General features: G+C 44.4%; 3 protein-coding genes and 1 pseudogene across 3 annotated transcripts; all 4 read left to right on the forward strand.

Moving 5' to 3' along the window:
- The first annotated feature begins 28,319 nt into the window (after positions 1-28,319).
- Prr23a (proline rich 23A) lies at positions 28,320-29,108 on the forward strand. Its single transcript, NM_001408799.1, is given in 1 exon segment — positions 28,320-29,108. A coding segment is annotated over 1 exon segment (789 nt).
- A 13,101-nt stretch (positions 29,109-42,209) lies between these two features.
- Prr23a2 (proline rich 23A, member 2) lies at positions 42,210-42,998 on the forward strand. Its single transcript, NM_001408797.1, is given in 1 exon segment — positions 42,210-42,998. A coding segment is annotated over 1 exon segment (789 nt).
- Positions 42,999-50,203: 7,205 nt separating this feature from the next.
- Prr23a3 (proline rich 23A, member 3) lies at positions 50,204-51,099 on the forward strand. The gene has a single exon (NM_001408794.1). It carries the CDS (start codon positions 50,204-50,206, stop codon positions 50,990-50,992), a length of 789 nt encoding a protein of 262 aa, NP_001395723.1. The 3' UTR covers positions 50,993-51,099.
- A 6,286-nt stretch (positions 51,100-57,385) lies between these two features.
- Positions 57,386-66,338, forward strand: LOC134479962 (proline-rich protein 23A3-like; annotated as a pseudogene).
- The last annotated feature ends 5,751 nt before the right edge of the window (positions 66,339-72,089 follow it).

Consider the following 72,089-nt stretch of genomic DNA (forward strand, 5'->3'; position numbering starts at 1 on the left):
TTCCACTGAAAATTTTCCCCTAATCCAACCCCTGATAGATTCAGGTCCTGAAGTTGAATTGGGGTCACTGTCATAGGACGTGTACTGTTCCTTTAAGGAGCTTTCACAGCGGACAGACACAACTACATTTGTTTATGCATTATATGGATAACTGTTCTTAGTACCCTGGAGGCTCCACAGAGAGAGGACTGAGGCTGTCTCACGCATCAATGCATCCTAGGGTCCACAGCAACTGAGGGCCGTGTTCCTTACACCCTTTCCCTATTCATTCAATCTACCTTATTATTCATAATGCAGCAGACCCAAAGTGGGGAGAAATGAAGTTTTGTCCTGTAGTTGTTGTTGTTGTTGTTGTTGTTGTTGTTGTTGTTGTTGTTGTTGAATTCCTTTAAGCCATCAGTCCCCACAGGAAAGCAACCCCTTGGACCCTGCTGGCAGAACTTTGCAGACCACCAGGCTGTTTCCACAGCAGGCCTCGCCCAACCTCTGAAGAGGGAGAATTTCACCCGTAATTATAGTGCAGCTTCTGCCACGTGCGGGAGGAGAGCTCGCCTAGCATTACCACAGACGGTGGGAGGGAGACACCAGCTCCCATGCCAATCTTGCCAGGCAAGATCCGAGGCCTCCATTCACACTCCGAAGACCTTGAGAATACAGGGGCAGGGATGAGGAAAGGTTTCACAGGGACAGGGATGAGGAAAGGGTTCACACATTTTTCACCATCTACTCTTCCCACCTTAGGAGAGTAGTCAGAGTCAGTCATTAGCCATGTCATAACCAAAGGCCCTGAGGCAGGAGAAGCCCCCAAGTGCAGGGCAGAGACTAGTAGTGCCCCTGGATAGAGACAGAAAGCTGCTGGGAGGAGCTTCTTTTAAAGATTTATTTTTAATTTTAAAAATTTGTATGTGTGTGTGCATGTGTGGGTATGCATGTGCATGTGTATATGCATGTACATTTATGTGCATGCACCTCATAGATGCTCAAAAGGACAGAAAACACCACCACCTGATCCCTTAGAGCTGGAACTACAGATAGGGCAGTATATGCTGCCCAACATGGGTGCTGGGAATTGAACCTGGATCCGCTCCGAGAGCAGTGTGGTCCCTCCAGCTCTGTGGGGAGCTTTCTATAGGAAATACAGTTCTTCTCAGCCCTGCCCTCCCTCCACGGACACTTGCCTCTGCACACGCCAGCAACTACATTTCCAGGACTTGGTCATGGAGAGGAGTACTCTACCAAGAGTGTGGAGGGACGACAGGCGCCCATGCTTTGGAGAGTCTGACAGGATGTGGGAACAGACACGTGCTTGAAGAATGTAGAGGTCAGAGAAATTGAGCCAAGGACTCAGGCGGTGCAGCCAGATCCCACACTTAAGCAACAGAGACTTCCAAGGCCAGACAAGGGAGAACTCTAGGCCACAGCCGCAGAGGGGCAGCTCTGGGTAAAACTGAGCTTAAAATAATACTCAGGCTACAGGGCCTGAGCAGCCCACTGCATGCCTCCTCCACTCAGGAGTTGGTGATGTCCCCCTTCATGGGCCAGAAGCTAAGCTTCCCTGAGTGCTGTGTCCACAGAGCCCCTTTCAGGCATGGAGAAGAAAAAAAAAATGGAGGTCCACAGAAGAGGAAAGGTTCAGCTCTCTTCATAGGAAAACCTGTGATCACATTCAGAGTCTCTGCCTACAGCACTGCGCTTAGACACCTCAGCTGAATCCTCCCCACCTGTCCATTGGGACCCAGAAGGTGCCTGCCTCAAAAGACCCTGAAGCGGATTCCCCAGGTCACACACCAAGCACAGCATGTTCCCCCTCCGCCTCATCTTCTTCCTCCCCCTCTTCTTCCTCTCCCCTCCTCTCCATGAAGAATCTCTTCATCACACCCACCCCCGTGATTCCCCAGTACTCCAGCAAACATCTTCTCAGTTTCTTCTATGTGTTAGCACTGAGCTTCACCACATGGGATCGAGGCCCAGCAGCAAGCGTGTCTCTTCCGAGGGTCATCAGGTCATCAGAGCCCAGTACAGCAGAAAGGAGAACTGTGCTCTGCTCATAGCATGACATTCAGAGACCTGGCCAGAGGCTTGTACAGTCAACAACCTATTATTCCAAATCCTACTTACTTACAACCAGCTGTTATACCCAGAGAGGTTCCAACGGACTGGCTGAGATCATCACAGCATTGGTATCAGCATAGGAAGAGGATATGGGCATATTAGCATATTGCAAACAATCTTGGAGAACTTATTAGCTTGGATTTCCATTTCAGGCCCTGGGTTTCCCAAGGCTATGGAGCCTTGGGCAGGACTCTTCATTCCATGAGTGTCGTTTTCTCTTGCAAAAATAAAGTAATAGTTCTGTCCTGGAGTAGATGTGAGGATGACAGGTGACCTCTATTCATGAAGTGTCACCTGTGGTTTGATGCACATGAATGGGCTCAGCCATTGTCCCATCTAAAGAAGCCAAGTACAGCAACGCAGTGAAAAACCAAGCATCTATGAGCATGGCTTAGCTCTAGAGCAGCCTTAGAATGACAAGAAGACAGGAAACCACACAGGAGCTTGTTTTTAAAGACAAAGGAAAAATATGATTAAGCAGCCTGAGAATGCTGTTATACAAGAATGAAAATATTTTCCTTACTAGGGCACTTGTACGTCAACAGCTGATAGGGAGGGGGAGCAGCCACTTCAAGGCCACCAGGCACCTCCAATAGCGTGGGATGGTGTGTGGATCCCTGAGGTGGATGGGTGAAGTGGGATAGAGCAGGCCCAGAAGCCAGCTGGACAAGGTCCGAGAGAGGCAGTCTGTGAGGCGGGACTGAGCGACTGGCACTCAGTCCACCCATGGATTCTTCTTCTCTTTCCTCTTCCAGTGAACTGGACCATTTCAAACCTGGCAGGAGGCTGATCTAGTCAGGCCCAGAAAGGGAAGGGACTGCTCCTTAAGATTAACCAGTTAATATGGTACAGCCCTGAAAGACTTGTGGGTGACCCCATGCCAGACCACAACGCCACCCCACAGGGCTCTGCTCATCTCTCAGCCCTAGGGGCAGTATAGAGATAAACCAGACTGCCTCCAGCCCACAAGCAAGGCCTCTCCGCAGCTGCCTCACTCACCCACTCACTACCTGGTTTATCAGGGGCAGGCACACACGCACACACGCACGCCAGACCCAGCGCTTTCCTTCAGCTGACCACTGGCGCCCCATCTCTGCTCACACAGCCATGACAAGTTCTCTTGTCTCTTTGCACCCCTCCCTTCCCACTGCTGCGGAGCTGCTCTGACTCCCTGCTCTCCGGTCTTGGGTCATGGCAAGCACTCTTCTGACCTCGCACATTCCAGCTTTCTGTTCCTACAGAAGAGAAGCACCACCACAGTGCTGCAGCCCCCATCCACCCACAGGGTACTCTCCCTGCCGTGATTCCTTCTGCACCACTGAACACCTGCCCCATTACCTACATACTTCATAGCTTTTCCGTGCACTCCAGCTGTTTCTACAGTGCCATTCCCTCCCGGCTGTCTCACTGTGTACCTGCCGGTGGGCTTCAGCATTACTAAGGCTCCATTCTTTTTGTAGGAGTCATTGGGAACTCCTGGAGCAGTTGAGGCAGCAGAGGCCAGGCCCCTGAGCACCTGTTGATCAGCCCTCAGATCCACTACGCCTGCACCTCTAGGTCAGAACCCTACAGTAGAATGCATGCCAAACAGAGGGAGGTCTCCATGTAGCTGAAGAGACCCAGTCCCATTCTCCTAAGAGGAGGGCTCTACTAATTTGCTGACCTCCAAACCCTGACTATACAGGGTTGTTCCGAGTTCACCTCTGGGACTCCTCTAAATAGACTCTTACAGGAAGAAAGCTACACTCTGAGAGGAGTGTGCCGGGGCCTGCTTGAGCCTTCAAGAGCCCTGGTTCAAACCCTGGATGTTCTGATCCTTTTCACAATGCCATGCCATCCTTTTCCGTACAACACCCTCAGAGGAGACTATAAAAAACCCTCAGCCCTTCACAGCAACCACCAACTTCAGATCTCGAAGACTCAAAGGAGCAGTAGTGAAGGGCCGTCCGTGAGCCCCTCTCGCTAAGCGCTGCCCATGAGTGGCTGCATGTGCTCAGGAGAGATCTCCACGCCCTTCCATATGCTGGCTCAGGGTTGTGAAGCAGGAGGACGGGATCAACGCTGGTGGGAGCAGCAGGTACACTTCCCTCCCTGTGTGTAGGTAGCCCCTGGGGAATGCTGCCAGCGCACAGGGACTGGGTCTCTGAGAAATGTGTCATCTGTGTTAGAGCCAGGGCTGGAGACCAGTGGTTTCTGTCCCCAATGCAGTCACAGGCAGGCAAAAGCTGAGAGACCTAGGAACACTTTGCAATGTCCACTCGGAGAGATTTTCCTAGCAACAGACACCACCATACACTTGTAGAAACTTCTCAGGCCTGAGCTTTACACACCAGAAGTGAGCCTTCCACCACCAAAGTGGGACTCTTTGGTCTGAAACAGCAACTGAGGAGCTGATTGGAGAGCCTGCCCCTCCCCCACAGGAATCCACACCCCAGTTCTCAAGCCACATGGGTCAGGCACTGAAGATCAAGACACAAATGATACATGGGCCCTACTTTAGTCATGTAGCCAAAGATAGCCCGAGACCATGTGCTAAGGGATGTCTGTGACTAGAGACACAGGCCACTCCCTCCTCCTCCCCCTGAGAGCCTCTACCAATCAGACCATAGTGTGGGCTGTGTGACTCCAGCAGTCCCAGCTAACCAGACCAAGGCAGTTACTGGTTTAAGAGTGGCTAACAAAACAATTAAGAATCTGGCTTTTCAGAATTAGGATTTCTGAAGGGAATGAGTTACAGTGGCCAGACCATGAGACAGGGTTGGGGCCAGGGAGGCCTGACCACCACAACCAGAGAGCCTGAGTTTAAAGACACCCTTGCAGATTGGATCTGAAATGTCCCCCAACGGGCTCATGTTCTCGGCCTCCGGGTTGTGACACTTATTGATTGTTCTGTGTCCTCCAGGAAGGGGGGCCTCTTTGGCAGAAGTAGGTTAGTAGGGGAAAAGACTTTGAAGATGTGAGGCCAAGTCTGGGTTCTGGCCTGCTTTCTCTGCTTCCTAGTCAGTGCCATGTGAACCTTTCTCACCACAGACTCCCCCATAGAAGCATCCCCGTGAGCTGTGCCAGGCCTTTCCTGAGTGGTAGACTGAAGCTCTCCGAAGCTGTGAGTCAGCACAGTCCCTGAACTTGTTTCTGTAGGGTACTTTAATGCAGCAAAAGGAAAAGTAACTGACAAAGGTCAGATGATGTTGATCCTGCAATTGGAGCTCAGAGAGGATGGACCAGGTAGGATGTCCAGACAGCTGGTAAAGCCACAGCAAGTGCAAGCCAATGGAACATAAGGAATCTTCACCGTGCAGGAACAGGGCTCGAGCGGGACCCAATCCATAGACTTCGGCAGCTGCAGGCTCCGTGCAAGGATGACTATACAGCTTGGCCTGTGTGTCTTTGGAGCTCACATCCTTAAGGAAGACACGAACGCTAGTCTGATAACAACAGCTCAGGCTCTGTGCTATGAACAAAGGAATCCCAGGAAGTTATGAAAGCTCACAGTAGGTATGCAGGAGTTCTAATCAGACTTGTCATCGCTGTGACAAGATCGTGACACAAACGACAGACAGGAGGACAGATCTGTCTTGGCGACGCATCAGAGATTTTGGTCTATGGTCAGCTGGCTCTATTGCTAAAGCAGGTATCCTTAAGGTAGACAGAAAGAAGAGAGAAGAGGCTGGGAGCAAAGTATAGTTTTCTAGGGCATGTCCCCAACTGCTGGTGATTCACTTCTGAGGCACTGCCTCCCGATAATGCCATGCTATAACCTCTCAATGGTGCCACCAACTGAGGACCCAATCTTCAACATATGAGCCTTTTGGAAGGATGCTTCTTTCCAAACCACAAAAAAATAGGTCATCCTGCTTATCACAGGGACCTCGAGTCTTAATACCCAAGTTTAGCACATCAATTATCATCTTTTTTTTTTTTTTGGTACTTTTTTTCAGAGCTGGGGACCGAACCCAGGGCCTTGCGCTTCCTAGGCAAGCACTCTACCACTGAGCTAAATCCCCAAACCCCAATTATCTTCCTTAATCACTGCTCATGAGGGTGGGGAGTCGATGCTTTTTCCAATGCTTATTACTGTATTTAAGTGTTGGCTTCATTTGTTCAGTAGAATTCTTACTGCTTCTCTGAATGGCAGTAAGGATTGAGATCCTAAGAGAAGCCCCCACTTCTATATACAGGGAAATATATTGCTCCCAACACACAAATGAAAATCAAAACACAGCCTACTGGAATCTTTGGGAGGCAACAATGGGCATCTTAAGAAAGGATTTTATGGGTTTAAAAAGTCAGGGAGAGAACTCAAACAAATAACTTAATGATGCACCTCAAAATACTAGAAAAACAAAATGAACTCAAAATTATTATAAAGAAATAAGTAAAACAAAAACAAAAACTTGAGGCTAGGAAGATGGCTCAGTCCTTAAAGTGTTTACCACACAAACATGGAGACTTGAGTTTGGATTCCTCGAATCTATGGAAATGCAAGCACTATAGCATATATTTTAATCTGAACACCGGGAAATTAGGGTCAAGAATACCCCTGGAGTTTACTGGCCAGCCAACCTAGCAAAATCTACCAGCTCTAGGTTCAAGGAGAGACCCTGTCTAAAAAAGTATGGTGGAGAGGAAGTGAGGAAGACATCAAAATTAACCCTTTGTCTCTGAATGCATACACATCCATGCATGTCCATTTGTATGCACAAACACATATATACAAAGAAAAATTAAAACAAATTAAAAATCAAAGCAGAAACTAATAAAAATAGAAACAAAAAGAATAATACAAAAGACTGAAGAAACAAGACCAAAAGATATAGTCTAATCATCAAAAGAAAAACAGAAAGCCTGAGTCAAAATCAGAGACAAGGAGCCATTACAATAGATATGACAAGAATCCAGAATATCATCAAAGGATATTTTGGAAATATATATTCTAATATATTAGAAAATCTATATGAAATGGATAAACTTCTAAGCATATGATCTACCCAAATTGAGTAAAGTTGTTATTAAAAGCCAGAAAAGATCTCTAAAAGCAATAATATATAAGTAGTAACAAGCAAACAGCAGGAATGGGGAGATTTGCAGTGAATTCTACCAGAGTATTAAACAACTGCTACCAATGTCTCTGAAACTATTCCATAAAATACAAAGGGAAGGAGCACTTCCAAACTTACTCATAACCCTGATAGCAAAGGCAGGTAAGGACACAATAAAAGCTACAGATGAACTTCCTTAAAGAATATAGAAGCAAAGTGCTCCATATATCACTTCTAGACCAAGGGATGGAAAAATGGCGAGCCAGAAACAGTGGATGAATAAAGAGACATGGTGTTTTCTATACATAACAGGCAGCTGAACCTAGGAACTAATAGCATCTGTGACTACACAGGCCTGCCTGCACAGGATCAAGCCAGAAATAATTCTGGAACACAAGGTGGGGATGGCCCGGAATTCACACACCTAGGTGAGGAGGCAGTGGGCTGCCGAGAGGAAGAGTCAGTTTTCCATGGGGATGTGGCCCCCAAGAGTCTATCCAACGCCCAGTAGTTGGTTCCACACCCTTGCACACACTGGAACACTAAGTGGGCTCTGTGGACATAAGAAAAAGAGACAGCACACAACACCGGAACAGAATAGTGGGGTAGGGGGATACGTGTATTATTGGAGAGGTGAGACTTGGGGGTGGATATGATCAGAACACATTAAATGCACGTATGAAAGTCTTAATCAAAAAGAGATCATACTAAACAGTGACATCAGCTTCCTTACAGGAAAAAGGAAAATGAGTCAACACTCATTTTGAGTTCGTTTTGTTTTTTTAGTATTTTGAAGTGCATCATTAAGTTATTTATTTAAGATGTCTCCCCGAGTTTTTAAACCCATAAAATCCTTTCTTAGGATGCCCATTGCTGCATCCCAAAGATTCTAGAAGCTGTGTTTTGATTTTCATTTGTGTGTTGGAAGCAATATATTTTCTTGTATATAGAAATAGGGGCTTCTCTTAGGATTTCAATCCTTACTGCCATTCAGAGAAGCAGTAAGAATCCCACTGAACAAATGAAGCCAATATTTAAATACAGTAATAAGCATTAGAAAAAGCATCGACTCCCCACCCTCATGAGCAGTGACTAAAGGAGATAATTGATGTGCTAAACTTGGGTATTATAACTTGAGGTCCCTGTGAAAAGCAGGATGGCCTGTTTTTTTGTGGTTTGAATAAAAGTATCCAAAGTGCTCCATAAAACACTTGTAGACCAAGGAATGGACGTGTATCCTAGAACACAAAGAGAATCAAGGACAAAAATTACATGACCATCTCAAAAGATAGAGAAAAGACCTTTAACAAAACTCAACATCCATTCATAATGAAAATCCCTGGGAATTGTGGAATTAAAAAGATCAGACTTCAATATAATAAATACTATATATAAAATATCAAACATAAATGCTGTAGTATTTCCTCTAAAATGAGTATCTACTACCATTATTTTTATTCAATATAGTATTTGAAATCTTTGCTATAGTAATAACATAAGAAAAAATAAAACAGATACTGACAGGAAAAGGAAGAAGTCAAATCATCCATATTGACTGATAATATGACTATAGTTTTAAAATTCTAAAGACATCACAAGAAAACTCATTTGTGATAAATACTTTCAGTATAGTATCAGTATATGAAAATCAATACATTAAAGAAATGCTAGCTTTTCTATATGGCCATGATGGAGTTGCTGAGAAAGAAATAAAAACATAATGCAATTTACAAAGTCTTTTGTTTTCTCCATCTTTATTAAATTGGGTATTTCTTATTTACATTTCAATTGTTATTACCTTTCCCAGTTTCCAGGCAAACATCCCCCTAACCCTTCCCTTCCCCTTCAATATGGGTGTTCCCCTCCCCATCCTCCTCCCGTTACCACCCTCCCCTCAACAATCCTGTTCACTGGGGGTTCAGTCTTGACAGGACCCAGGGCTTCCCTTTCCACTGGTGCCCTTACTAGGCTATTCATTGCTACCTACGCAGTTGGAGCCCTGGGTCAGACCATGTATAGTCTTTGGGTAGTGGCTTAGTCCCTGGAAGCTCTGGTTGCTTGACATTGTTGTTCATATGGGGTCTCAAGCCCCTTCAAGCTCTTTCAGTCCTTTCTCTGATTCCTTCAATGGGGGTCCCGTTCTCAGTTCAGTGGTTTGTTGCTGGCATTCGCCTATGTATTTGCCATATTCTGGCTGTGTCTCTCAGGAGAGATCTACATCTGGTTCCTGTCAGTCTGCACTTCTTTGCTTCATCCATCTTATCTAGTTTGGTGTCTGTATATGTATGGGCCACATGTGAGGCAGGCTCTGAATGGGCGTTCCTTCAGCCTCTGTTCTAAACTTTGCCTCCCTATTCCCTCCCAAGGGTATTCTTGTTCCCCTTTTAAAGAAGGAGTGAAGCATTTGCATTTTGGTCATCCTTCTTGAGTTTCCCGTGTTCTGTGCATCTGGGGTTATTTGAGCATTTGGGCTAATATCCACTTATCAATGAGTGCATACCATGTATGTTTTTCTGTGATTGGGTTACCTCACTCAAGTATCTAGGCATACACCTAAGCAAAGATACAGAAGTCCTCTAAAATGAAAAGTATAAAGAACTGGAGAAAGAAATTGAAGACTCCCACGCTCCCAGGTGGTCAACGTTTACATTAACAGATATAGCCATTATTACTAGAAGTGAACCACAGATTCAACGAAATTCCCCACTAGAATCTCAGTGACAGGGAGAGATGGGGGAAGGAATGTGGGAGAGGGTAATGAGGAGGTGTGCAGTGAGTGGAATGTAAAGTGAATAAGTAAAAAAAAATAGTTAATTAAAAAAGAATCCCAGTGACATTGTTCAGAAAAAATTAAAAAGGGGAAGCAATAGAGTACAACAGACTGAGGAGTCAAAGCAATCCTAAATAAAATGAACAATGCTGGAGTTCCAGACTATACCTCTGAGCCATGGCAATAAAAGCTGTATTGTTCTACCATAAAACAGATATGTGAATCAATGGAACAGAATAGAAGATACAAAAGTGAGAACTCACACAGCTACCACCATCTAACACCTTACAAAGATGCATAAGACATACACTGTAAAATACAGTCCCTGGCAGACGGTACAGGTAAATACTTTAAAGATCCTAAAGACCATCTTATGCAGAAGACTGAAACTGGATCCCTTTATATCATCTTGTATCAAAAGAAGGAGGAGGAGGAAGAGGAGGAGAAGGAAAAAGGAAGGAAGGAAGGAAGGAAGAAAGAAAGGAAGGAAGAAAGAAAGAAAGAAAGAAAGAAAGAAAGAAAGAAAGAAAGATAGATCAACACAAAATCAAACTCCTTAATGTAAAACTGGAAACTTAGAAACTATTAGAAAACATAAATTAAACCCTTCAAGGCATAGGCATTGGCAGGAAGTTTATGAATAGGATTCAGATAACCAAGGATAAACAAGAATAGACAATGATATTTCATCAAATTAAAAAGCCTTTGCCCAGGAAAACAAATGGTCAACAGAGTACAGAGAGAGCCTAAAAGGTCTTTGCCAGTACTTGGGGGAAATGACCAAATACAAACCAAAACTCCACCGAGATTGTGTTTCATAGCACTCAGAATGGCTATCAAAGGGTCCTTATACACTGCTGCTGGACCTGTGACTAGTCCAGCCACTCTGGACACTATGGACACCCCAAAAAACCAAACAAACACAAGCTGTAGGACTGGGCTGTGGACAGGGAACCCCTGCGCCAAAATGCTTGTCACAAACACAAAGACCCCTGAGTTCCACCCTAGGAAGCTACTGTACAGAAGCCTGGCATAGTGATAACTCTTGCAAACAGTCCCAGCTTGCTAAGACGAGGACACAGAGAGAGGTGACACAGAGATGGAGGGATACCTGGAGCTCATTGTCGACCCAGCTTTGCCAAGTTTCAGATCAATGAAAAACTATCAAATACAAGATGACTAACAGCCAAGGTAGGCTTCCGGCCTCCAGATGTATGAAAACACATTTGCATGCACACTCCGCACCCCACAAATACACACACACACACACACACACACACACACACACACACACACACACACATGTACACTCACATAGACACACATATACACACAGTCATATATACACACATATACACACATACATGGACACACACATACACACACAGATATATACATACACATACACACACACACACACACACACACAACCCATAATACTATTTACATAATCCAGTTACACCAGCCCTGAGACTATACTGCACAGAATGAAGCCAGCTTCCTGTGCAGACCTGCAGAGCTATGTTCCTTATGGAACTGTCCAATACCAACACAGCATGAGCCTAGGTGCCACCAACTAATGAGTGGATGAAGAAATTCGGTGTTACACAAACACACAATGAGATGTTAATGCAGTCGTAAAGCAGAACAAAATGTATCATTTATAGGAAAATGGGCGGAACTGGAGATTGTTGTGGTAACTGAAATAAACCAGACTCAGCAAAAGAAACATCCTATATTCTCTCTCGTATGGAGAATTTACAGCAAATTAGAAAGACAGGAAGCTAAAGAGAGTGTTAGGGCTGGGAAAGGCGATGAGAGAAAAATGAAGAGAGGAGATAGGAAAGGCAATAAAAGTGGAAGATATAATCAAAGGAATATATGTGTGTGCAAATGCTGCGATAAAATTCCTTGTACAATTAGTAGAAAAATAAGTGTAACTGGTTAACAAAGCCACAAATATAGTTAACACTAACAACAAAAACAGATGAGAATTGAATATGCCAGACAGGGTAGCACTCACCTGTTACCTTAGCAGTTGGGAGTTATGGCAGGGGATGGAGAATTCAAGGTCAACCTCATGCAACTACAGTAGTAAGTCCAAGGCCAGCCTGGCCTAGAAGAGACTTTGTCTATAAAAAGAAATAAAAACATACATATACTACATACATACATACATACATACATACATATGATAAAAGCTAGATAAATGAAGAGAAAATACTCTTGCTCATGAATTAGAAACCTCAGGTTTTTTTGCTTTTTATTTTTTGTTTTAGGTTTTGTTTCTTTGTATGTGGGTGTGGGGGCAGAGAGGGAAATGGAGAGACAGAGAGAGAGAGAGAGAGAGAGAGAGAGAGAGAGAGAGCATGAAGTTGGGCGGAGAGAGAGATGAGTCTAGGAGGAGTTGAAGGAGAGGGGAAAACAAAATACATTGTATGAAATTTTTTTAATTAAAAATAAAGGAATATCAGGGTTGGGGATTTAGCTCAGTGGTAGAGCGCTTGCCTAGCAAACGCAAGGCCCTGGGTTCGGTCCCCAGCTCCGAAAAAAAGAAAAAAAAAAAAAAGGACTATCATTGGGATGTAACTGTGTGTGCTTTAATACCAGCTCTCCAGAGGTAGTCTTAGTTCAAGGCCAGCCTGGTCTAGAGAACAAGTTCCAGGAAGGCCAGAGCTACACAGAGAAACTGTCTAAAAACAAACAAACAAAAAACCAAAAGAGCAAGAATGCATCAATTTGGAAAAGAGACATATTTTGGGGTGGGGTGGGGTGGAACACTTGGTAGGGAAAGAGGGGTGGATATGATCAAATATATTATATATATTTAACATACATATGTGTGTGTTAAATTCTCAAGGAATAAATAACACAGAAAGATCTTTTCAATAAATCATGCTGAGAGACCATGAAATCAGAAGAGGTAGGGTTGGACTTAGAGTGTAACTCAGATCTAATACACAAGACACTGTCAAAAAGGAAAGGGAACTAGAGAAAACCATAGCGGCTGGGCCCTCCAAGTTCCCTCCCTGTCCCTTAGAATGCTGTCTAAGACAACCAAGCTGCCACCACAGAAAACCACCACGGTGCTCAACTGCATCTTGGCCTCGGAAAGAGCCTGGACTTCAAAGACCATGGAGAGGTAGTAAAGACACAGGTGTGGTAGACACAGAAACAAACGACGGATAAGACAGGAAGAGATGATGGGCTCTGGGGTCAACTCAATGAAAGGAAACACTGGTAAATGATCAATTCCACATCTGTGCCTTTATAATTTGGAAATAAAAACTGGGGTCCAAGGGAAGAAGGGACATAGGGAAGGCTGCAGAGCTAACAGGATTCAAGTTTAATTGTTTCTCTAAAAATGCAGCTAACTGCAGTGTCTTCCCATTGGGTAGGTGCTGGAACAGAAGACCAGAGACTGGGTGATCACAAGGAAGGTCGCCTTGACTCATACTTCTGCAGACTGGAAAGTTCAAGGGTTTGTGTCTGACGAAGGTCGTGACATCACAGCTTGGCAGAATGCATCATATATGGCTCAAGATAAAGCAAATGGTCAAACTTGGTTTTACAATAAACACCTTCTGTCTCCACTTTTCACTGGGCTCTAGGTGAATGAGTTCCCTATGTCTCCCAACGTGGTGACCCGTCTCACGAGGGAGCCTTCTCAGGAACCCAAAGAAATCTTTTGGTCCTATCTATACTTGTCCCAGGGCTCTGCATGCCTCTGGCTGAGAGTCCCAGTGAGAAAGCAGAGACAAACGTTGGCCTGACTCAGAAAAAGAAGGCCTCAGATTGCTCAGAGAGGCCTCCCACCAAATCTGGGGACTCCCAAGAGTGAGAACCTTTGGGATTCATCCACGAACCAAGGAACAGCCAGGAATGTGAAGTCAGTAGATAATTTTGTGGAGGAAAAAAAAAAAACCAACACATCCTGAAAACTCTTGTTGCAAAGTTTTAAGATTTCTTCTTTAGTTTTAATGAGATTGTTTATTATTAGTTCTGTGCTATAAATGGCCTTTAATGGAAAAATATAAACATTGCCCCAGCCAAGCTAAATGGAACAGGAGATTGCCACATTTTGACCAGGCCAAGTGTTGTCTGGAGAACCTAAGCTGGGGTTATAAAGACTGACAGTTAAGAAGAGTGGTAAGGAAAGAATTCACTCAGCTATGAGACTGCACGGTGTCATAGGAAGGTGATGGAAACAAGGAAGCCAAGAGTGTACCTCTGCCTACCTGAACGGTCTCCCTTCATCCTCCCCCGCCCCATTCATCCAAACCAAGCACACTGAACACTCGCTCTCCTGAACACCTTTCAACTCCTCCACCTCTGGCTATTACTGAGCCCCCCCCCCCCCATTGCATTTTCTCCTATGAACAACTACACCAGCTCCTTCCAGTGCTGCAGGGGACAGGACCGAACCAATATTTTCACAACAGCTCTTCTTTCTAGAAGTCATGCTGTGTGTTCTACAAATCCAAAAACAAAATTTATATATGAGAAAGGGAAAGTTGGGCTTTTATCAAATTCCTACAGTGGACTTGCTTATGTGTGTATGTCTCTCTCTCTCTCTCTCTCTCTCTCTCTCTCTCTCTCTCTCTCTCTCTCTCTCTCTCGGAATTAGACCCATAGCTTCACTCATACTAAGTATGCCCCTTATCATTGATCATGATCCTAGACAATATATAATGAAATTTTTAATGAAATTCATTATTGTAACTAAACTCATACTCCACTAAGAAGGTACAGTAACTTAAGTCTCCACATAGTTTATACGCCACAAAAGAGAAAAATCGACAGACAAGAAACCACATACTCCCTTACCTGAAACTCTTACATAGCTTTGTCCATACCCAGTACAAAATCCAAACTCCTTTGCAGCAGACTGGACATGATCTGGCTCCTGCGTGTCACTGCAGATACTCACCTTGCATCTGCTTCACCATGTCTTACACAAGTCACCTCTCACCCCCCCCACTATGCAGCGATCCTCTCTGTCTTCGGGACCTTTGTGTCACTCCTGTGTGAGGAAACTTGGCAACTTCCTATTCAGCTTCCTCATATTAGCGAAGATCTGCCCCAATCACTCAGTTTAAAGTATTCTACCCGACCTACTTCATTCATAGTTCTTACCAAAACCTGCAAGGATGCTATTTCTGTCTATTCCTTCTTGACTATTGCCTGTTCCAAAATGGCCCCCAATCTGTAAGCAAATGTTGTACAGTAACTTATACCCAACGAGTACAGAGCCAAGGTGGGACACAGCTAGTGTTTCCTCTGTTGGAAGTTGATGAGTAATAAGAACCGAGTGTTGTAGCCAAGTATATATATATATATATACATATATATATATATGTATATATGTATATATATACATATATATTCCTAGAATATGGGTGGAAGAATACTAACCCCTACAGAAAGACATGACGACTAAATGTACCTCCCCCTACACACCGTAAATGCTCTTAATTCCCTTCTTAAATTCCCCTGCCTCCCAAGGAGAGTAACCAGGGATATGGCTGTCTGATTTGTCTCCCTGCCTCCTCCATGTCTACCCTGAACTATGATGTCTGGGTGGGAAACAGCTTCAGGCTGCAGATGCTATGACAGCACCGCTTAAATTGAATTACTCTGAAATAGGAGACGCCTTCAGCTCTCCCAGGGAGTTCAGAAGTGTTCGCCCCGAGAGTAACTGCACACTGCACAGGAAGAGGCATTCAAGTTGATAAGAAGTTGTTCAGATCACCATCTAAGGCAGCTCAAGCCTTTGAAATAAACTCATTCCTTATTAGCACACACTTGGGATTCCTGGATTGAATATTATTTCGATTACACAAAACCCATTTTTAAGATTTTTTTTTCATGCTGTCAGGATCCTATGTAATTCCATCTCCCCACAATGTTACTCTCTTTCACATACATGGAGTCAATAGAGCTGATGAGAAACGGGGAGAAAGAGAGGACATGAGCCATGAGCAGGACAATGGACTCGTTTGGGTGTATTCTTAAATTTCATGCTGGGTTTCGCTCATGCTAAGTGTGACACTCAGACATGATCATGACCCTAGACAATATGCAGTTTTTAATGAAACTCATTATTGTAATTAAACTCCTATCTACTAAGTCATGATGCTACCAGTAAGTTAGGTCTCCACATAGTTTGTATGTGGAGTGGAGCAGGGCACAAGCTCCAGCTAAGTCCTTGTCACTGAGGCTGTGACTGGGAAACAGCCACTGAGAAGTGAACTTTGGAACTGATTAATAAAATTCTCCTTTTGGCATTCTAACTTTGGCAGTAATTTTAAAAGATAAGGGGGGTGGGAAGTAGCCAAAAAAAAAAGTTTATTCAATTTAAATATGATACCCAAAAAATCAAGTGATTTACCAAAAATAAGGAGAGGAGATGATTTGAGCTTCCGAGCTTCACCAAACTTGAAATCTTTTGTGAAACATGAATACTGAAAAAGTGAAAACACAAACCATAGAATGGAAGGAAATACTTACAGACCCTACATCTTCTGGGAGGCTTGTAGCACGGATAGAGAGAGCTCTTTCAGCCAAACAATAAAAAGGCAACTCAAAGCCTCTGCTGGTGGCACAGGCCTTCAACCCCAGCGCTCAGGAGACAGAGGCAGTCGGATCTCTGAGAGACAAATTTCTGAAGAAAATCCACAAATGATGAAAGCATATGAAAAGATACTCAGCACCATTCCCTAATAGGGAAGTGTCGAACTGGGCCTGTAATCCCATCTATTCAGGAAACCAAAGCAAGAGGCCTGCAAGTTCAAAGTCAGCCTGGGCAAGTAAGTGAAACCCTTTTCTCAGACTGAAAAATAAAAGGAGGGGCTGAAGATACGTTCAGGGGTAGGGGACGTGCTAAGAATCCTGGGACAACAAAAGTGAAACTAAAAACGGAAGTAAACTTTTAGAATACAAAGTATATCTCAATGAAGTTATTCCCCAAAATGAAAAGCATTCATTCAGTACACTGTCTATCTAAGCATCGCTCTAGGCAGGAGAGAAACAGCAAAACCAACATCAGCTCTACCGTCAGAGAACTGACTTCCTACTAAAAATAGAGATCTAAGTAAGTTATTGCATGGAGAGAAGCAGATAGACTCAAAAGAGGCCCTCCAATTACCATCAGCATGGCCAGCTGACCAATCTGGGGTAAGAATAATATGTGAGGTCACTTCCGCTCGAAGCCCCATAGGAACCCTTATTGACCCTGTTCCTCGCTTTTAAGACACTGGAAGTTTTACACTGAAATTCTGTAATGCAAAAAATTCAGAAATTCCTAAAAGATTAAAAGAGAGAGAAGAGAAAGAGAAAAATTACAGCCAAACTTTAAGGAAAGGGATCTGGTACTTGAAAGTACGCCAGATTGCAAGGCTCCTTGGAGCTCAGAGGTTGTGGGTTCCAGGAACAAGAAAGTGTTGGGAAAGAATTTTCCACGGGTCTTTCTTATTTATTTCCTCAGGCCTTCTTTAGAAGAGGCACTGACAACTCTTGCTCGGATCACCCTTTGGGGATGTTTGAATAAGGAACAGCCGTAGCCTACCTAAAGAGGAGCGCAGCAAGAGAAAAGGCAAAACTAGCTCAGTCTGGTACAGCAAAGGCGACACCGCGCTCTGAGATAAACGCTGGCTGGGCTCACAGACCCTCATGAGGAGGATCTTAAGCACAGGGTTCGTCAACTTAACAACTCACTACTTGAGCCCACTCTACATCACCTCCTGTGACTTGGTAAGTTGAATGCACACACCAGAAACTCACACAGAGGTGGAGCTCATCACAGTGGGGAAGGCATTAGCAGCAGGAGCAAAGGCAGCTGGTCTCAAGGCATTCCATTAGGAAACCAACCGCAATGCATGCTGGAGTTGAGCTTGTTTCTCCTTTATATTCAGTTCATGACCCTAGACTTCCCATGTAAGGGTGCTGCCTGCCACATTTAGGCTTTGTAGCCCCCACCTTAGTGAGCCCAGTCTGAAAACTGCCGTGCAGAAATGTCCCGAGGTCTGTCACCTAAATGATTCTGCACTCTGTCAAAACCGCACTCAATAAAGACCGTTGCAAGAATGGAAATCCGCAAATCTACTGCCACAGAGAGACTTGAAAATGTGAGTAACAAGATAGAATAGAAGTAGCCAGTTATACAAAAGTGGCATTCCGTGGGATGTTCTATTTAAGATGGGGGGAATATGGAGTTAAATTTAAAATAATTATAATTAAGTGAAATTTGAGTTTTATTCCTAAATTATAACAGACAAGGTTTTAAATGCTTAATAAGTCATGTGTGACCAGTTACTACTAAGGAGAGATGAAGAACATTTCTGTCACTTGAAGTTCTGTTGGACACTACTGACATGATTTAAATGCCAAAATTAATAAACTGAATCTAATTGAAAAACAAAGAAAATTACATCTATCAAACAAGAAAACACAACTGCATCAAACACATATGAAACCACAAAGCACTGACTATTGGAACACATGAAAAAATGTGTTCTTAAGTGTCTGTCTACTAACACAATATTTAGAATTAAAAGAAAAATGTGTACATGTGTGTGACATACACACACACACACACACACACACACACTTATATATAAGGAAACTCTAGTTCCTACCTATTTCTTAAATAATTAGGGAAATACAAGAAAAATTATCAACTAAGATGAGATTAGAATTCCATATTTATAGAATGCAACCAGCATGGAGCTCAAGTGATTTGTATCCTTAAGTCCTTGGCTTAAGGGGAGGGCATTAAATACCAGGTTGTAATAAAGTATCCCAGAGCAGAAAAATTAAATCACCGTAACTCTCCTCACTAAGTGTGAAGGAGCTGAGAATATACCCAACAACAAAAAAAAAACAAGACGCCAAACACACATAGGAGCCCAAATATAAGAATCCCAAGCAAACACATACTAAAAGCATATGGGCCATTTAAATGTCCTCTCTTAACTTTTTCTCATCTCTTGAAAATCTACCAAGTGAATACAATTATCAAGTTGATAATTATCAAAAAGCTGCTACAAAACTCAAATAGGGGAGGAACTTGGGAGGATGTAAAGGTCAAAACGCACCCAGGGCTGCTCACTGGCACCACTGTAACACATAGCCAGCCATGGCTCCGGCAAAGCAAGTGCTCCCGGTGCGGGACACTGGAGGAGGCACACCCTTGCTAGCAGCTGAAAATGATACCCTCACAGGTGAATTCACGGGAGTCAACAAGCCCGCTGATCCAAAGAGACGGCTCAGCGGTTAAGAGCACTGGCTGCTTCCAGAGGTCCTGAGTTCGATTCCCAGCAACCACATGGTGGCTCACAACCATCTGTAATGGGATTCATTGTGTATCTGAGGACAGAGGACAGCAACCATGTACTCACATACATAAAATAAAAACTTAAAAAAAAACACCAAACATTAAATGCACAGAAGGAACAGTAAGAATAGGAGGCAAGGGTACAGAAAGAGCAAGAAAAGGGCTAAAAGTAAATGCAAGGATGAATCCAAAAAATTTCCAAGACCTATTTATAGAAAAATTTTAATAGTCTACATAAAAAATAAAAATGAAAAGGTCAGCTGTAGAGTACCTGGATTTAAAAGAAAGAGAAGAGGGGAAAGGCAAGGGAAAGGGAGGGGGAGGGGAGGAGGAGGGGAGGGGGAGGAGAGGGGAGGGGAAAGGGAAAAAAAGGGGAAGGGGAGGGGGAAGAGAAAGGAAGAGAAGGGGAGGGGAAGGAGAGAAGGGAAGGGGAGGGGAAGGGAAGGGGGGAAGAGAAAGGAAGGGGAAGGGGAGGGAGAAGAGAAGGGAAGGGGAGGGGGAGGGGAAGAGAAAGGAAGGAGAAGGGGAGGGGGAAGAGAAAGGAAGGGGAGGGGAAGGAGAGAAGGGAAGGGGAGGGGAAGGGAAGGGGGGAAGAGAAAGGAAGGGGAAGGGGAGGGAGAAGAGAAGGGAAGGGGAGGGGGAGGGGAAGAGAAAGGAAGGAGAAGGGGAGGGGGAAGAGAAAGGAAGGGGAAGGGAGGGGAAAAAGACACAAAATTGTGAAGATACTAAGTACTGGGCCTGGAAAGATGGCTGAGAGTTAAGAGCACTCACTGGCTGCTCTTCTACAGGACTCAGGTTTGGTTCCTGACACCTACATGGTGGCTCACAACCCTCTGTAATTCCAATTCCAGAGGACCAAATTCCCTCTTCTGGCTTCTGCAGGCTGCAAGCATGTACCAATGTACAGGCAGATGATATTTTTTGGTATGATTACTTAAAAACAACAACAAAACAATACCAGGCTGCACGTGGTGGTTCCCACCTTTAATCCCTGCACTCAGGAGGCAGAGGCAGGCAGATCCCTACGAGCTTGAGGCCAGCTTGGCCTACATAATGAGTTCCAAGCCAGCCAAGGCTCCAGAGTGAGACCCTGTCTCAAAACAAACAAAAAGAGAAATCTAAAGACAACCCTGATGTGGGGTGCACCCTCACTAATGGAGAGCTCAACTAAGTTATTAAAATAAATACCTTTAATTTTCTCAAGAAAATTCTATTGAGGAAAGTGATACTTTCTTTTCTTGTACAACAAAAGAAACATAGTCTAAGGAGAAAGAGGCAACGTATTGAAGAAAAGATTAGCAAGGACGACAGCCCATAATATGTAACTTGCCAGCAAACTCCACATGGCAGGAGATCACACAAAGATCAGAAGGAGCAGATCACATATGAAACATAAAGACAGGCCCCACAAAGTGGGCAAAAGCTGCCATCCTGACCTAGAAGCTATCTCTAGTGGAGAACCACTTGAAAGGGGAAAATTAGTTTTTTCCAAAGGGGTTTCGCTGTATATACAAACCATACATGAGAGCCAGACCCATACCCAGCAGTAAATAGACAGCACAAAATGAACTCAATGGTGATTTTAGAGGGAGGGTGTGTGTGTGTGTGTGTGTGTGTCTGTGTGTTTGTGTGTCTGTGTGTTTGTGTGTGTGTCCCTGTGTGTGTCTGTGTCTGTATGTGTATGTATGTGTTTGTGTGTGTGTTTGTGTGTGTATGTGTGTGTTTGTGTGTGTATGTATGTGTGTGTTTGTGTGTATGTGTCTGTGTCTGTGTGTATGTGTCTCTGTGTATGTGTGTGTCTGTGTGTGTTTGTGTGTATGTGTCTGTGTCTGTGTGTGTATGTATGTGTTTGTGTGTGTGTCTGTGTGTGTATATGTATGTGTGTGTATGTGTGTGTGTGTATGTGTGTGTGTGTGTATGTGTGTGTGTATGTGTTGTTCAGGCTTATGGTGGTTGTTGCTTTGTAGGTCCTTTGCTTATAAAATATGGTTTTCTATCTTGTTTGTATGAGTTGTCTATGGAAGAGACTGTGTATCTTGGTATCTGTATGTGGTTCTTGTGCTTTCTTTCTGTCTTCCCTACTTTCCTTTTTGTTTGTTTATTTCTTAGTTTTTTAGAGACACGGTTTCTCTGTGTAGCCCTCGCTGTCCTGTGCTTGAGAAGATGCAGTACTTTGACCTATAGATTCGACAGATACTAACAAGTAGATCTGAAGATGTATATGGGGAGGCAAAAGACCTAGAATAACCATCGCAACAGGAAGGCAGAGCGACGTTGAAGGTCTAACAGGTTGGCTTTCAGCTTTATGGTACTACTGCATTAATGGAGCTGGGGGTATTGGAGAAACAGCAGGCAGATCAACAGAACAGAAAGCAGGGCCCAGACACTGAGCCCTTAAACACGCTGTCCTGGTTTGCTTTTTGCTGCTATGATAAAACACTGGCTAAAACCAGCTTGGGGAAGAACGGGTTTATTTCACCTTATACTTTGCACTCCACCATCATGGGAAGCTCTCAGAATTATGGGTATGGGAAGTGCCCATAAGAGCTCTTTAAGCCCTGGGGCATTCAATAGATGTTTCAGCCCAAAGTTCCAAATGATTTCACCGTCCTTCCCAAAAGAAACATGGTCAGACTCATCACAGCAACGCCCCACCTGAGCACAAACGTCTGTATTAGTTTTCTCCCTTCATTGCTGTGATAAACACTGATCAAAACAAACTGGCAGAGGAAACGGTTTATTAACTTATTCTTTAGAGTCCTCCACCAGGGGAAGCCAGGGCAGGAGCTCAGGCAGGAACCTGGAGGCAGGAACTGATGCACAGGCCATGGAGAAGCTCTGTTTATGGGCTTGGCTTCCTATGGCTTTTTTATACAACCCAGTACCAGCTGTCCATGTGAAGTACCAGCCACAAGGAGCTGGGCTCTCCCACAACAATATCAATCAAGAAAATGCCCCACAGACATGCCCACAGAACAATCTGACGGAGGCAGTCTCTCAACTGCGGTTCCCTTTTCTCATAGGGACAAGAGGGAAGGGTGGCAGGGGACAAAGGGGGGTGTACAATGGAGGCAGCACAGGGACATGGGCTAGGGATACGGCCAGTAAGTGGCACAGCTGTGATTTAAGCCCAAGCAGTTTGACTCTGGGTTAATACAATGAATGGAGAAAACACGGAAAGGCAAGTGGATCTCTGTGAATTCAATCCCAGCCTGGTCTACCGAGCTAGTTCCAGGACAGCCCAGGTTATACAAAGAAATTCTGTCTTGAAAAGCCAAAAACAGAAAAGATGACACGCAGATAACAGACATTACGAGATGGCGGCAGATTGATAACCTCAGATACAGAAAAGATCACTAACGCTGTGAGAACACCTTTACTGAAATGTCTTCAGAGCCGCATAAAAAAAAATCATATTGCTTAAAAACGCAACTCAAAAGACTAGAAACAACGAAACAGAATCTAAAATCTATGATTAGCCAAGAAGTATATCTGTCCAGGCGGACAGTACCAGGCCCACAGTTTTACACAACACTGTTTAAACTGTTCCAGTGTGCAGATTTTCATGTTTCCAGGTTAGTCTTACATAGCAAATCTAACATCAATACCAAACTTGAAAGTAAATTTTAAATTATTAGAGACCAGGGACCAGCACTTGGGAGGCAGAGGGAGGAGGATCTCCGTGTTAGAGGACATCCGGGTCTATAGAGTGAGTTCAAAGAACCCAGGGCTCCATAATGAGACCCTGTCTTAAAATGAGAGAAACGCAGTCCTGCAGATCATGTCAAAGTGAGGTTAAATTGTGAATATATTAGCAAACAGAACCTAATGGCACATTTTACAGCTGTACAACTAGGGCCATGGAGATGGTGAGGGAGCCGAATTCACACACCTATCATCTTTCATTTTTCTTCAACCCTAATTTTAATAACAGTCCTCAAACACTGTAACCTCCCTTCTAGCCCACCACCCACCAGAGAGAGTGGAGAAGAAAGATTATTAGGATACAGGGAAAGTGGACCTGTTTAGAAATTGTTCTTTAGAGCGAATCCCATCTATCTTGTCTAGAAATCAGCAGTTTGGTTCACAGGTCAGCAGCAGCAGCTCCATCCACTCACAAACACTTCACGGACACAGCAGCAGTCCAGCTCAGTGGGGTTGGGATAGCAAATACAAATCAGCATTGGTGGCGCAACCTAGCAGAGACAGCCAGGCCTCAGACGAGCATCAGGGGGGACCAGGACCACCGGGGACCCCAGGAGAAGTTCTACTCAATGAAGCAGAGATCAGGGAAGACTCGAGACCAAGGAACATCATGTGTCCTCCGCAGGCCTTGCCTCAGCATATGAGGCTGTCTTAGCAAAACTTTACATAGGTCTGTATCAGCTGACATCACTCTGCCAATCGTCCTGAGTCTGCAGAAGCAGCAAGAGGCTGCAGGAACCTCAGGAGAGTTCTTTGGTGAGTTTTCTCTTTATAGCGTCAGAAACATCCTCTCACCTGTGTCTTCTCTGACTGCCACATGTGTTCCAAGTACACACTCACACAACTCATGAACTTACACACACACACACACACACACAGAGAGGGGGGGGAGGGAGAGGGAGAAGGAGAGAAAGGGGGAGGAGAATCAGAAGAAAGATAAAACTGAATATAAACATGAATGAATCAAGCAATATTTCTGTGCAGTGAAATGACCTCACCAAAGAGAAGCATGAATCCAAGTACATTTTGAACACAGCAATTGAACTGTGTCCCTTCAGTCAGAAGCAGGAAAAATGCAAATAAATCTTGAAACTTTTTACCAAGTTGGTCTCGATAATAAAAATCTATTGAAACTTTTTACTAAGTTGGTTGTGATGATAAAAAAAATCTGAACTAATCTGTATGAGTTATATGAATGGATCAACTGGTAAACAAACTGGCAGAGTGTGGGGTTCTCGTCCTGAAAGAAATGAGAAGGAAATAAGGGAAGATTTGCAAAGAAGCCAAGACTTCGAAGAACTGCAAGAATGTTGAGTTTCTCCACTGTAATAGCAGACAGACAAACGGACAATCTTCCTAAGAGGCAGAATGGCAAAGCCAATGAACAAGATGACAATGATGATGATAAAAGACACGTGGTGGGTCTTGGCAATGTTTGTATACGTTTGAAAATGCTTCCCTAAAAAGTCAGAAGAACACATTTCTTTTACCTGTTTATTTCTGGGCGATGGGGCCAGCAGGCTTAGCTGACAAAGGTGAACAGCACTCTCACAAAGCCTAGAACAAGAAGAAGCCACCATTTCTGGTCAGTATTCATCTTGCTGTGATGGTGCCTGTGGAGAGAATCAGACAAGGGAAAGCGACCTCGGGTGTAGAACTTGATGAGGAGGGGAACAGTCACCACTGCAAACTACACAGTTGCACAACCCGGAAGAGAACTAGAAACCAGTGATTCTTCACAGGATGGCTGAAGACAAAAGCAGAAATCATTGGGTTTCGATGATAACAACAAAGCTCTGGGTTTGACTCCCCGCCGAGGACTTGTAACAATCTGCTCTTTGCCTTCGTCCTCAGGTTTAAGGCCAAATCAGTTTGGCAGTCTTAAAATAACACAGGATTAATGTTCGGTGGTCACCTTGGCCATCATCACAGCTCATCCTCAAACAACATCAACAAGATTAGAGCAGTCAGTGATGTCAAGCCATAAAGGTGGCCTACCGTAATATGCCACAATTTCCAGGATTACCGAAAGGCCAGCAGACAGCTCAGCTGCTTTCAGTGTCCCATCAGAGGCCAAGAAATGATATATACAAGTGACTTTTAAAGTTGCCTTTTCTTACACCAAACAATCGAAATCTAGATGTCAACGGTGCATGTTGAAATGGCCTCTGGAATAAGACAGGGGAGATCGTGTGTTTGAAGGTAGCAATACAAAATGGCGGCAAGCGCTGACGTGGCAGAAAAATGCTCACAATTATATCACCATTCCAGTGAGAGAACCATTGTAAACACTCGGTAAAATGGGCTCACTGCCCCAACTCTTAGCTCACTAGTAGCTGACCAGAGGCTCCGATCTCACAATTTGGATTGTTTTTGAAATGCAGTTATTACTCAAGTGGCTAAAAAATAAATAGCAATTTAAGCCATTTAATTCTGTATTAAACTGGATGAGTGAATGGTCAAATCATCTGGGCATGGTAGCATAGATCCATAATCCCAGCACTTGGGAGGTGGAAGGGAAAACCGAAGTTGAGGTCAGCTTCTGCTGTACGAGAGTTCAAGGACAGCCTAAGTATATGAGACAGTGTCAAAGTAAGGAAACTAAAATGAGGGATAAAGAAATGGCCAGTGTTAAGAGTACCAAGGGGGTCCCAAGTCCTTGGCGGCATCAGTCTCCACACCCAAGGCTCAAGAAACTCAAATTGCATTTATTCGTGTCTTCTTGTAACCAGTCTCCTGTACCCAAGTCCCATCCTGGGCTTCCTTCCCTCAGTGAGGCCCAGCTGTGTACACCTAATTACCTGTCATTTTTGCCAATTTGGTCCACACAGAACTTTAGGCATCTTGTACTGATTAGCTTGATACCAGTGAGCATTCCTAACCATCCCCCCTACAACCTTTGGGCACTTTTCTTTTTTCCTTTTCTGTTTTGAAACCGGGGTCTCACTCTGTAGCGCTGGTTGGCCTGGAACTCAGAGATTCACCTGTCTCTTAAACCCCCAAGTGAGGGAGGCGATTAAAGACCTTACCACGAAGTCCAACTTCTTTGGACCATTTAAGGAGGAGGGTAAGATCAGATAAGATGTAGAACATCAAATTAGAAGCCAAGCCCAGCCAATCCTGGACCGTGTGGATACGGCACCATGAAAACACTTAGAAGCTGCTTCCTCGCGGCTCAGACATCCCTTTAGGATGCAGTGACTTTCTTACTGTTCTCTAAGCATTTGCTGTACTATGCGGAGGAATGAGGCGGGCAAGCCTGGTAGTACAAGTAAGAGAGCTCTATTATAAATCTTGCAGCAAATAGCTAATATACAATACACGTTCACTACATTCCGTAAACATTGCACACAGCACCCTACACCACCCTGGACCGCAAGGTAGCATTTCCGCCATTTACATGTGAGAAAACGGAAGCCTGGGAAAGGTGAAACAACTTACCCAGGATTGCCCAATTAGAAGCTGGTAGAGGACTGGAAACCAAGATCCCTGCTAATTTGCTTCTGTCCCCGTCTTCGGATCATATTCTGATTTTGTGCCAGATAAGCTCGTGAGACCAAGCAAACAACAGATATTGGTGCCACCCACTCAACCCTGAGACCCTCCCCGCGTGCTGCCCCGCTCTGTGATAATCCGTCTGCCCTTACTCCACGACTCGTCTCCACCTTCAGTAGCACCTATTCAGGAATCTTCGTTTCTTAGATCCTCGGACTGATCAAGGTCACAGACAGACCTCTCCAGGACCCAAAAGCAAACTTTGTCCCACCGACACTCTCAGCCTAGAGTTCAGAGGTCACCTCGGTTACTTGGGAGCCAGAGTGCAGTGAGCAACACTCCTTGCCCCAGGGAAGAAGTCTCTGGAATTTCAGGTTCTGACCAGGACCTTTGAAACCCTCCATGAGCCCGAAGTGGCCTCCCGGAATAGTCCGTAGGCCCCTGTTCCTTGGAAAAACTTTCCACCTAACGGGCAGAAATACCGGAAATTCAGCAGGAGCATAATATCTAGACTGAAGGCCAGCATGTCCTGAATGGTTCAGGACAAAGGCTACTAGAGTTTTTAATTCCCTTCAAAGCATTAATATCAAAGAGCCTGCACAAGAGGGTTCCAGTATGACCACGGGCAGTCCACAGACTTAAATGACTTACGTGAAGCATGGCGTCACAAAGTTTATCATCTCTGAGGAGCAGCAGGAGGAGCTTTCGTTCAAGTTAATCTGGACTACATAGACAGACTCCACCATTTAAAAAAAGGAGAGAGGCGGGATTTAAATAGGATGAAATTTTATATGGTCCTTAAAAATCTAAGGGAGTATGAATAATATGCACATGATTTTCTTTTAAATAAACAAGTTATTCTATTATAATAATTACCTCCAGGCTGAAAAATCACATGGCTAAACGGCGGGCATAAGAGGAACTACTTTGTTTGCGTCACTTGGCATTTAAACACATTAGCTATTTTAAAAATCAGCGATGGGCTCTTTTACCCAGTTAACATTCTGCGCCACCTTGATGTGCCAAATAGGACTGGAAGCTGCAGCTTAGATGCATGCGTGGGGCAGGATCAGCTTCATCAACGTTTAAATGCCATACCTAGTCTAGCTCGAGACAGGATCGTAGAGAATTTGGTAACATTTTGACATGACTTTTCAACTACATAAACGACTAAAAACAGATAAGACGATAAACTTCCGAGTTGTGATTAACATCTAATTCAATTGCTCATATTTCAGCTGACAGTATAATGCTTACAATGCTGGCTCACATTATTAATAATAATAATAATAATAATAATAATAATAATAACCACAGAACATGTTAACTTTACATTCTGTTTCACCATTCCTGGAAGATGACTGAATGATCATTTAAAGATCGGAAGTCTTAGGGTTACATGCAAAACTTCCGGCACTATCCCTCAATCCGGAATTACGCCTCAGTGTCCTGATATGGCATTCCACTCGCGAGACTTGAGCTGTTATCCATTACAGATACAGTCTGAGGAACGCATACAAGGCCCACAATCCAAAGCGGAAGTGAAGGCCTACAAACCAAATGGCTGCCCATGCAGTGAAAGGAACCCATTTCCTCGCACTGACCTACAAACTACAGCCATGGCCATTGGTCAACTCGACGCTCCTGGGCGGAGCCTGGAGGGGGCGGGGCTTAGTGTGACATTTCCCGATTCGACGTGGTTTCCCGCGCATCTTCGAAATTATAAATGACATCCAGGGTATATCCGGCGTGAGGAAAGCGCAGGGCTCCAGAGCTCGAGATTGCAGTCACTCCGCCCGCGCCATCGCACCTGCCCGCGCTGCACCCCGCATCCGCACCTCTCCAGCCTCGCAGCACCGTCCTCATGCTGCGCCTGAGGCCCCGCAGCCCCAGCGCTGACCCCGCGTCCTGCTGGTCACCACAGGCATCAGCACCCAGCCCTGCCAAGCGCCGCCGCCTCCACCAGGAGCCCGCGCGCCCCGAGCCCCTGGCTCAGCCCGAGCTGGAAGAGCCCGCCGGGACGGCCAGCAGCGCGCTCACCTCCGTGGTGTTCCTGGCTGCCGGCTGCGCCCTGCAGCTGCCCCTGGACGGCGTCGACCTGCTGCTGGAGCCTGAGCCCACCTCGGCCCTGCAAGTGTCGCTCCAAGGACACACCATCCTCCTGGTTCCCGAGGGACTCCTGACAGAACCCCAGCCAGAACAGCCTGGATTCGTGGCCACCAGCCCGCAAGGAGCCGCTCCCCAGGACATGCCCCAGGATCACCTTCTCGGCTTCCAGCAAGAAGCCTTCTGTGAGTACTTCTACCAAGAGGGTGTCTGTGATGAGGATGCAGACATGGACATCTTGGGGTCCTGGGCTAGCCCTCCAGCTGGTCAGGCTACTGGGAGCCTTTCTTCCATCACCGGGGTGCTCAGTCCTTGGTCTCAGGGCGGCGTCCCAGAGCCATGTCTTCTGGTGCCTTCCACTGGAGCAGAGCAATATTACCAGAGCTCCATCGAGGAACTGGACAGCTACCTGCTGGGACCCTGCCCTGGCTCACCACTGCAGCCTCTGCCTGCATCTCCTCTGAGTTCCCAAGAGCAGCGTTCGCCACGCCCTCCAAGCTCTCCAAGGCCCCCTTGCAAGGCCCGGAAGCGACTGTTCTATGACTGAACTGCCCTGAGCCAGTCCTTGCTGCCCTGGGAGAGAACTGTTTCCCAAAGCCATTGTGTGCCTTTAGAGAGCCTACAAAGTTAGGATGGCACTCTTGGTTTTGAAGTGGGCAGAATGTAGAATATTGGATCGGCGGTTGGCTGGAAGAAAGATCATAAAAAGATCCTGAACGTCTTCTATTGGATATTTAAGTCCAATTAGGTACTGGGACATTCTTATAAGTAACGCAATAATGCACTTACTTAAATTTTACTATAAAGTATTGTCTTTCTGTAAAAAGCTATTTGATAGTCTTTGTCCTGCTGAGAATGTTACTTTATAAAGTTTCTGATTGTAAAAAAAAAAAAAAAAAAAATGTTGGAGGGGCTAGAGAGATTGCTCAGCGGTTAAGAGCACTGACTGCTCTTCCAGAGGTCCTGAGTAAAAATCCCAGCAACCACATGGTGACTCACAACCATCTGTAATGAGATCTGATGCCCTCTTCTGGTGTGTCTGAAGACAGCTACAGTGTACTTATATTTAAATAAATCTTTAAAAAAAAATGTTGGCTTCTGTTTTGGTTTTGGTTAAGTACAAAGACTTTGCCAAAATGTTGGATAAAAATAATCGAGTTAAATTACAGCTTAACAACTTGAGTATTAGAGTATCTTCATACAAGAGCTATGTTAAGCCCTGTGAATCGTTGGTATACACGTAGCTACACGATAAGAAGAAATAAGACCAGGGTTGGGGCTAAAAGGCTTTAAAAATTAAACGCTCTTTGAGAGACTTGAGAAGAGATGGTTGAAAGCAGAAATAACTGAAGACTTGCCTTAGGGTGTCCATTATTAAATTGGTAGAATTTTTTACCTTCTACATGGTGTTCCAGTGTCTTCCTCATCAGTCCCTGTGGTGGCTTGGTGGTGACAGCTCTTACCACACCTAAGGACCTTTGCATCTCTACCATCCCATAGAGTTTCCTTTACACTGTAGTTACTCTGGGATGGGTTGGCTTGGGGAAATGGTTGAGCTAGGGAGTGGTTGGTTGGTTTTGGTTTTGGTTTTTTGAGACAGGGTCTCTCCTGAAACTCACCATGGAGGTAGGTCAGGTCAGTCTCAAACTCACAGAGATCTGCCTCCCTCTGTCTCCCAAGTGCTGGGATTAAAGGCAGGTGCTACCATGCCTGGCAAGTTCATGTGTTTGGGGCTGGGGGTTGTTTTTGTTTCTATTCACATCACTTCTGATATTAAAATCGCTCCTCTCTCTCTCTCTCTCTCTCTCTCTCTCTCTCTCTCTCTCTCGTGTGTGTGTGTGTGTGTGTGTGTGTGTGTGTGTGTGTGTGTGTGTGTGTGGTTTGCCTGTGTATATCTGTGCACCATGTGAATATCCGGGGACCTGTGTAGGCTAGAAGAGGACATTGGATACCCCGGAACCCTGGAATCAGAGTTAGAACTATAGAGAGCTTGATGCTGGGAATAAATAGTTCTCTATGAGAGCAGCCAGTGTTCCTGACCACTGAACCATCTCCTGGACCATCCCATATCTTATAAGGAGATAAAGCAACACCAATAAAGCCAATCTCAGCATAGAGCAATTTTTAGAAACATCAATAATTATATTTTAGATTCTTCAAGTTCGTTGCCGGTTTCTTTCATTTCCTATTCTTGGTCTCCATCCTTTCATTCTATCCTCGGGTGTCTTTGCTTTAAATTTAAAAAAAAAAAACTACATTTATGCATTTGATTTATTTCTGGGTGCATGCTAGTGCCCTGGCACACATATGAAGGTCAGAGGACAATTAGCATGAGTCTGTTCTCTCCTCCCATCCTGTGGGTTCCATGAATTGAACTCAGGCTGTCAAGTCTGGCCACAAGCCCCTTCACCCTCTGAGCCATCCCACTGGCCCCTCTTTTGTCTTCTTACTCGTCTACAATTTTTTGCTTTTATATAAATAGGGTTTCCTTGTGTAGCCCAGGCTTGTCTTCCACCTCAACTTCACGAGTGCTAAGACTACAGGCATTTAACACTACATGGGACCACCCTACCAAAAAAGTCTTGGGACTTCTTTTGTTCATGACCTATGTGGTAGGTCTTAGTTTCTGTCTGGAAATGTTTCAATTGCACCTACGAACTGGTGTTATTTTAGCCGGGTGTATCTATATTCTTCCGTTACTTCGAGTTAGTATCCGTTTCTGCTGTTCGCTGATGAAGATGAGAAGTCTCTCTGTTTGTACTGCCATGTCTTGGTGACTAATCTGCTCTCTTTAGTAATATGTTTAGTCACAGAAATCTGCCATCTGGGACTCAGTGAACTACATCTTCAGGTTAATTCTTTCATAAACTCTCAATTCCTAAAATTCGAGCTAAGGAATAGGCTGCGAATGGGAATAAGAATGTTCAGGTTTCTGTCCAAAATAAAACCAAAAACCAAAAACAAACAAGGAATCACTCTTTCAGGCCTCTGAACCTCTCTACAATAGGAAAATGGCGGTCCTGTTTAATGAAGCTCTACTCTATGTCTCCTGCTGTTTGCCTTTCCGTTGCCTTGATTGTAATATATTTTCTCTCTTGCAGTTAAGCTCCTCCTTCATCCTCTTCAAAAGTCTGCTTGTTTTTCTTACACATTCACTTCACTGATGCTCAATGTCCATTTCAAAACTTCTAATTAAATGTCCTCTAAAAGCAACCTGCTTTGGAGGCTGCAGGGATGACTTAGGGGTTAAGAGCTTCTCTTCCAAGTGCAGGCCGACAGGAACCGGATGTAGATCTCTCCTGAGAGACACACCCAGAATATAGCAAATACATAGGTGAATGCCAGCAGCAAACCACTGAACTGAGAATAGGACCCCCATTGAAGGAATCAGAGAAAGGTCTGGAAGAGCTTGAAGGGGCTCAAGACCCCATATGAACAACAATGCCAAGCAACCAGAGCTTCCAGGGACTAAGCCACTACCCAAAGACTATACATGGACTGACCCTGGGTTCCAACCACATAGGTAGCAATGAATAGCCTAGTAAGAGCACCAGTGGAAGGGGAAACCCTTGGTCCTGCCAAGACTGAACCCCCAATGAACGGGATTGTTGGGGGGAGGGTGGTAATGGGGGGAGGATGGGGAGGGGAACACCCATATAGAAGGGGATGGGGAGGGGTTAAGGGGATGTTGGCCCAGAAACCAGGAAGGGGAATAATAATCGAAATGTAAATAAGAAATACTCAAGTTAATAAAGATAAAAAAAAAAAAAAAGAAGTGCTTGTTGGCCAGATATGGGTGTCTACTGAGAGGCTCTGTCAGAGCCCTACTGTGTTGGGTTGCAGCCAACCATTGGACTGAACAAGGGAACTCCAATGGAGGAGTTAGAGAAAAGCCTGAAGGAGCTGAAGGGGTATGCAACACCATAGGAAGAACAACAATATCAACCAACCAAACCCCACCAGAGCTCCCAGGGACTGAACCACCAACCAATGAGTACACATGGAGGGACCAAAAAAAAAAAGAGCTTCTCTTCCAGGTCCACTCTTAGCACCTACATAGCATCTCACTCTCTGTAACTCCAGTTCCAAAGGATCCAATGCTCTTTTTGAACACTGGACCTACTGGTGGTGCAGTGACATGCGGACAGTCCAAACAACAACGACGGGTACTCACACGCATGCACTCACACATATATACACACAATGTCAAGCACTGCAAAAGGTCAATTTCCAATGATCACACAATAGTGAGGCTGGGATGGAATATGTATATTCCTAATCCACACTAATCAATAATCAAGAAAATGTCCCCACACATATGCCCAAAGATCAATCTATTGGAGGCAGAACCCCCCATGGAGGTTCCCCCCTTGTGTCAGGCTGGCAAAAACTAACCGGTTACCACAGCTAAGTTAACTCAGCTGATCTCCAGGAATCATTTCTCGGTCTCCAGAGGCAGTCTGTTCCCATTAGTAATCAAGATATACAGAACCTGCCATATGTTCTAAACCAAAATGGGGATGTCCAGTTCTAGAGCTGCCAATGTGTTGGCTGAAGGCCTTTGTTTCAGTTACCTCCCAGGTCAACGCCTCCACCTCCCACTCATATTTCTGCATGTAAGTCTCCATATCAAAGTCTTTAAATCATGGCGCTTGGGCAGTCTGTGGCATGCTACAGCAGCACAGTAGATTTTTGTGATGCTCTTACCGAGAACCAAACGGAGGGAACACACTTGGCAGTGTCTTCACCATTTGAAAACATGGAGCACAGAGGAGTTCTATGAGGTATAACTTTCCCAAGCATAGCGGCTTTCACTCATAAATCCAGCACTTAGAATGTCGAGGCAAAGTGGCCAGTAGTACAAGGACACTCAAGATGACATGGTAAGTTCAAGGACACACTCAGGCTACACGAGGGAAACATAGTTACAAACTGTGGAATGGAATGCCTGCTTCTGGGACTGTAGATCTGAGGAAGAGAAAGGGACTGGCTACTTACTGATGAAAATCTTATATGGTATCCAGGCAATCGGCCTAATAGTATCCAAATAGCTGTTGACTCCTAGAGCTAAAAGGTGGAGGGAAAATGAATACCTGGCTAAAATTTACTGTAGGGGTGGAAGAGCAGGGTGAATATTTCCATGGGAACTAGGTGCTTCTACAGCAACGATTTCACGACAATGATCAGACCCTTCAATAGTGGGTGAAGATACCGGGCACATCTTATAATCCCAGGCTCCTCTTGATTCTCTTTGCCTGCAAAAATAGCCTATTCCTCCCTGCTGACTGGTGCAGATGCCTTAGCTTGCCAAGAAAGCACATGCTATACAAGTTCATCAAGATCGAGTCTTGCCTCCTTTCCATCACAAGTAACCACATCTAACACATTGTAACCCAATCAGAAGATGCCCAGAGTATACCTATTGAAGGAAACTATGTACACTGTAAGAGGTAGGTGTAGGACAGAGGTAATGGAGGACAACGAGGAAGGGTCTATCTATTAGAAGCACCCTTCTATGGTACAGGACTTAGTGCATGGACCCTCTAAAACGGTGCTAACATTCTTACATGCTGCTCTGGGAAGACCTGGATACCCTACCCTGGGTTAAGTAAAAATGTTGTGAATGTTTAGACAGATAGCAGAAGAGGAGATCCAAAAGTTAAAGGGAAATAGTCAGGATACGATTTATCTACCTAGGGCTGGAATACATTAGACTATATCATACAGATGAGACTCCATGGAGACCACAGAACAAAACAGTAAGGGGTGTATGGAAGTCATCATTTCATCAAGAAGCTCAGAAGAGAGCTGGGCTGAACTGGATGCTGGTGGTATATAAATCCAGCACCGGGAGTCAGAGGCAGACAGATCTCTGTGGGTTGGAGGCCAGTCTGGTCCGTGGAGTTAAGTTCCAGGATGGTCAGGGGTACACAGAGAAAACAAACAAAGAAAAAGCTCTGAAAAGGCTCAAGGTGATTGAAGTACATGAGGTTATAAAGGCAGATCTTCTGTTAGCCCCAAAGGATGAAAGCATGTGAAAGACTAAAGTTACAAACACATAATTGAAGGTCATCCTCAGCAATAAAACTCAGACACAGTTCCAGACGTTGAACCATTGCCTCTGCTATAACTGATGTCAAACTGATCACAATTTGGTCAGTAGCTGCAGATTTCCTAATCTTGTCTCCCAATTATTGCACATGATCAACTGGAAAGGACCATTCCCAAGAGGAGCACAAGCTATACCAATTATATAGGATATGCCGCTGTCAACTCAACCCACTCCCAATGACCTCACGCTACCAGATTCCCAGAACACTTGCTTGCCTTCTCGGTTTTCACAACCAATGTTTCTCATTTTCTTTTTTTTTTTTTTTTTTTTTTTTTGGTTCTTTTTTTCGGAGCTGGGGACTGAACCCAGGGCCTTGCGCTTCCTAGGTAAGCGCTCTACCACTGAGCTAAATCCCCAGCCCCTCTCATTTTCTTTATCATCAAATGCAATCAAAGGGCTAGCATCTCCAAGTCAGAGCACTCTGCGACTCTGTCCTTTCTCACTGGGGAGATCATCTGCTTTAGTTTTTCTGATGGTTCTCATAGCCCAGTGTGGACCCCTGAGCAGGTGGACTGAACTCTTTGAGTTCTTTGCATATTTATTCTGTTTTTATCATCAGATTGATCTGATTGCCATCCATGATGGAATCTTTTCTTTCATCTTTTCTCCCTCTCATGTTTCATTTTGTTGTACGGCCTAAAAGTATGTCCAAAGAAAGAAAAGCACAAAGTTTTGAACATGCAGACCCTCCCTTGTATGTCTACTCTCTGAGGCAGTCTCGCAGTCTGGAAATTTGGCAGTTTGCACCAGGTACACTATCCATGTGGGTCACTAATAAAAACAGATTTATTTCCTGCTTCCATTTCCATTCTGTTTGGCTTCTACTCCATTTAGTGCCCTTTCTGGTATTCTAGGAAAACTTTATCAGAGGCCACCATCGCTAATAAACTTGACTGCCACTGCTAGCCATTACAGAGACCCTTGTTCCAATAAGCCCACCTCTTTCAGGAACAGTGCTTCCTAACATCCATATTCTAACTGCAGTCATGATTTTTGGTCCCTTTCTGAATGACACAGTTTCGCCAAGAATAACTCTTGGGGGTTGCAGTCCAGAGCACTGAATTTTGAAAATCGTTGGAAAGTACCTTAGAGAAGGATGGGAATGAGACTTCACAGGGTCAAAGGTGGCCATTTTAGATGGAGTACTCACAGGCCTCCAGAAACTTCTGAATCAAAAACATCTTTGAAGACACACGCCTTTAATCCCAGAATCCCAGCACTCACGAGGCAGAGGCAGCTGGACCTGAGTTCAAAGCCAACCTGGTTTACATAGCGAGTTCCAGGACACCCAGGACTACACAGAGAAACCCTGGGGGAGGGGGAGAGAGAGAGAGAGAGGGGGGGGGGGACAGAACAGAAAAACCTTCATTAAAAGAGTACTGGGGCAAAGACAATAACAAAATTGTCTAGATTCTCTAATAAAGTTCCCATCCTTGTCCTGTCCTCCCTACACCAGAACCTTCCAGTCTCTCCTTCCACACCTTATCAACTCTCCTTTCTCTTTCTTCTCTTTATCTGGTCCTCGTACCATTTATCACCAACTCTCCCAGGAGCCTTAAATGTCTGCTGCCTCTGAAGACTTCCTGATCCCCCATGAGTCAGGAAATTGTGGAGTTTACTCTTTGGACTTAAACTAAATTAAAGACTAAGCACAGAGAGATGGCCAATGTTCATAGAAGGGTTTTCTTAATCGAGGGTGGTCTAGACTTGACATGCATAATTAATTGTTAATATATTTCCTGCCTCCAGTTCCAATGTGCTACATACTGCAAACATGTGCTGCCCCATTGCAGTAAGAGTTTACCTTTTGGGGGCACAAATGAACCAGCATTTCCTGACTTATACTGACTCACCCAGTTTGCTGAAACTGATACATTCTAGTTACCAAAAGCTGGTTGAATGGTCCCATAAAGGGACTTACAGATTTCTCTCCCATAATAAAACAAGGTAAGAACAGATTTAAAAAGCCAAAGACTCAGGGTTGGGGATTTAGCTCAGTGGTAGAGCGCTTGCCTAACAAGCGCAAGGCCCTGGGTTCAGTCCCCAGCTCCGGAAAAAAAGAAAAAGAAAAAAAAAAAAGCCAAAGACTCTTCAAAGCTATTATTAAACATTTCCAGTAAAATTAATGCGTGTTGGAGCCAGAGACATGCTCAGTAGTTAAGAGCACTTGCTGCTCTCCCAAAGGACATGGGTTTAGTGCCCAGCACCCACATCAGGTGCTTCACAATTGCCTGTAACTCCAGTTCCAGGGGATCCGGAACCCTCTTCTGGCCTCTACTGGCACTACGCTCCCACGGTGCACAAACATACATTCAGACACACATACATACCCATTAAATAACTATATAAATAATTAAGTGATACAGGTGGACTGAGTAGAATAACTCACACATTTAATCCCAGCACTTAGGAGGCAGAGGCAGGCAGTTTTGTGAGTCCAAGAACAGTCTGGTCTATATAGCAAATTCCACAGCAGCCAGGGCTACACAGTGAGACCTTGTCTAAAAATGATATGTGTGCTATTATTTCTACACTAAACACTGCTATCTTTGTCTAGTCTCTTTTTAGGCTTAAGTTTTTTTTTTTCAAAACCTACTCTAATAAGGTTTCTCAAATGCTTTGACCACCACCTTTGTACCCCAAAGTGAGGGGAGAAAAGATGGTAAGTAGGAAAAGGGCATGTAGTTTTGGGGGTGATTAAAATCTCCATTGTCAGAATACCACCAGTCCAGTTCAGTAGTACCAGGATACCAAACAAGAATCAGCAGCGGTGGCATGATTCAGCAGAAACAGCCAGACCTCTGCATAAGTCCGAAGGAGCAACCAGGACCAGCCAGAATGCCAGGGGAAGCTCTCTGCCTCACCTCTTTCAACCAAGGGAAGATCAGCTTAGACAGGAGATCAAGGAAGAGTTGCACAGATTGCTATGCAAGCCCCCGTCACTGTCCATTGAGTCCCACTTATTCACTCTCCAAACATCACGTGTCCTCTCACAGGTCTTGACACAACAAAACACTTCATGAGTCGGCATCATAGGACACGACCAGAAATTCCACTTCACTTCTTGGCTGGGGGAAAGGAACTGCACAGGTGTCAGACAGGCCAAATAATTCACACATTTTCCCAGTGTCTCAGTTTTTTATTCTTTACCTTGCTCCTGACAGAAAATATTCCTCTAGCTCTGTGATGTGGGGGTCCTAAGAATTTAAAAGGGAGAAGCCAAGTTGCATATAGACTTGGATGCTTAAGTGTACCTTAGGCTGGGCGGAGTAGTTCACACCTGTAATCCGAGTAAGAAGGCAGCTGAGAGGAGGGGATTGGAGGTCAGCCTTGGCTATAGAGGCAGACGCTATCTCAAAAACTTGCCTTTCTCAGTGTATTTCTAGACCAGAATAGGCACTGTCCTTTTGTTTTTACCCAAAGAGGGAAGTTATGACTCTAAGGAGTTCACTGGTACCCTCTCAAATTTTTTCAGTTCCCTGAACAATGCTTAAAAGAGCCAAAATTCCCCTTGTGATTAAATCCTCATGAGCAATCTAAATGATCTCCTACCAAGTTCAAAGAATGAGAAGCTGGTGGTGAGAATCTAATTTACTTATTCCCAGCCCCTAAAAGAGACAGTAGGGTTTCAAAAGATGCTACAGTTCCTTCCAATCACAGTTCTATCATCATGGTTATTATTTACAATGTAACAGGTTTCTTTGTGGTGTTTTCAAGCATAGTAACTTGTGGTTGACCCACTCCCAAGGCTTCCTCTCCATCATCTCCCTGCTCCCCATCCTGATGTAAAAGCTTCTAAAACACCCAAAGATTTCCCTCTCCCATTTTCATATCACATGTGCTCTGTTACCCTCCAGGCCCTTATTTTATTTTCTTATTTCCCCTCCCCGGGTCCTTTTCTTGTTCTGTGACCTCCATACAGCTTACTTTTGCTAAATATGCATGTAAAACTTAGAACTAAGATCACCAAAGGAGAAAAAACAAGGGTTACTTGTTTATAAACCTAGGTTATCTCACTTAACGTGGATATTTTGTTAGTCTTGTAAATTTTCTTCAAATTTCATAACTTCATTTCTTCTTACTGAGTAAAATTCCATTGTGTATATGTGTCACATCTGCACGTCATCAATTAACAAACATTGCAATGGTTTGTCTCAAGTGTCAACTTGATGAGATCCAGAGTCACCTGGAAAAGACCCTTCTGAACATGCCTGTGGGAGATCACCTTGATTATGCTAATTAAGTGGGAAGATGTGCCCACTGTAGGTGGTGCCATTTCTTAGGCTGAAATTCCTAAACTAGGTTAAAAAAAAAAAGAAAAAAGAAAAGAGAAAAAGAAAGTAAGCTGGGTGCTAGCACACGGCTCTTTTTTCTGATTGGATGTGGTGTGATTGGTAGCTTTGAGCACCAGTGGCCTCACCACCCCCACCATGCTATAATGCACCCTTGAACTGTGAACCAGAATAAATTTTATCGCCCTTAAACTGCTTTAGTCTGGGTATTTGACCACAGCAACAGGAAAGTACAGACCACTGTATTTTTTTTGATCCCATTTTGTCTTCCGACATTTTCTTATTCTATCCCCTTGCTAGTATTAGGAGTAAATCAGCAGTGAGCATGGCTGTGCATCTTAAACCGTAGCCTACTATTTAGAGTATGGCAATGAAAATTGTAGTGTAAAGATCACCCAAGAATAGTCTAGACTCTTTGCCAACGAGAGTTGAAAGTAACTGATTATTACCGACAAGTGCCATTTTTTTTATCCAAGACTGAAATGTCTTTTTTTAATTAAGTCCTCACTCTGTTAAGGGATTCTCTCCTCGAGAAATCAAATGGCCCTATGGACAGGGCAGCAATTGCAACAACTGCTCATTGGGTTGAATTCCCAGGTAAGGAGGGAGTGAAGAGCCGATGGTATCATTTTTAATGTAAAGAAATGGGAAAACCACAAGTTAGTCATGCTCAACCTGTCACAGAGTGTGAAACACTGGTGACAGACCTTTTATATTTAAGAGACTGAGTTGGGAACTTACGAGAGCATGCTCTGAGAATAAGATGTGAGAAACTGTGATTAGGGAAGAATTTCAAGTTGGGACAATACCAGAGTCAACAGCTAATGAAGAAGGAGTGGGGATAACATTGATGAGAGTCAAGGAGGCCTGAGGGTTAGGCCCCATAATAGCAGCTACCCAGGAGGCCGAGGTCAAAGAATCACAAGGGCAAACTTTTCTATAGAACGATTTCAAGGCCGGCCTGATAATTTATCTGGACCTTGTCTGAAAATGAAACGCTTTTTAAAGGGGAACGGAGCTGAAGGTACAGCAGTGAAATAGAAACATACACGGCTGGTAAGGATGTTAACTGGAAAAAACTATTTGAAAAGGGGGGCAAAGGGGCTGGAGATGTGGCTCAGTGGTAGACCAGTTGCCTGGAATGTGAAAGACTGTAGGTTTGATCCCTAGTAATGAATAAAAGAGGCAGAGGGGAAAGAAGAGGACGAGAGAGGGAAGAGAAAGAAGGAAAGAAAAGGTAGGGGAAACACACACCTTTGGAAGGCACACAAAGTGCCAGTGAGCCTCTCACAGGAGTTTATCAGACATACATAATGTGTCTTTAGGTTAAATTAATACTGCATGTTCTAATTACATGCCCACAGTCACGAAAACTAGATGTTAAACTTTGAATTTCTTTCGCCATTCAGAGCTTCACGTATTTAGAGGATTGAAATGTATATTTTTTTAAAAAGGCATCAGTTAGGAAGGGAGATTTATTTAGCTGTAGAACACTTCCTTAGCCTATAATAAACTCTGGGTTCAATCTCCAGTCCAAAGGAAACTGGATAGGTTGGGACACCCCTGTGATCCCAACATGATAGGGGTGGAGGCAGGAGGATTAGAAGTTCAAGGCCATTCTCCTCCACATACCGAGTCTGGTGAAATTCTGCTTCCAAAGCAAACAAACAAATAAATAATAAATAGGAATAAAAATAGAACGTAGACCATATACATAGAATATTAAATTTTTATTAATATTGTTTCAATTTTCAATGCTTTCGATGATACTCTCTTCTTTCTTTTTGTTGCTTTCTTGTGGGTCTTTCCATGTAGTCCTGGAACTTACAGTGTCAGCCAGGCTTACCTCAGATTCACAGAAATCCCTTGCTTCTGCGTCTCAAGTGTTGGAATTAAAGGTGTTTGAGGCATTCGACACTGCCACCTGGCTCTGTGTGTCTGTGTCTGTGTGACCTCTCTGAGGTGGACTGTTGATTTGCCTGTATATATGACTGTGTGAGAGTGTTGGAGCCCCTGGAACTGGAGTTTCAGACACTTGTGAGCTGCCATGTGGGTCCTGGAATGTGAACTCACATCCTCTAGAAGAGCAGCCAGGGCTCTTAACCACAGAGCCATCGCTCCTTTTTATGTTTGTTTGTTTTCCCTCAAAACAAGACCTCATTCAACTCAAACTGACCTCTAGCTCTGTCTGGAGACAAGGCAGGACGAGATGCCTGCCTTTACCTCCCCAGTGCTGGCTGGGATTACAGGTGATCATTTCCACACTGAGCCTAAGTTTTAAAACAGCGCTAAAACGTCAGAAAATGTCTACCTGAATGTTTCAATTGGGCATCTTAAATGCAGGATTCTTAGAACTGGAGAAAGACTTGTGCATTTTACTATCCTTGGGGCAAGAGATGTGTTCCAGATGATACTTAGGACCCATGCAGGAAGTAATGGGTTCCATCCACACCAAGCTGTAAGTCGAGTCTAGGGTTGTACTCATGAAATTCGAGTGCTCAGAAACTGACTTTGTCATCATTTATTCATTTTGGTTGAGATTTTTAAAGGTTTTTAAATCTTTTTTTTAAAGATTTTTTTAATTTTTATTTTGTATGTATCGATTTTTACCTCCATGCTTGTTTGTTATTTAAAATGGCGTCCCACTATGTGACCTAGGCTAGACTGAAACTTGAGCTTCACCTCCATTATCTCTCACAATGCTGGGATCGCACGCTTTTGTCCTGTCGATTCAAGGATACATGTACACAGTGACATTTTCTCCAACGCATGAAGAGAAAGACTCTATGTAATCTCGGCCTGTGCTGGAGCTATGTAGACGAGGCTGTGCCTGCTTTGGTGATCTTTCGAATCCCTAAAACCACTCGAAACAAATTCTACGATTCAAACATCGGCCATCTTCAAATTCTAGTCTGTCATTAAAAATCAAAACATGGAAGTTATTCTGCCCCCTACAGGCCAAAGAAGTATTTCTGGAGCATAGCCTGGGCTATTGGAAAACCTAGCACGCCATTCCTGGGTGGGGCCTCCGAAAAGGAGGCAAGAGGGGCGGAGCTTAGTGTGACATTTCACGACCTCACTTTCCGGTGCATCTCTTGAGATGTAATTGACGGCTAGGGTGTATCCGGCGTGAGGAAAGCGCAGGGCTCCAGAGCTCGAGATTGCAGTCACTCCGCCCGCGCCATCGCACCTGCCCGCACTGTACCCGGCATCCGCACCTCTCCAGCCTCGCAGCACCGTCCTCATGCTGCACCTAAGGCCCCGCAGCCCCAGCGCTGACCCCGCGTCCTGCTGGTCACCACAGGCATCAGCACCCAGCCCTGCCAAGCGCCGCCGCCTCCACCAGGAGCCCGCACGCCCCGAGCCCCTGGCTCAGCCCGAGCTGGAAGAGCCCGCCGGGACGGCCAGCAGCGCGCTCACCTCCGTGGTGTTCCTGGCTGCCGGCTGCGCCCTGCAGCTGCCCCTGGACGGCGTCGACCTGCTGCTAGAGCCTGAGCCCACCTCGGCCCTGCAAGTGTCGCTCCAAGGACACACCATCCTCCTGGTTCCCGAGGGACTCCTGACAGAACCCCAGCCAGAACAGCCTGGATTCGTGGCCACCAGCCCGCAAGGAGCCGCTCCCCAGGACATGCCCCAGGATCACCTTCTCGGCTTCCAGCAAGAAGCCTTCTGTGAGTACTTCTACCAAGAGGGTGTCTGTGATGAGGATGCAGACATGGACATCTTGGGGTCCTGGGCTAGCCCTCCAGCTGGTCAGGCTACTGGGAGCCTTTCTTCCATCACCGGGGTGCTCAGTCCTTGGTCTCAGGGCGGCGTCCCAGAGCCATGTCTTCTGGTGCCTTCCACTGGAGCAGAGCAATATTGCCAGAGCTCCATCGAGGAACTGGACAGCTACCTGCTGGGACCCTGCCCTGGCTCACCACTGCAGCCTCTGCCTGCATCTCCTCTGAGTTCCCAAGAGCAGCGTTCGCCACGCCCTCCAAGCTCTCCAAGGCCCCCTTGCAAGGCCCGGAAGCGACTGTTCTATGACTGAACTGCCCTGAGCCAGTCCTTGCTGCCCTGGGAGAGAACTGTTTCCCAAAGCCATTGTGTGCCTTTAGAGAGCCTACAAAGTTAGGATGGCACTCTTGGTTTTGAAGTGGGCAGAATGTAGAATATTGGATCCGCGGTTGACTGGAAAAAAGTCTGAACAAAAAATCGTAGCCACCTAAACAGGCTGTTTGAAAATCACCGACTTTCGGACGTTGAATTGACTGCGTATGACCTTTTCTACGCAGAAGTCACTCTCAAGTAGTTTTGCACATCCCAAATGGTGCCTCAAATTTCAGCTCTAATGTGTTTCCTTAAAACTCCACCCTACCCCGCACCCCTCTGCGATTCATTAGCTATATTAGTTTGCAGTGTTTGGCCCTAATCTCTCCTACTTTGTGCCTGTCCTTTACTATGGACCGTTTCCTTATCAAGGCTCTGAGCTCGCTTGAGCTGACTGTAGTAGCTAGTTTTACCACTCGAATTTTGGGTTTGGTTTGGGTTTGGATTTTGTTTGTTTGTTTTTAATTTGTTTTTATAAAGTGCTCTCTCTTTTTCTATTAACTGTTAAGTGAGGAAATAACATATTTTCGACATTTAATTTTTGGTTTGGGAGCTTGCTTTTGTTTTGATGGGGGTGATCGTAGTTGGTTAGCTGGTTTTGTTTTGGTATGAGCAGGGGTGTTCCAGAATAAACAAGTATTTTCTTGGTTTATTTCATTTTTTTTTAGTATACTTTTATGTTTTGTTTATTTTTATTTCTTGTGTGAGAGCTTTTGCCTGCATGTGTGTATGTTGCTCTCATCTGTGTTGGGGGCCTCTAGAGGGAGCAAAAGAATGTCAGAATGTCTGCATAGACTTAGAGATCTGTGATCCTCCATGTTGGTGCTGGGAACCAAACTTCCGGGGAAAACGGAAACTGCTTTTAACTGCTGAGTCACCTCTCTAGCCTTCCTGAATATTTTTAATTTATGATATTCTGAAGGATTTTATACTTCTCGGGCTATGGTAATTATAAGATTATATTTGTATAGGAGTAATTATGAGATCTTGAATTTATTTTATTGTTTACTAATGTATAAAATAGTTCATATTTTATCTGACGTCCGACAAAATATTGATTTCTTTGATAATCTATGCCTGGGTTCTTCCATAATCAATGATCCGTCTTAATGAGAAAATTGGCACAGGCCAATCCCGGGAACCTTAATTTTTCCTTTGATCCCCAGCTCCGAAAAAAAGAAAAAAAAAGAAAAAAAAAAAGAAGTTACTTCTTAATGATTCTTATCATAAAAGAGGGTTTCTGCGTTGGTCTAGTTGTATAACTAAAAAGACTAATTAAAGTAACCAAACTAATTAAAATATTTGGCTTGGGCTGCAGAGATGGCTCAGCGGTTAAGAGCACTAGCTGCTCTTCCATAGGTCCCGAGTTAAATTCCCAGTACCCTCATGGTGGCTCACAGCCATCTGTAATGGGATCTGGTGCCCTCTTCTGGCCTGCAGGTGTACATGCAGATAGAGCATTCATATACATAAAATAAATCAACAAATATTTTTTAAAAGTTTGACTTAATAAACGAACTAACATTTTAAGCTTGGCTATTTAGATGTCTTCACATGAGAACTGTGTGAAACCCTGAGCCATTGAGGTTATGACAAAACTAGGACGATATAAGAAATGAGAGCAGGGTCGGGGCTGCAGGCCTTTGTAGATTTTACATGGTCTCTTGGAGAGTTGGAAGCAGATGGGTGAGAAGAGGAAATGAGTGAGGAGACAGTTTGAGACTTAAATGTTAAATTGTACACCCATTTTCTATGTGTGTGGCTTTCTGTGATGTCCTTTTTTCTGTTTTTTGTTTTGTTTTAGTTTTTTTAAGATTTATTTATTTTATGTATATGAGTACAGTGTAGCTGTCTTCAGACACACCAGAAGAGGGCCTCATCCCATTACAGATGGTTGTGAGCCACCATGTGGTTGCTGGGAATTGAACTCAGGACCTCTGGAAGAGCAGCCGGTGCTCTTAACCGCTGAGCCATCTCGGAACCTGTGTTCTTTTTCCCGTGGTGACTCTCAGCGGCAGGGCTAAGGTTCTTCACATTCCATACCAGTCTGTCCCGCCCTGTGGTGGTTTTGTACGGAGGGGCCATGTATTGTTTGGGGTTGGTTTTTCTTTATTTGTTTGCTGTTTGGCTTTTGGGCACATCACTCCTGTTTAAATGTCTATTTTTGGCAAGTCTGCCCGTTTTTATAATGAAATAAATCGTTACCACTGAAGCTAAAAATCAACAAGATGCTAGCCTTTTTGTTTTCTCCGTCCAACATTCATATTTATTACTTGAATCTGGAAACACTTTGCCAGTTTCTCTCCTGGTTTTCATCCTCGTGCTCCATTCAGTCACCCTGTCCGTCCTTGGGTATCTTCTTTTTTTTTTTTTTTTCTGGAGCTGGGGACTGAACCCAGGGCCTTGCGCTTGCTAGGCAAGCGCTCTGCCACTGAGCTAAATCCCCAACCCCCGTGGGTATCTTCTTAATAGTGCAATTTTCTTTTTCTTTTCTGTTTTTTTTTTTGGGGGGGGGGCGGGGGAGTAGGGTTTCCCTATCCTAGGCTTGCTTTAAACTTGCAATCCTCCTGTGTTAGCTTCACGAGTATTTCTATTATAAGCAAGCATTACCTATCACCCGGAGCCCACAGCACTTCCAAGGATTTTTTTCTCCTCCATGGCCTCTGTGGTGCCATCGGTCTTCCATTTGTGTCTGGAAATGGCTCAGTTACACCTACACCTGTGTGTGCTTTAGCCAGGGTTAGCATTGTGACAGAACCTCTGCACCTCTCGCTTCGTCGTTCAAAGTGTCACTCTCTGTACTGTTCACTGCACCCCGGGATGTACAGCCATTTATTTGTAGGGAGTGAGGCTGCTCACTGGGCTGCTTTTGTTGTTGCCTTTGACAACCTACACCTTCAAGCTGGTCTGTTTAATCATAGGAAATGTGTCTGTTACATCCCACTGAATTAAGGTATAACTAATTAAATTCACATTCTCTGAACGTTTCTGTTTTTAAAATGAACTCACTGGGCTTGGTAGACAGCTCAGTAGTAAGTAAAAAAAAAAAAAAAAGTGTCCTCGTAGCACGTATGAGGTCGGTTCAACCCACAGAAAATATTTTTTTAAAAGAGTTATTTTTCTCTTGTGATCTTTGAATTCCTCCTCAGTCTCTGTAACACCTGACAGGAAAATGATGAGCCTACGTCATCAGTGCTTTCTTTGTGTCGTCTGATGTCTTTCTGAAACAAAAAAGGGGGAAGGGGGCTTAAAGGGGGATTAGCTTTCTGCTCCACATGGGAATTTTGCATTTGCCCTTTCCTAGTTTCCAAAGATCCAAACACATGTGAGAGCCAAACTGAAGGGCATGCATACTATCTGACACTCAGGACATACTCCTAGTATTCAAACCTCACAAGTGGTCCAATTCCAGGATTGATACAACAGGGATGCTGGGTTGTACTGTCCACATCCCTGTCCTCTTTGATGGGTGGAAGAATTAACAACTCAACCATCTTAGCAGGAACTATCCTCGGGCTCTGTGGTTACTCTGTTCCAATTATCATTCAAGTAAGGTCTGTGTAAATTTATTTTTATACTTTTTCCATACAATATATTTTGGTCATACCCTTTCCCCTCCACAAGCTCCATGTACATGTGACTAAATGTATAAACACAATGTGCCAAGTCTTTTTAGCGTTACTTGTACATGTCTGACTTCAGGGTTGATCACTTGGTATTGGATAACTTTAGCGGGCTCATCCACAGAGAAGACTTTCTCCCACTCCCAGCATTCCTTAGTTACTATAACTTTTGCCTGAGGATGGGAGACCGCATGGCATTTCCCGTTCCACGTTAGCGTACCCATCGGCAGCGCGCTTCTTCCGGTTTTGGCAGCCATGTTGTGGCCGGATCACAGCTGCGGCTTCTCTGAGATTGCTAGGAGACTCATTCTCACAGCACGTTTCCTGTTCCTCCAACTGTTACAATCTTTCCACCTTCTGCTGGGTTCCCCAAGCTGTAGGTGCGGGAGCTGGATGGGTTGTAGGTGTATCAGTTGTGTGGGCACGGCAGGCTCACTCCTTCTCTGCTTTTTGTGTGGTTTTGTGTTTCTGTAACAATCTCTATCTGTTGCCAAGAGAAGTTTCTTTGATGAGTGTCTGCGCTTCTTATCTGTGAGCATAAGGGTAAATATTTAGAATGCTGTTAGGAGTTACACTAGTTTAGTGCAGTGGAGGCAGTCGGTTCTCTAAGAGCCATGACCTTGCTACCCAACCCCCATGCCTCCTCCTTTCAGTTCTTTGTCCTGCCTTTCCCTAACATTTCTGCCAGGGATCTAACTACCCTGTCAATTGTCTCTAAAGGTGTCTAGACCTCATAGGGTTCAGGCATTCAGGGAACCGGAATGTAAACTTATGATCTAAACTACATTAAAAACTAAATTTCTTCAAACCACACATAAGACCAACCAATAGTCATCATAGACTTTCTTAACTTATAGAGTTAACAGTCTAATAAAGGTCTAATAAATTTTCTGCCAACAGCTTCCACCTTGGGATTATAGGCATGAGTTACTGTAGTTGGCTAAGAATTTACACTTCTCTGGGTATGAATGATCAGTCTCATTCCTGTAGTGTCAGAATATCCTAAATCCTGACTAGCAGAAGTTGATCGAATCAGCCCAGAAGAGTACCTACAGACAGCCACAGACCAACCCTAGCACTAAGCATAGGAAACCTCCCTTCACATTGTTGATGACAGGAATGAAGGAAACTCTCAAAATAACATAGACTGTTTCTACTGACCTCGGTTACTTCCCAGAACTTGAAGGTGAGACACGATTGCTAAAAAAATGTCCACACACTTAGACACAGGAATCGAGCTGGAACTATCCTGGAAGCCTCCTCCTTCATGGCTGGCTTTCATAGCATGCAAAAGTGCTGTGCAAGATGCCAACGGAAAAAAGCAATCAGTAGTTCTAGCCAGCTGAACCGTAACAAAGACCAGCATGGCAAGGTAGCCCCAGTGGGTATAATAATGGCATTTGTATCTTGGGAGCAATCAACAGCCATCTAATTGCACATAAAGCCTGCTCAATGTGAGGAAATTCATGTCTAGAACTATAAACCTTGCCAGCTAACTATGGCTAATGGTCCCGAGGAGATAACCTAGCGGACAGCCACTCTTCCCTAGCAGTATAACTTCTGACTGCATTCTAAATATGTACCCTTCATCCACAGATAAATGGAGCTCTTGCCCCTTATCAAAGATGCACCTTGCAGGAGAGATACACAGTACAACTCCACAACAAAAGCCAGGGAACACCATGGAAGAGGGGACAGAAAGATCCTAAGAGTCAGGTGTGTTTGGTGGTTCATACCATTAAGGCCAGCACTCAGGATTCAGAGGTAGATAGATCTCTGTGGCTGCTGTGGCTCTGTATGGGCTGAGGCCAGCCAGAATGGTCTATATAATGAATTCCAGGCCAGCCAGTAATACATGGTGAAACACTGCCTAGCCGTAGATAGATAGATTAATAGATAGATAGATATTTAGATAGATAGATGATAGATAGATAGATAGATAGATAGATAGATAGATAGATAGATAGTCAGAGAACCAGGTCATCTGCTATGAGATAGTGTCTTCTATATATGACAAGAACTATACACCCAGGATATCTCAAAAACTGTGGTCATCTAAACAAGGCCTGAACAGTGAGAACACAAGTTGCCAAGTCAATGTGGATGAGGGATGAAAGGGAGGAAGTAACTAGCTGCTGAGAGAGAATCAGTCTTCAGGTATGAACCCCATAGGTAGTTTGTCTAAACCCAAGGGATCAGTCCTAAACAAATGAGCAGAGAGAGAGAGAGAGAGAGAGAGAGAGAGAGAGAGAGAGAGAGAGAGACATATGTAACAACTAAAGAAGAGGTCATAAATTTGAGAAAGACATGAGGGAGAAAAGAGGGTAGAAATGATGAAAAAACCACTCACATATAAATTCATACACACACAAATAATAATAATAATAATAATAATAATAATAATAATAATAATAATACAGTTTTTACAGGTGGGTGGGAGGAGGGGCAGAATAGATGGCTCAGCCATGAAGAGTACTTGCTGATATTCCATAAGACTCAAGTTTGATTCCCAACTCCCTCACCTTGGCTCACAACTATCTGTAGCTCCAATTACAGGGGATCCCGTGCCCTCTTCTGGCCTCCGTGAGCAGAGCATGCGAGTGGTACAAGAAGGCCCTGGCTGCATGGCATAAACCCACTTGTGGTGCACGGCTATGACCTCAGTACTTGGGAGTCTGAGGCAGAGGGTTAAAAGTTCAAAGTCACAGTCTTCTTCTAGATAAGAAGTACAGGAAGCATAGCATGCAAAATACCCTTTTCCCACCCCCCAAGAAGTGTACTTTTAGTTTTGATTTTTCTTTTTAAATTTTTGTTACATTTATTTACTATGTGAATGCGTGTGCCACAGCATGTCACCACGTAAGACTGAGACCAAACTCAGTTCATCGGGTTAGGCCATGAAAGTTCTGTTGAGTCCTCTCTGTGCCAGACTTACTTTGTTTTGAGTCCATGTGTCACTCTGCAGGTCATTTGGGGGAGGGGGGGGGCTTTCAGGTGTGAGTATGTCACATCTCAGGTCCGCCCCGGCTACCTAGGAACCCATTCTCTAAACGGCGCTAAAGCAATTCACGTGACATTTAACTGAGTGTGGTTTGGTGGGATGGGAGCAAGTTTCTCGGTGATTTTTAGAATGCCCGAAACCATAGAGGTTCTAGTCTTGAGCCCCCTTAAAATTCTATTCCGGGTGAGACAAACTGCGCAACCAGTTCTGCCTCCTATAGGTCAAAAAATGTATTTCCCAACTACAGCCAAGTCTATTGGCTAGCCCGACACTCCTGGGCGGAGCCTCCTGGACTCAGGCTTCCAAAGGTGCAGCCTAGCCTGACCTTTTCCGTCTTGTGTTCCGGTTCATCATTTGAAAGTTGATTGGCATCTAGTAAGTAACCCACCTTGCGTGCGCCATATCCACTAGGCTAAGCGCAGGGCTCCAGAGCAGGCGATTGAAGCCGCTTCGCCCGCGCCGTCGCACCTGCCCGCGCTGCACCCCACGTCCGCACCTCTCCAGCCCCACAGCGCCGTCCTCATGCTGCGCCTGAGGCCCCGCAGCCCCAGCGCTGACCCCGCGTCCTGCTGGTCACCACAGGCATCAGCACCCAGCCCTGCCAAGCGCCGCCGCCTCCACCAGGAGCCCGCGCGCCCCGAGCCCCTGGCTCAGCCCGAGCTGGAAGAGCCCGCCAGGCCCGCCAGCAGCGCGCTCACCTCCGTGGTGTTCCTGGCTGCCGGCTGCGCCCTGCAGCTGCCCCTGGACGGCGTCGACCTGCTGCTAGAGCCTGAGCCCACTTCGGTCCTGCAAGTGTCTCTCCAAGGACACACCATCCTGCTGGTCCCCAAGGAACTCCAAGCCTCCACCCATTTTGGACAGCCTGGATTCGTGGCCACCAGCCCGCAGGGAGCCGCACCCCAGGACATGTCCCAGGATCACCTCGCTGGCCTGCAACAAGAAAGTCTCTGTGAGTACTTCTACCAAGAGGGTGTCTGTGATGAGGATGCAGACTTGGACTTCCTGGAGCCCTGGGCTAAGCTTCCAGCTGGTCAGGCTCCTGGGAGCCTTTCCTCCATAACAGGGGTGCCCAGTTCTTGGTCTCAGGACCGCGTCCCAGAGCCATGTCCTCTGGTACCTTCCACTGGAGCAGAGCAATATTTGCAGAGGTCCATCGAGGAACTGGACAGCTACCTGCTGGGACCCTTCCCTGGCTCACCACTGCAGCCTCTGCCTGCATTTCTTCGGAGTCCCCAAGAGCAGCGTTCGCCACGCCCTTCATGCTCTCCAAGGCCCCCTTGCAAGGCCCGGAAGCGACTGATCTATGACTGAACTGCCCTGCACCAGTCCTTGAGTCCTAGAAGTGAGGGGCTTCTCTACCCCCTAGATGCAAGGCACTTAGTCGCCTGTTGTCAGAATAAAAGTGTTTCTGACCCAAAGGACTCTTCCCAAAAGCTCTAAATATTCCTAGAAATCTAACTGGTAAACCCCCCACCACGCTCTGTTTCTTCTCTAACCAAGAAATTAGTAGTCTTATGTTCTCGGTGTCCTTTAGTGTTTTGTTTTGTTTTTTTCATGAGTTTTTAAGGATTTGCACACGACTTATCTACCTCCTTGTTTCGGGCTGCTCTCCTGGAAAACTACCCAGTACCATGATGAACGATAACGGTTACTTCACTTGAATGTACAGGGTTCAAAAGCCATCTCCAAAGCTACTGGAGTACTCTTCCATTTCAGTTCCTTCATTACAGATGAGGCTTATGGCGAGTTTTACCGGTTGGTTTTAGCATGCACTGGGATACGAATTTGTTTTGTCTTCTTTGTTTTTTTTAATCTTTGTTTTGTTTGTTTTTATTCAGGATCTCATTATAAATCTATGGTTTTCTTAGAACTAACTATGTAGCTGAGGCTAGCCTTGAACTCACAGAGATCTGCCTGCCTCTGCATCCCAAATGCTGGCATCAAAGGTTTATGCCACTCTGTCAGGCTTGGGTTTCTTTTTGTAGAATGTTCATCAAGATTTCACCTAAACTGGCAGAAAATGTTTACATTATTATCCCACTTTTTTTTTTTTTTGCTTTAAATTTTGAGCTGATTTTTTTTCTCCTATAAACCTAATTTGTAATGTTTTGTATACAGTTTCCATATTTATCTTGTTTTATAAAATAATCAAATGAAATGTCACTGGTAAAAGTGAGTCAAAAGTCATAGCTGTTCAGATTTAGGCCGTTCTGATTTACCAGCCTATGTTACCAAACTCCCTCTTTGTTCTTGGGCTAACCTCATTTTTTTATCTTGCTGAGGCTACTTATCTGCTTTTAATTTCTTTTTGCATTGATGCAGATTTAACCTAGGGTCTCACACATACTGGGTAAGCCCTTTATTACAAGTCCATCCCTAGCTCTCTCCTTACTTTTTATTTTGAGACGGGTCTCTCTCCCTAAGTTGCCTGCCTAGCTTTAAACTCATTCTGTAGCCCAGACACACCTTGAAAATGGAGTCCTCAGGTTATCGTAGCTCTTACATACAGCTTTTTAAAATTGTTCATCACTGATGTACACTTAAGTGAGTGTGTGTGATTTCTGTGTGAGCACAGGACCATGCATGCCATCAAATGTCTGCTACAGCACACCTGTGAAAATCACAGGACAACTTGGGAGTCAGTTTTCCCTCTATTACAGACTCAGGGGATTGCTGCTGGCTGTCAAGCTTTGTGGAGTGAATACTTCTACCCCACGATCCCATCCCAGCTGCCCCAGAAATAGGCTTTAAAAGTTATATCTCCATTATGTCTCTCCTGCCTTGGTTCTATAAGCCCGAACATGAGTTCGTGTGATAAATTCTGAGTTCTCTATGTTTGAAAATGTTTCATTCCATATTCATTTTAACCTGAAATAGGAATGGCTGAGTGGAAATCAACAGACAAATAAACCACTGTATAATTCTTAAGTGTACAGTGGACGCCAGCACAATGTTGCATTCCAGATACCGTTGAAAGAGGAAACAGAAAACTGGCTGGGAATCCAGAAATGTAATAAAAATGGACTGAATGGAGGCTCATCAGTGTCCAGACCAAAAATAAGTACATAAAAGTCAGTTTTTTAAACCACTCTTCTCAGTTCCACCTACGGCCAGGCCCTTTCCCAGCAGGCTTCCCTTTTAGCTTCTGGAACTTTCTTCTCCCTTCTCATGTTTCTGTCTGAAACTTCATCCATCTTCTTAGCATGTCCCTTGGACTGACTTGAGGTTTCTAGCCACCGTTGTGGAGGATGTGGTGTCCGCCATCTTTCCCCCAGCCCTTGATCCTACATGTATTATACTCTAGCATAATATTCGATTACTTTAAATTTATTGATCCAATGTTTCACCATTTTTGTCTGTTTATCTAACCAATAAAAAAAATCGCTATTTTATATGTGGGGCTGTTGCACATTTTAGTGTTGAGGGTTCGAAAGGCTTTATTCTTGGCCTATTTTTTGTTTAGCCCAGGCTAGTCCCAAAGACCTCATCCTCCTACTTTGGCCTCCCAAGTCCCAGGATTACAGGTGTGTAAAATCTGAAAAAGCCACATCCGGCTTCAGTTTACTTCAAGTATTTGTTGGGTTTTCGTGTCGCATAGTTTGATTGTCATATGTCTGCGAGGACATTACTTCTGACTTGGCTGAATATAGTTGACTGTGCCTATTGAAAATTATCTCTTAACCTGAAGTCCTAAAAAAGACTCAGCCTCAGAGTACCTCATCCATCCTCATGTTGAAATCCAACCAGGTTTATGACTGCAGTGCTCTGTTTACCTCTTAGGACTCATTGTATCAGTTACCTTTCCGTCACTGTGATGAAACACCATGACCCAAAGCCACCTAAGGGATTTATTTTAACTTCACATCCACACACAGGAAGCTGAGAGAGGACAGAAGGCTAAAGATCCTCAAAGCCACCCCCAGTGACTTCCCTGCAGGGAGGTTCCACTTCCTAAAAGTTCCAAACCTCCTCAAGTAGTGCCACCCACCGGGAAGCAAATGTGCGAATGCGTGGCCCTATAAGGGGACATTTTTTCATCCAAGTGGCCATATCTATATCGTAACGCTATAAGATGTAGTTGTGACGTAATTAATTCCTTCCAGAATTCTATTATTAATGTTTCTGTGAGAAAAATTCTCACTTCAAAACTGTATTCAACTACTAGGATGTTGGCTTCCTTATTTTAACACTTCTGCTTAGCCAGGCAGTGGTGCTGAACGACTTTCATCCCAGCACTCAGAGGAGGCAGAGGCCGGAGGGTCTCTGTGAGTTCAAGGCCAGCTGGATCTACAGAATGAATTCCAGGACAGCCTGGGCTAGAAAGCACTTTCCCTTAAAGTCACAGGTTATGGATGTAACTTTAATACATTTTACCTCTTTGTGAATGTTTTCATCCTTCATTGTGTTGGATTACCTCACTGCTTACAAGAATGTTTGTGTTTTGTTTCTTTGGTTGGTTTTGTTTGTTTTTGGGTTTTGTGATCTTTTTGTTTTGGGGTTTTTTGTTTTTTGTTTTGTTTTTTTTTGTTTCGGTTTGGTTTAGTTTTTTTTTTTTTGGTTTTTTTTTTTGGTTTTGGGGTTTTTTTTGTTTTGTTTGTTTGTCTGTTGGTTGGTTTGGGTTGGTTTGGTTTGGTGGACACAGTGTGAGTAAGACTTCATCTTTCTCCTCCTACATTTGTAATTCTTACACATATACAGCTCCCTGCACATATGCAGCACTCTCCCTTTAGAAGGTTTGCAGCTTGTCTTTCTAAAAGAACGCAGATCTAACCCTGAAGCAGTTGCACAGCTGCTCACCCACACTTTAACAGTTGGTGAATGTTCATCTCCCCATAGCAATGGACCCAATCACCACATGTTTTATTCTCAGTACAAAAGTGCCTGAGACTGTCAGCCAGTTAGCCGACAACTAGATTCACTCTCCATTTCTGGCCCCTGATTGGGGTAGATGTTGGGTATAGAAGTTGACTGTGATATTAGTCTGTTGGAAACTTTTCATGCCATAGCACATGCCAGGCAAGCTATGCCCTCTGGTGCAATAGTACTCAGAAGGCTATGGGGGTAAACATCTGATTTCTTATTGCCTTTGAGACTTTCCACAGGAGGGAATCCGTGCATTGAGTACACATAAATTTCATCAAAATCAATGGCTTGGAAGTCATAGGTCCTAGAGTAGAACATAATCCTGCAGTATTGGCAAATGGGAAGTTGCTGTATGTATTGTGCATGTGTATTTAAGCATGTAGACTAGTGCTACCTTCGACCTTGGCCAGGGAAGCTTCTGTCTGCTATGGTTAGCAGTTAACACAAAAGCCCACAACTGTGTTAAGAAAAGTGGCTGCCTAGTGTTCAGCCCCAATGGCACATCTGTATCAGCTGCTCTCTCAACACCCACCATGGTAAAAGCATAAAGAACATCACAGGACATTAAAAACTGGAGGAGGAGGGGAGGAGGAGGAAGAAGAGTAAGAGGAGGAGGAGGAGAAGGAAGAGGAGGAGAAGGGTTATAAAATGCTGAGTTCATCCATCTGATGTGGCCACTGCACTCATGAACTCATCGTAGCTATGACTGCCTGCACAAGACATGCACAAGATTGAGCCACTGAGATCAGTCTCCATTACAACAGGCAGCATCAAATCGACTCCATGGGTTAGAGAAGGGGAAGGGGAGGATGAGAGGACATTAAAGTAGGAAAGGGGACGTGTCAGGGGTGCCTGGGGATAACAAGGAAGAGGTGGAGGTGAGCAAGATACATTGTTTATCTGTGTAAAATCGTCAAACAATAACCAAAACACATGATAATGTGGAGAGGAGGGTTAACACACTCTGGGCTCATAGGAGGCCTAGCTACAGGCAAAGTAGTCTCTGAAGAGAACACACTATCTGTGGGACTAATTTTCTTGCTGGGAACAATAGTCCAGAGGCTTTAAGCTCTTAATCAAAAATCAAAGAAAGCACTGAAAGAGAAAAATAGGAGAGAGGAGAAGCAGTCCTTCAGGCGGTAGAGAAAGTACCCACTATAAACATGGGTAATAGATGTGATTTGGTGGAGGCCATAAAAGAGAAAGAGAGAAACCGTGGAAATACCAAAGCTGTATGAGGCTTCTAAACATTTAATGTATCAACACTGAAATGCAACAGCGCTGAAGGCATTTATCAACAGATTTAAGTTAAAATTGAAATACTGTGGAACTGGGGAAATCACTCGTAAACCTACAACCTATGTGAGATAAGTCAGAAATATGAAATTGAGCTAGGACCCGTGGCGAGCCGCAGCTGTTCTAGCAGTGAGTGGGCACGGAGAGGGTGGATGGGCAGGATTATCCCCGAGAGGAGGAAGGGGAGTTCTCAGATGATAAAACTGAATCATAGAGGCTGAGGAGGTAGCAGGGTTGGCAGAGTCTGGCGTGCACAAAGCCCTGGATCCAATCACCAGTACAAGAGAAACCACACAAAGTGCCTCATGCCCTTTAATCCCAGCACTTGGGAGGCTGGAAAAGGAGATTCAGAAGCTCACGGGCATCCTCTGATACATATTGAGATCAAGATCAGCCTTGGATATGGGAGACACACTCTCTCTCTCTCTCACACACACACACACACACACACACACACACACACATTATGATAATAAATAACTTATTTATTGGCCCCATATTTATTAATCTCCATCTGTACACAGTTCCAAGCTGGAATTCAGTTGAGAACAGGTAAGTCAAAAATCATTGCGCTCACGAATGACAACAGCCTTCCGAGAAGTGACCCTGGCTTGGAGGAAGTAGTGGAAAGCGGAGTGATGTGAGGTGACATTTTCCTGGATATATTTTGAAGATGGGGAAACAGGATTTCTTGGTGTGAAAGATGACAGGGGGCCCATAATGACACAAGCAATAGACGCTAACCTTTAAGGTTTGGGAGCTGAGCTCCCACACAAAAAGAGAGAATTGTTATGTGAATAGATTGGAAAGACGTTGTGGGGGCGGGCATTTTTTATTTTTTATTTTTAAAAAAGTAATGAGATCAATTGGGAACGTGTGTAATCTGAGGTGCCTGTTCCATACCCAACTGTGGTTAATGACCAAAATGTGATCAACAAAAACGAGATGTAGGTTGAATGGAATTGTTTGAAAATGGATATAAGTACCTATTTTTGGAAGAATAATCTTCTTTTGAAATCATCTGTAGTAATGACTACCTAGAAGAACAAAGGCCACAAGTAACCAAGGAACTGCCTGGGGGTTAGGGGAACTGAAAAGAGAGCAGAGGCTGCACCAGGAAAAACAACACCTAAAAGTAACGGGGCACGGAAGACAAGACAACACAAGCCCCAGTGCGAACACCTGAAGGGAAAGACTCAGAGGAAGCCGCTTCAACAACAGGGAAAGATAAAGGTGCAAAGGTTGACGAAGCATGGGGCTCTCTGGCTAGGACTCTGGCTAGGACTCTGGCTAGGACTCCAGGATGCCAAATGAAAGTGTCCGAGATGGAGAGGAGGCTGATGGGGGGAAGGGTGGGTATATAAAGTCTGACGTTTTTAATCTCGGAAAAGAGGAGTGATCAGATTCCAACCGTGAACAAGGATAAAAGGCATGAGATTAGTAGTGCGTAGAACCCTTCAGAAGACAGAGGTCAGTAAGCAGCTCTCAGGGCTGCACAGAGATTGTATACCGTTGTTCTGGTTAGACTGCCCTGAATGAGGAAACATGGGGCTGAAGAGGATAAATGGCTACACATTTAGGGAGACAGTAATGTAAGTCAACATCACACCAAAGGCTAAGGGGAAATAAATATGTACATTTGATCTCAATTAGAAAAACAAGAGAAAATAAAGTTTACAGAAAAAGAAGATAACTACAAAGGAGAAAGAATCCACTAGGAAATTAGTTTTTCAGGGCTGGAGAGATGGCTTTGCAGCTAAGAGCATTGACTGCTCTTCCAGAGAACCTGAGTTCAAATCCTAGCACCTATATGGTGGCTCACAACTATTTGTAAATCTGGGGAATCCGAGGAGACCTTAGGGCCTTCCTAGACACTGCACACAGTTGGTTTATAAATAGACACTGATACATATAAAACAAAAATAAATAAAATTTCAATAACAAACAGAAAACAGAAGGCAGAACATAGTGGGTGTTACGGTTTGTATATTCTCGGCCCAAGGAGTGGCACTATTTGGAGCTGTGGCCTTGTTGGAGTAGGTGTGTCACTATGGGTGGGCTATCAGGCCCACTTCCTAGCTGCCTGGAAGTCAGTCTTCCACTAGCAGCCTTCAGATGAAGATGTGGAACTCTCAGCTCCTCCTGCACCAGGCCTGCCTGGATGCTGCCATGCTCACACCTTGATGATACTGGACGGAACCTCTGAACCTGGAAGCCAGCCCCAATTAAATGCTGTCCTTATGAGAGTTGCCTTGGTCATGGCGTCTGTTCAGAGCAGTAAAACCCTAAGACATTGGGTTAGCAGGGAAATGATGGCTCAAAGAACTGATTCCATCAGAGCACAGCTGGGTGAGCCAATGAGTAGACTGGAGTCACTTAAAAGACCATGGCTGACTCCAGCAGCTGTACCACCAAATCCCCTGCATGAGCCTTCCAGCAGTGACAGCAGCATCCCTGTCCTGGGCACCTGTCTAGGAGCAGCCTTGTAAGGACGCTGGTGACTCTTCTGCAGCTCTTCAGCCTTGTGAGTTTCCTCCGCGCCTTGGGGGAGATTTTAATCTTCCAGAAATGGCTACACATTAATAATTGTGCTGTGAATACTTCAAAATTACCAAAGGAGATTGTTTCTTCGAGTACTGTGTTCCGTTATGTTTTGTTGAGATAGGGTCTCTCGGTGTAGACCAGGCTGGCCCCAAGTTCACCAAGATCCTCCTGCTTTGGCCTCCCAACACTGAGTTTAATGACGTGCTCCACCACAACTGGTGTGAAGGGATATTTTAAATGTTTTCACGACAAAAAGATTTAAGTGAGGCGGTAAGTGTGCCAATGAGCTTGATTTAATCATTTCATATTGTCTATATCTATCCAAGCCCCACTCGGTACCAATAAATGTACACAATTACTAGTTTACGATTGGGAGAGACTTGAAGGGACTATAAAGCAAAGGTTTGGAGAGAAAATTTCACAAAAATACGGTAAATGAATTACTACTGTTTGCATTGGTTTCATGTGTCAAATGTTTTAGTAGATGTAGCATATTAAAAATATAAATTGTTAAGGGAGGAAAGAACAGAGGAACCATGGGGTCAGGGGCAACATGAGACATGGCCCACAGAATCAACTGACTGAGACTCATAGGAGCTGAGATCAGAAAGACTGTAGGGATGTGACCTGAGACTTGGGGTCCTTGTGGGAATCCTAAGGGTGGGAATTGGAGCTGGGCCTGACTCTTTCTGCCTAATTGCAGGACCCTTTTCCTCTTCCTGGTTTGCCTTGCTATGCTTGGGATGACATGTGCCAGGTGTTACTATATACCTCCTCATGCCACGTTCCAGTGACATCCCTGAGAGACTTGCTCTTTCTGTAGGGAGGTGAGGGAGGGGAGCGGAGGAGGTGGGGGAGAGAGACTGTGGGATGGGGACGAAAGGGCAACTGCAGCCGAGCTATGATCTCTAAAAGAAGAATAAAAATGAACAAACTAAAATGAAATATACGTTGAAATTGCCCCTGACTCCACAAATTAGTGCAACAGACCAAAGAAATTCTCACGCAGCAGAAAATATCAGTTTACATAATGCAGGAAAGGTTAAAGTGTTCAATACAGTGTGATAGGACAACTGATTGGCTCTGCGTAGGAAAAAGGCCGAAACAGATCACTGTCAGTGTTTTCAAACTGATCCTTTCCGTGCAGTACACTTGAGATGATTTAAGTGTGCTGGTTGTGGTGGTGCTTACCTGTAATTTCAGGGTAAGGCCAAAGGAGCAGAATGTAAACCACAGACTCAATTACAGAGCAAGTTCAAGGCCAGCCTGGGCTCCATGGAACCTGTTGAAAATGGGGGGAGAAAAAAACAAACACAGGAGCCACCATTTATACCACTAGACGGATACTTGCTCAGAAGTTCAACTTACTAAGTGCAGTAAGAAAGAAGCTTCACATCATTTAGGACCTACTCTCATAGTACTAGGACAGATACTTAAGAAACATTGCAGGGGGACTAGAGAGATGGCTCAGAGGTTACGAGAATGGAGTGATCTTCCAGAGGTCCTGAGTTCAAATCCTAATAACCACATGGTGGCTCACAACTGTCTGTAATGAGATCCAATACCTTCTTCTGGTGTGTCTGAAGACAGCAGCAGTGTACTCATATACATAAAATAAATAAATATCTTTTTTAAGAAAAAGGAGAAGAAGCCTTCGGTACACTGGGGAGGCAGAGGCAGACAGATCTCTGTAACATACAGCTTGGTCTACCAGTGGAATTCCAGGACAGGCAGGGATACACAGAGAAGTCTTTAAAAAAACAAAACAAAACAAAACAAAACAAAACAAACAGAAAACCTACTTAAGAAAGAAATATCCAGGCAGGCTGCCAGGAACCATTTGTTCCCAGCACTTGAGAGGCAGAAGGGAGCAATTTCTGTGTGTTCAAGCTTGCTCTCCAACAGAAAACTCAACAGTTCCAATCTTGCATTTAAAATGACTATACCAAAGCAAAGTTTGCACATCCAACTTCACTCATAAATCAATAAAATTTATAGACCGAAATGGATAAGGGTGGAAAGGGGAATTTAAGAGAAAGAGAGAGAGAGAGACGAAAACAGCTACACGTTAGTAATCCTGTAGTGTGGGGGAATTGATAGTGCGGGTTTTAATCCCAGCAGTCACTGAGGCAGATGCTAAACAGCAGACTATGAGTTCAAGGCCATTGGGTCCACTTAGTTCCAGGCTGGCCAGAATAACGTAGAGCGACCCCTGTTTTAAAAGAACAAAACAAACAAGACAAAACTGTGGTTTACACTTCAGAATTATTAAAAAGAAATTTGAAATGTTTTCATCACAAAATGATTTGACTCTGAGGTGATAAGCAGGCTAATTAGCACTGTAGCAGGTCCCCAGGCCTAAGCACAACTGACTCCATGATGGAATCACCACCATTCAGGTGTTAAAAGTCAACACGGAGATAGCAACACTAACCAAAAACCCAACCCCTCAAAGTCTATTGTTCTGGAACAGTCTCTGAATGTGTCTCTGACAGACCAGATCGTTTGGGTTCACACTCCATTTTAGAGAAACTGACCTAACAGACCACTACATAGCACCATTTTACAGGCTAACCCCCAAGACCTGTGTCTAGCACCAGTTTCCAGGTTATCCCCCAACAAACCTGCACCTGCAGGTTACAAGCCTGCCCCCTGACACTTCACTTCCTAACAACCACAAATCAGAAGGAAAGCAGAAGTTAAGTTTATGGTTTGGCTCCCAGCACCAGCCAATTATGTTGAAGGTCATAATGGCCCCCAATCAGATGAGTACCAGGCTAAATACCCTCTTCTTCCTCTATAAATGCTTGCCTGAAACTGGCTCGCAGAGGCCTGCTCCCGTCCTGCTGCATCAGAGATGGGAGTATGGACCAAACTTCAACTTTAATAGATTTCATGGGAATCAGTTCCTTGGTGGTCTTTTGAGGGTTCACAACATTTCCTGGCACATTTTTTTGCTTCTGTAATTCAGCTTCTAGCTAAATGTTCTTGTTCACTGAAGTATGTCAAGGGAAGATGCAGTTTTTGTGATGTGATTAAAATCTCATCCTGAGAAAGGCTTGGGGCTATACGGGGATCCTGAGAGTGCAGGGTAGTCTCAGGCCAAGTAATAAAGAACTTCTATTGACTTAAACCCATGTATGAGCAGGCATCTCTTAAATACCACACAACAGCTTCATTTAATCATCCATGATCTATACATCACGGCACCACCTCGTACTCTCTGTGTAAAGGAATAGATACAATCACTTCTTACCATGGAGAAATAAATTCATTAAGGACAATTAGGAAGAGAGCGAACAGAGCTTTTAAGGGCACTGACTGCTCTTCAAGAACTGCCTGCTACCCCAGTCCCAAGGGATCCAGAGCCCTCCTCCGGCCTCCAAGTGCATGCATTCTCATGTACCAACTCCCAAACACAAACACGCCACTGTAGCCTGAATTCTTGCTTCTCTTCTCTCAAAACATTAAAATACAAAGAAATCAATTTTAATTTAAGGTAAAATAAAATGTCAAAGGCAAGAACTAGTAAAAATACATCAACTTAGATTCTATCATGTGGCATTAATTCCAATATCAAATATATAATGATAAGTATTAACCATATTAAAAAATGTCAAGTGAGAAATTGCCTATGCTTACCCATGTAACTGCAAACAAAATTTCTTTAAAAACAAAGGAATGTACTTACACATACAAGGGAGAAGTCACACACACACACACACACACACACACACAAATCCACCGAAAATGACTGAGTTCAGTGGAAAAGGCAAACTTTTTAAGAACATATAACATGGTTTTGTACATGAAAACTGAGATTCAATCACTATCTCTTGGCTTTACATAATCCATTACATTCGGATCAAGAGGTTAGCTTGTGCTGGGTGTGTGGTGCATGCTCTTAACTGGAGCACTGAAGGCACAGTGAGAAGAGAACCAAGATTCAAGGCTACACAGGCTACACTGACCCTTCCTAAGTGGGAACAAATTGTTGAATTGTAAAAGGTAGCACATAAGAACATGAGAAAAAGCCCAGTGTGGTGGTGCCTGCCTGAGAGCCCCCTTGAAGGCCAATGGCTGCAGGCCCAGGGGTCAGGAGTTTGCACACACACACACTCACCTACACAGAACATTCAGAGGAAAGCCTGGGCTATATGAGACAATGTGCTAAAGAAAAACAAAGACTGAGGGACTGAGAGAAGGGTCAGCACTCAGAAGAACGGTTCTCAACCTATGCTCTCTGCCCATCTGAGGGCTTGAATGAATCTTGCCTGGTGATCATCTACCAGATATCCTGCATATCAGATATTAATATTACTGTGCTAGCAGTCAGAAAATTACAGTTATGGAGCAAAATGAAAATAATTTTATGTCTGGGGGTGCGGTCACTACAACATGAGGAACTGTATTAAAGGGTCACAGCATCAGGGATCCACTGCCTTAAAAGGACGTACTAAGTCTGCAGCAGTCACATGACTCTTGACACCTGTGATTCTAGGTCCAGACCATCTGACACCCTCTTCTCTCCAAGCTCTTGAATGCCTGCAGGGCATAGGAATTAACAGAGGCATGCTAACACACGCAGGAACAAATAAAAAACAGGGTTTTTTTTTTTAAAAAAGGAGAAAATTGGAAGGTAAAAATTTTTGACATAAGAAGTGCCTGGAGGGTGTGGGCTATCTGCTTCTCTCCATCTGAGATAGACAAAAACCCAAGGGGTCAAGTACACCTGTGAGGGGTTTTTCTTGGTGGAATCATTTGAAGTGGGAAGGTCCACTCTGAATCGAGTTTGCCAGAGGTGGAAATATCTTGGCACAAGTAATCCAGCCCTTGGGAGGTGGAGAGAAGTCACTCGGTTCAAGGTTATCCCCAGCTATACTGTGTGTTTTGGGCCAATTGGGTTGGTTACCAGGCAGACTGTGTGAAAAAGAAATACTAAAATTATTTTCAAAGTCCTAAATGTGCGGTGGCACATAATTAAGAAAATGAACAGAGCCAGAAAATAGGACAGGGCAATGGGGCATGAGATATACCAGAGTCTGTCTTACACGTGTACTAGAATGTCATCAGGAAAACCAAGGAGAAGAGAGCAAATGTAGGGGGAGGCCCTTGGGAGAAATTTTCAAAAATGCTTACTCAAGCAGGGCAGACGGAATCATGACACCACTCTCTTCCTGTCACTAAACTGAATAAGACAGTGGTTATCAATATATTCCTGTAATCGTTGCATTGATCTAACGTTTAAATGGTTAGAAAACTCAATGAAGGAGCAAATGAAAAGGTGTGGTACTTTCACACATCAGAGCACAGGGCTACAGAGCAAGGAGACCAGACACCCGCCTGACTTAGTCTGTGCCTCTTAAATACAATAAGTAAATAAGTAAATAAACAAATAAATAAATAAATAAATAAATAAATGGGAACTAAGGCAGAAGAAGGAGCCACACTATGTCCCTGAGCTGTTTGTCCAGTAGGTGTGAGGATGAGTTATAAAATGGGAATGAGGGCTGGAGAGATAGCTCAGTGGTTAAGAGCACTGACTGCTCTTCCAGAGGTCCTGAGTTCAAATCCCAGCAACCACATGGTGGCTCACAACCATCTGTAATGAGATCCGATGCCCTCTTCTGGTGTGTCTGAAGACAGCTAAAGTGTGCTCATATATAATAAATAAATAAATCTTTAAAAAAATAAAATAAAATGGGAATGAAGAGAGGGGGGACTAAAAAATGGCTTTAATGTCAGATGCATATAAATATAGCAAAATGCTCAAAAATAACACTTGGAAATCAACCAGATCTAAGGTCAGTTGTCATTTTCCAAACAAAGAATTTAATTTTGAAACTGTTTTTTTCCTAACTGTGTGGACTTGTGAGGATGAACTTTTTTCTACCACATGACTTCAGTAGTTCAAGCTAGCCTTGACTTCACTATGTACCCAGACTGGCCTAGTTGTCCTCAGGTAGCAGGCTGCATTTGAACTCCTAATCTTGCTGTGATTGTCTCCCACATTCTCGGGTTGTGGATGTTCTAAAGAACTCACACAAATACTTTTTTGATATGTTTCTGAGGATCCGATCCAGTGGCATCCAGCATGCTAGGCGAATATTCAATCACTAGTGTATTTTCATATATCAATTATGTACTCCAGTATAATACAAATTTGAGGTCGATTTTTAATAGAAAAATAGGCACATAAAAACATCTTACTTACTGGCATTAAGTACCAAGCTGGACCTCCAAGGCACAACTAAAGTTTCACTTTGATAATTTCCATTTTTACTTTGTGAATGAAGAGAATTACTCAGTGGGAATGGGACAAAGAGTACACGACAATGTGGCTAGGATGGGAAAATAATTGTCTTGTGTGTGATTCCACAAATAAAGAAAATGAAAACCATAAGGATACCCAAAGGCTGAATCCTCCTCTAAACACCCAAAACACACAACATTCCCCTGCAATCATCTACCCTGCACGCTTCCAGAACACACACACACACATACACACACATACACATACAAACACACACACACACAAACACACATACACATACAAACACACACACATGCACACACACCACACACAAATACACACACACCATACACATACACTACAAACACACACACACAAACACACATACACATACAAACACACACACATGCACACACACCACACACAAATACACACACACCACACACAAACACACATACATACACACACACATACACATACAAACACACATACACATACAAACACACACACACACACACCCCATTTTAGGTAGGATTGTGACAAACAGTTCACGCCAACATGGCAGAGGGTGGGAAAATAATTTTCCTGTGTGTAGTCTCCGAATAAAGGCAATGCAAACTATAGGACTATAGGACTATAAGGACATCCAGGAGCTGATTTCCTTCTCTCGACCCTGGAAATTCCCAACACTCCTTTCCCCAGACATCCTCTCTCCCCTCCTACCTTACCCCTGCCCTGCAGACCTGCTCATTAGGTCCTGCCTTGCCTGGGCGGGGCATCCTTGGGAGCCAGGTATATATAAAAACTCAAATCCACTCCCAGCCAACACTCCTGACAGGTAGTCCTACGAATCATATCTGCTCTCTCCCAGAGAGGCCGCAGAGATGCTTGCAAAAGCCTGCCAGACAACAGTTCTACCTGAAAGAAGTCCAGTTCACCGGCCCAGCACATGCATTGCACCTCATTGAGCACGAGCCACCAAGTGCCCACATCTGCACAACAGGGCAGGAGTGAGGCCCCAGAGAACTAGATCTGACTCTGGACCCAGTCCTTCCAATCTCAGTCAACTCCAACAAGACCAGGCGCTATGCATAGAAAGGCCTATGCAGCCTTCCAGTGACTGTTTGACCTCCATGGTATTCCTGCCCTCTGGCTCTGCCCTGGAGCTGCTCCTGGATGGCATTGACCTGCTGCTCCAGCTCCAGCCCACCTCCATCCGACAGGTGATGCTCCCAGGACACACCCTCTTATTGTCCCTGAGGGATGCCTCCATTTGGCCAGGACATCCTGAGTTCTCACCCACCAGGCCGCTTGGGTCTGCTCTCCTGGACTTGCCCCAGGAACTCATAGTCATCAAGCCAGGATCCATCAGTGATTCTTTGGTAAGCAACAGTGAGGGTTCAGACTACGCCTCTCCCTCAAGGATGAATGCTCCAGCTGGCCTGACCCCAGGGCTTCATCATTCTTCATTCATTTCAGGGTCCAGTCCCAAATTGCTGGAGTCCTTCAGACTCTCAGAGTGCAGAGAGCTATGATCCGTGGTCCACCCGGAGCCTTAAAGGCAGCATGCTGGAGCCTCTTCCAGGCTCAACACTGCAGCCTCCCCCTCCATCTCCTCCTTCAAGTCAACAAGAACAGCACCCACTGAGTCCTGTGAGACCTACTGGTCCCCCATGCAAGGCCAGGAGGCGCCTCTTCTAGGAAAACTAGACTGCTACAGCAACACTCAACAACCTGGACACTTTACATGGATTCCCAGGTCTCCTTTGGATACCCAACCACCTAACGTTGAGCCTGTGTACACACAGTGCTTTCTGCTGCACACTAGAGAAAGAAGATAAAGACTTCAACAAGAGGGGAGACGCTACATCACACCGTGGAAGCTTAAGAAAAAAATTCTGCCATTGAAAATCAGAAGATGGATAGTCAAACTTCAGGCTTCATCTCAAAACCTTCCATTTTCCCCTCATGTGCATTGGCAGTTCCCGGTAAGAAACCGGTCAGCTCTCCTGATTCTCTGAAACAAGAAACCACTGGCTTTGTTGCCCTTGTCCATCAATGGCTTAATGGAGATTTGTTGAGGGTGACTCAAGATGCTGTCCACAGAAACTGACAAATACCATAGTAGGAGAAGGTGGTTCAAGCCCCGAATGGATGATGCTCCCTTAGTTCTTCTGAGCCATTGTTTACCTGCTGGAACAGTCTTCACTTGTCAGTTTCCTGTGAATGAGGCTTGATGCACATTGTCACCAGCTCTTTCAGCATGCACTGGATGGACCTTTCTTTATGACTGAAGTTCTCACAGTGACTTTAGCATTAGACTCATGGAAAATGTTTGGGTTACTGTTTCACATTCTTTTATACTTTTAGCTTTAAATTAATGTTTTCTTCTATAAACCGCACTTGTATGAAATGTTCAGCCATTATAGAATTTGACTCCTCATATATGGAAATAAAATATTACTCGTAAAGTTTAAGCCTATGAGATAATTTTGCTTTCATAAAAGATCTACCATTAAGACACCCTGGGGAACATCGCACACATGCACATAATCACAAAATGAAACTAACACAGAAGCACCAAGGTCTGTCAGCTGATGTTGTGGCTGACGTGGTATGGGGGATGACAAAATGGGTTGGGCCTGCCAGTAGTGACACAGGCACCTGAAACCAAAATGTGGGGTGCAGAGGCAGCTGGATCTCTAAGTTTAAAGCCAGCCTGGACTAGAACAACTAACGCTCCTCCCAAAGAAATACTGTCATGAAATAAAAATAATAAAACTAAACAAAAAAGAAGAATTAAAAGTGTTCTTTGGAAAGTAATTGTTTGGATGGGGTTTAGATCAGTCATACTCGGGAAGGAACAGAGGAGAAAGTATGTTCTGCCAAACCAAGTAGGTGAAAGGACAGGAAATGAGGGATTCCTTACTAACTACATGCATGTATTTGTCTGCTTTACATTGCACAGTTGAGCTCAATTAGTCAGGACTCCATAGAGAGAAATGCACCAAAGACAACTGGTGGTGGACTACAGTTACCACTTCCACAGACTCAGGCTGATTGGCAGAGTGATGTCAGCTGAGACAGGCTCCCCTGCTGAGGCAAGGTAAGATGTGTTCAAGACCATGGAGAACACGTGATGTTTGGAGGGAGTGTAGAAAGGACTGGGCAGACAGTGACAGAGACTGGACTTGCCTTGCTTGAACAGCAAAGCACTTGTTGGTTTCTCTTCTTCTCTGATCTTTGCTCTGTCTGGAGAGGAACAGCTCTTGCTATTCCCCCTGACCTAATCCTCCTGCCTGGCTGTTCCTGCTAGGTCCAGCCACATGGTCCTACCCTGTCTATGCCAAGCTGCACTGCCTGTCTATCTGAGAAGTGTTTGCCAGTGGATCTAGTTGCTGCCGTCCTGTGCATCAAACTGCCTCTGTGAAGACAACAGCCAAGTCCCAGACAAGATGGCAGATTCCACAAAGAATCATTTGGAACCAGGTCCACATCCCCATTCTGTCTTTTGCACCACCTCCAGTGGGTGTTGGAATAAAAGGAGGGTTAAATCATTTAAGAACGATCATTAAACTAGACATTGAAGTAAGTAAAGTTAAAGATAGAGAGAAAGGGAAGCATGGATATGTAGTGATTTAATCGTCCTCCCTCTCCTTTGATAGAATTCCCACCAACGCTCTCATAATCCCTCTATAGGGAAACACAGCAAACAGTAAGAGACTATGTAATATTAGAAATAACGGTACTTAGTAGAAAAGGTTAAAGGTTTTGATACAGTGTGATAGGAAAATTGACTGGTTTGCATATGAAAAAAGCTGAAATGGATCACTGTCAGTTTTTTCAAAATGATCCTTTCCATGTAGTGTCCTTAAAACGATTAAGTGTACTGCTTGTTGTGTTTACCTGTAATTTCAGGGTAAGGCTGAAGGAGCAGAAGGTAAACCACAGGCTCGATTACAGAGCAAGTTCAAGGCCAGCCTGGGTTCCATGGAACATTTTGAAAATGGAGGGAAAAAAAAAACAAACACAGGAGCCACCATTTATACCACAAGATGGATACTTGCTCAGAAAGTCAAGTCACTGAAATACGGTAAGAATGAAGGTTTACATCATTTAGAACCTACTCACAGAGTAGGAGGATAGCTACTAGAGTTCAAATTTGGCTAAGGTTCTCTAAAATAGAGTCTTAAACTAAAAGATGTATGGCCTCTCATCTTCCATTTCTCCTGTGACTAGAAGGCCCAATCATAGAATTTCCTGAAGTTTCCGGAAAAGAGTAACAGGGCTAAGGCTCTGTGGGTTCCTGGGGCATGGGTAGGGCCCCATCCTAGAGACTGGATGGAGTTGGGAGGCTGAATTCTCCTTCTGTTACACAGGGTCATCTTTACTTCAAAGGGATGTGCAGTGGATCCATGCTGCAACTCTGTAGCACAGAGACTCCTCCAGCAAAGCTCTAGTGTCGCCTGGCAATATCTGTTGACTGAGTCCAATCTCCAGGCTAAAGTTGGTGGAGCTCCAGTCTGGACCTGTTTTATGGAAAGCAAGAAGGTTAAGCCAAACATGATTGCATGCCTGCGGACACCCTTGAAATCATGCAATAATTATCAATTGTCTCTTTCAGTAATGACTTCTCTCAATAGGTGAAAAAAAGGCAGAACTTTAAAAGGGGTGAGTCCCATCTGTTATGGGGAATTTCATACCCTATAAAGGACAAAGAAAACAAGATTCAATCAGTCACCTTTACTCTCTAAGGTCAATTTAATGAAGGTCTCTTTTTAGGATTCTATTTATCTTCTCTATCTGTCCTAAACTCTGGGGTTCTAAGCACAATGAAGTTTACAATCAATCCCCAGAATGTTAGCTAATCTGTAACTTACCTGGGACACAATGTAGGTCCATTGTCTAACACTATAAGCTTAGAAAAACCACGCCTTGGAAGAGTTTATTTCAGTTGTTTCTTTGTTACCATCTGCACAGGCTCATGCTTAGTTGGAAAAGTCTCTGTTTATTATGAAAAATGTTTCTATAAATACCAGAAAATATTTATACCAATGAAGTCCATTTCCTGATAGACTCCTGGCTTGGTGTTTCAGGGTTCTTCTCACTGTCAATTGACATTACTCGAGTGACAGGCCTTTCAGTTTTTAACAATTTCAGCTATTTTCAAATTGGTATATCTAATTCTGATGTGGGACTGGCAGAAGTCCTGCATTCTCCAGTGTCCTATGTGTGAGGAACAATGGATCATTTTCAGTATACCACTTGCGCTGATACAATGTTTGTAGTCAGCTGTCCTCTGTCATCTCTTATGACACTGAGACATGGGCATGTTTTTGGACCAGATCACATCTTCTGTCTGATCAGAGAGTGTGGGATCTCCTAGGTCTAGAGAAATCAAGAACATAAGGGTCACAAATTTTAGGGCCACCCACTGGGCTACCTTGTTACCCTCTGGGATGGAGTTCTGTCTACCCTTCTGCCATTAGAAGGCCTCTCTCTGTATAAATATCCCCACGCATAAGAGCGCTAGCAAAGGGACGCTGGCTATCTGTCTCTCTTGTCTTTTCTCAGCTCTAATACCTTAGTCAGTGCTGCCAGTTGAACTTTCTGGGTTAACAACCCTGCCAGGAATGGATCTACCCATATGATCTTGGTGTTTGTGACCACCACTGTCCCCACATACCTCTATTCATCCTGGATGAGGCTGTCGCCATTGGTAAACCAAGTTACCTCTGCATCTCTCTGAGCGGTCCTGCAGTCTCCCTTCGAATGAGGTCAGGGTGAGGAAACAGGGCAACTAAAAAGTAATCCTGGAGGCATTCAAGAAGAGAGGCTGATAATGAGTGGTTTGGGCATCATCTTTAACCAGGAGGTTGTTGCTGCACTGATGTGTAAACAGGTTGGAATCCAGTTTCTGCAAATTAGTGACACATTGACCATTGGTTGATGCCAGGGCCCTGAGTCTTAGTATGCAACCCCAGGTCTGGGGTGGGGGGTATCATCTGTATTTGGCAGAGTTAGGCCTTTTTACTTTTTTTTTTTTTTTCGGAGCTGAGGACCGAACCCAGGACCTTGTGCTTGGTAGGCAAGCACACTACCACTGAGCTAAATCCCCAACCCCGAGTTAGACCTTTTTAGTGCAGCCTCAATATTATAAATTTTCCAGGGCCTGGAAGAAGTCATGGGTTTGTTTTGTTTCCCTTACCACTAAGGAAGAGACTTTAAATTTTAGCAAGACAGAATGTTGAACATTATTATCAACAAAAAAGCTGGTAGGATTCCCTTTCAATTGTAAGCTTACCTTGGGCTTGGGGAGGGGACACATTTGATCTTGAGGGCCCCCTGTGTCTCCTTCTTGTCTGTTTAAGCATGTCTTATGGTCTTCTGGTTTGGTCTTAACTACCAACAGGATCTTTGCCGGGTCTCCAGTCTCTCATTTCTGTTCTCTTATCTTCTCTTCTGAATTCTCTCTTCTATAAATACTCTCTGTGCTGCTACCAATAAGTCCCTCAGACTCCTTTCTCTTAACCCCTCAAGCCTCTGGAGCTTTTGCTTAATACCTGTTGTCGCCTCATTAATAAAAGCTAAAGCAACTGCTGCCTTTGCCTCTGGTGTTTCAGGATCCATCTGGGTGTACTGTCGAAATGCCTTCTAAACCCTCTATGAAACTGCTTCACGGCCATCATTTTCTCCATGTCCAATGTCATACATCCTTTGCAAATTTGTGGGCCACCTTGTGGCCTCCTTGATACCTGCTAGCAGAGACTGACAGACAAAGAACCTCCTCTGATATTCAAGGGTCTTAAAATCCCAGTCTGGGTGAGATATGGGGAGGCAAACATCAATAGTTGCTTAACTGGGAGTGGGTTCTCCTGTGGGGCCAGGAACCAGCTTCCTGGTTTCTGTCTGGATCCTTTCCCTCTCCTCTGTGGTGAAGAGGACCTGCAAGAGTTGTTGACAATGATCCAAAGTGTCCTGGTGAGTGAAGAAGACTGTCTCTAAGAAATTAGATTTCCGTGATGGTCTGAAAAGGGAGAATCAGTTCTGAAGTCTCCAGTACAAAGATCACTGGTGAAAAGGGTCAGGGGTGATCAGTTTGATTCCCTTGGTCATTGACTGTCCCTGCTTTATGGAAGGCCAGGCCAACAGACTGTGGAGCAGGGAGCAACCAATCAGCTCCATGTCCCTGAAGCAGGCCCCCCTCAAACTGCCTGTGATGGGACCACCTCATGTCCAGTTGCCTGAGGCAGCTGTTCTTCCACCTGAGGGGTTAAGTAAGGTGGGAGTAGAAAAACAACATCTTCTTCTGCCCCTCCTTTAAGAACCATGTAATGTAGTGGTGCAGAAGGGGATGGATGATATAGTATGTCTTCCTTCATGTAGTATGTTCCTTGGTAGCCAAGACAAGAACTTCTGCTTGTTGTCTTGGGAGTAAAGGTTTAAGCCAAG

This window comes from Rattus norvegicus, chromosome 8 (assembly GCF_021556685.1).
Source record: "Rattus norvegicus strain SHRSP/BbbUtx chromosome 8, alternate assembly SHRSP_T2T, whole genome shotgun sequence".
In the NCBI taxonomy this organism is placed as follows: domain Eukaryota; kingdom Metazoa; phylum Chordata; class Mammalia; order Rodentia; family Muridae; genus Rattus; species Rattus norvegicus.

Coding starts and splice junctions, on each gene's coding strand:
- Prr23a3 (NM_001408794.1), top strand. CDS start 50,204: ATGCTGCGCCTGAGGCCCCGCAGCCCCAGCGCTGACCCCGCGTCCTGC.